Source organism: Cetorhinus maximus, chromosome 24 (assembly GCF_964194155.1).
Source record: "Cetorhinus maximus chromosome 24, sCetMax3.hap1.1, whole genome shotgun sequence".
Lineage (NCBI taxonomy): Eukaryota > Metazoa > Chordata > Chondrichthyes > Lamniformes > Cetorhinidae > Cetorhinus > Cetorhinus maximus.
In genome coordinates, this window is record NC_135902.1 from 45,982,188 (window position 1) to 46,054,276 (window position 72,089).

Below are 72,089 nucleotides of genomic sequence, written 5' to 3' on the forward strand. Positions count from 1 at the left end.
AGACCACAGAGAAAAGAAATAGTGTTTCATGTGGGATCCAGAGGAACCAAAGCCCAATGAGGCATTCCTTCACGGAGGTCGGTGAACTGAAAACCGATGTGGGATAATTCACTTTTCCAGTGGTGCTTACTTCACACGATGAGATAGGTATGTGGAGCTGAATCAGTCTTGTAGGTAAAGAAGTTCTAGTAGAAGCAGTGTAGATGGTGCCGGGTGTCCAACCTGGGCCAGAGCTCCTTGTCTGTGATGCTGCTAGTTAGATGGTAAAAAGGCAGACTGACTGTGCAGAACAGCAAGGCAATTTTACTGGTCCCACAAACAAAAGGTCCATGTCACATGACTCCCACCTCTTACATTGTCTTTGGCAAAGGGTGTGCATCCCTCATCTGGGTCCCCGAGATTGTTCAATGCCTCAACCATTAACATTTGAAAGGAAGGTTGCGGAATCCTTTGTTTTAGCAGATGAGTAGACTCCAGTTGGCCGGCCTGGGTTATGAAATGCAGATGGCCTCTGTATAGCTCTCTTTGAATTTGGTCTGTGCAACCCACAAGGGGCTGTTAGTATCTCTTCAGGGATAACGAAATGAAGCACAAGTTTCCTGATTCTGTCAGGTGGCTCATTTTGTTCAGGGGTCACAGACAGACAGAGATTCAGCCATTTTCCACTAAACTGAACAGCATTTCCCAAATGCAGGCAAGTTTAAGGTGATGATCTGGAACTTGTTCAAAGAACTTCTTAGCGAAGTTTCAGAAAACTCTTAGCAAACTACCGATGTTAGGAACCAGAACCAGTTATGCCTGTTTTAGAAAGGAAGTGTAGCTATTGCATTTCAAATAAGGAAGAGCTGCACTCTCCCAGATCCAGTCCAGGCCAAAACTGCACACTCTCATCCCATTTTATTGGTTGGGCATGTGCCAGGTGCCCTCTATTGTAGTTTACTTTGGTTACACCAGCTAAACAAAACAAGTACAAACCTGCCCCAAAACATCAGCATCACAATTTAAAAGCATCAGTTTTCCCTAAAGGTCAACTCCCAATAATAGATATAGTGCACCCTCCAAAAGACTTAATCCTGTGTGATCTAGCAATGCTTTCAGTAATTACTATACACTACCTCTGTGTTACTCAGAGGCTGTGGACTAATGTGACTGTACACTCCGTACAGCTTAGTATCAAAGGCAGGATTGAGACACACTCCCAGGGGCGGAGTTTTACGCTGGCGGGATTTTATGATCCCGCTGAAGTCAACGGATTTATGAAGGGCTCGTCGCATTTTACAGTCCCGCCCCCACCACGACAGGGCAGTAAAATTCTGACCCAGGGCTGGAGTATGTGTAACTGTACTGAAAGTACAGAAACATAGATCAAAAATATCATGCAAAAATCTTTCAGAAAGGGAGAAAAAGGTACGCACCAATGGGTGTGTCACCAAGTCGCTAAACATTTGGGAGTCAGTAACTGCCATGTTTCCTACCATAAAAAAGCAAAATCATAAATGCAAACATTACCACACAAGACAGCTTGTTAAAAAAAACCCATTTCCGTTTGATTTGTGAGCCCGAGTTTCAGTTTGTTGGTCTATTGAGGTGGAACTAATGGAAAACCCATTGCTCCATGTGCTGATTGAAATGGGATGTCAGGACAGAAGGGATTCAAGTGGAGGAAGACTCCAAACTCTGTTGGAATATAGGAAGCTGACTAGAGGGGTTAAGGGGAGGGGGTGGAGGAACCCCAGGTAAAACAGGAACCCTCCCAGATTCCTCTGGTTTACGATCATTCTGCAATCAAGGACAGCCAAAAACTTCTCAGCTTTGATTGTCAAGACTCACACACCAAAGAATAGCTACTAGTGCCAAAGATCATGGCCACTCAGAGGGGGATGAGCGGGGGATGATCTGTGAATTAGAAACAGACCACATTTTAGCTGCAAATATTCCATGAAAACTGTGATAGATTTGATATGGAACAATTGCTTTTGCTTCATAGAATGAAAGACAAATCAGTTCCCCACCAACAACCTCGTCAGAGGAATACGTTTTGTGCTTTATCTGATTATTTATGATGCAGTTGACACTTTCTCATCTATCATTGCCACTGCCTGCAGGAATGCAATAGGGGTGGCAGTAATACACAAAATTAACATCGTCTGCCAGATTAAAATTTATATTTTTATTCAGGGCTCATTTTTCACAGCATCTACGGATGGGTTGGGGGAGGGTGTGGAATTATTTGTTCCTGTCACTGTGTTGTGACATTATAAATGTTTTCAGAAAAGAGTTTAGAGCGAGTGGGGAAAAAGCATTCAGAGATTTCACATGAGAATTGATTAGTTGTTCTCTCTGTGTGTACATCCCCAGTGGACTAATTTTGCTGCTTCACCCCAGTTCCAAGGACCAGCTATGACCGAGCAGCTTTTCAATAACCATTAAAGAAAAATTATGAAGATTTTTTAAAATTCCAAATTGAGGGAGAGTGAATGACAGAACGAAGGGTAAGGTTCACTGTCTTTTCACCACTAGGCCCAGGATTCGATTCACTCATTGACACAAAGAATGGAACCCCTCTCTGCTGGCTGTAACTGTCCCAGATAAAATGAAATGGGACAATGTCAACTCAGTGGATGAGGGTCAATGGAACAATGCCCATGGTTAGGTTGAAGAGGATATTAAATTGGCACTTTGACTCGAGCCATTGTTAAATTGGTGCTTGTTTAGGTTGGTTTGGTAGGACAGGAAAGCAGCCTCCCATTAACATTGTTAAATTGGTAAAACCTGACAGACAATTCTGCAGCACATGTACTGGAGTTGGATTTTTAGCAATACACTTGGAAAGCCAGCTAACAAATGGAATACTAAGCTAAAGAGTAGCAGAATAAGAGGGACTTTGGAGAACACACAAGGTTGTTAGCATGCTGCAACACGTGATAGTCTTCTGAAAATAGATTGAGACACATTGTTAAGTAAAAAAGATCCCATTCTGCACAATACATGCTGCATTGATTGGTAACTGAGGAAATAGAAAGGTTCCTCTGTTGGATACTTGGTGTGAAATCATCAACTGGTCTGGGAAGAATTTGTCTGTTCGTCAGAGTGAAACCAGAGGAAGACATTCTGACATTGGAGAGGATACAGAGATGTGCAACTCAATTGATAACTGGAATTAGACACCTGTATTACAGGCTACAAAAAATGATAATGTTCACATTGGTGCAAAAACGCTCAGGAATGATCTTATAGAAATAAACAAGATAAATGTCAATATGTTTAACATAGTCACAGATTCTTCAAGAGGGTACAGCTTTAATTCTCCAAGTGGAAGGGTGGAAAGATAGTTCATACTTTTTAACATTGTCTTTTTCTGAAGATTCACCTGGGGTAGATAGCACCTGGACTATATATCACCTGGACTAGATATCACCTGGAGTAGATATCACTTGGAGTAGATATCACCTGGAGTAGATATCACCTGGAACAGTTATCATCTGTAGTAGATATCACCTGGCATAGATATCACCTGGACTAGATATCGCCTGGAGTGGATATCACCTGGAGTAGATATCACCTGGAAGTTATCACTTGGAGTAGATATCACCTGGAGTAGATATCATCTGGAGTAGATATCACCTGGACTCAATATCGCCTGGAGTAGATATCATCTGGAAGTTATCACTTGGAGTAGATATCACCTGGAGTAGATTTCATCTGAAGTAGATATCACTTGGAGTAGATATCACCTGGAGTAGATATCACCTGAAGGAAATATCACCAGGAAGAGATATCACCCAGAGGAGATATTATCTGGAGGAGGTATCACCTGAAAGAGACATCACCTGGACGAGATGTCACCCGGAGCTGGTATCACCTGCAGCAGGTATCACCTAGAGGAGATATTACCTGGAGGAAATATCACCTGGAGGGAATATCACCTGAAGAGGATATCACCTCAAGTAGATATATCACCTGAAGGAGATATCACCCGGAGGAGATATCACCTAGAGGAGATATTACCTGGAGGAGATATCACCTGGAGGATATAACACCCGGAGTGGGTATCACCCGGAGTTGGTATCACTGGATTAGATATCACCTGGAGGAGTTATCACTGGATTGGATATCACCTGAAACAACTGGTTAATGAATATTCATCAATGAACGTGGAGCTCACTCTGGTTACATAACAGTTAATTCAGAACTGATGATACTAGAACTGAGCGGGTACAACTATTAGGAACGATTGAATGAGTAACTTCCTTTCCTCAAGAAAACAGGTGACCTGAGAGAGGCCTATAAATTTTGAAGGTGTTTGGTAGTGTAGGCATGGAGATGTTTTCACTTATATGAGCATCCACAGCAAGGAATCATTAAGGATATTCACTAATAAATCCATTCATCCACTCCTGTCCTCCATGGAATGACAGACCTTCCTGATTGTTGTTTCCTCTTCCCCACATCCCCCTTTCCTTCCTCTATACTTGCTTAAAACTGATTACATCTCAGGCATGTTCCAGTTCTGATGCAAGTTCACCAGTTTGAAAGATTCACTTTGATTTTTCGTCCACAAATATGCCTGACCTGCTGAATATTTCTAGCATTTTCTGTGTTTGCTACCTTATATACCTTGATCAGACAGCCTCAGCCTCTCCCAATAACTCACCCATCTCATGCTAAGAACAGAGCAAGCTCTAAGGCTGCAAAAACTCTTCAGTTCCACATCCAGTCTGACATTCCTTCCGTGTCACATTCAGCACTGAGCAGCAACAAGTTATGAAACTGTGGGCTTGTCACAGCTGAGCCTATTCCTGTCCTCAGTTGACATCCACACACTTGCATTTACCAGCAGGGACCCCAGGGCTAACTTTTGCCCCAACCCTTGAAGAACCTTACAAGATTCTTGAAGTTATACCTCATTGCTACTAAACTCAGATCAGCCAACTCAGCAGAGGGCAGCATCACAGCTGGTACCACAGTGGGCAGTGCATTTACCTACTGTGCCAATTATCACTGATGAACCTTACATTGTAGAGAAGTGACATGTTAAACGTGCATTGGCATCAAGTTGAGCTGCAAGACATACCTTGCACAACACAACGGCATCAGATACCAATGATCTCACAATGGATCAGTGCTATGTGTCAGCCTGGCTTCTTATAAATTCAGTAATAACATAAAATTATGAAGAAAGTGTGATGAAAGTTGGGCTTTTCAGTTTGAAAAGAGAGGACTGAGGGGTTGGCAAATGGAGGTTTTTTTTCATTCATGGGATGTGGGTGTAAATGTCAGCATTTATTGCCCATCCCTAATTGCTCTTGTTCAGAGGGCATTTAAGAGTCAACCACATTGCTGTGGGTTGGGAGTCACATGTAGGCCAGACCAGGTCTGCTGTAAGGACAGCAGATTTCCTTCCCTAAAGGACATTAGTGAACCAGATGGGCTTTTACAACAATTGACAATGGTTTCATGGTCATCATTAGACTTTTAATTCCAAAGTTTTATTGGATTCAAATTTCACCATCTGCTGTGGTAGAATTCAAACCCAGGCCCCCAGAGGATCACTCTAGGTCTCTGGGAATAACTAGGCCAGTGACAATACCACTATGGTACCATCACCACCTCCCTGGTATATAACGTAACACAGAAAATACTTGAAAGCTATTTTTCCACCTCTTTGCAAACAGTGCTTGCTCCTAACAGTTCTGTCATTATAGTCTCCTTGCATCGGTTGTGGAGCTGTGTTAAGATGAAAGCTTTGACGTTCCATCTCAAATAATTTCCTCACTCACAAACTAAGCATGCTGTTAGTGTATTGTTGAAATAGGAGCAGCATGAAGGTTACTTGAGGCAAACCTCTACACAGCCTTCCCATTTATTGTTGCTAAAGTATCTTTTGATATTATTGTGCAGTTGTTTCCTGTAATCCTGTAATTCTATCCATAACTGCTGATGGTACACTCAACACACCCTGATACTCAGAGCTGGAGGGGGACAACAGGGCTTTGATTTACTTGGGTGCTGCCATTAACAATACAACCCTTCAGTGTGCAACTTAAAAAGGCCGCAGTGCCTTTTAATAATGTGAATAAAAACAGTAATGGCTATGTTACTGGGTACCCGAACACTATTTGAACTGGCAGCAAAACTGGGAAATTCAGGAAGCTCAGACATTCCTGCTGATGTTGTCAGGGTGAGTTAATCAGCTGAAGCTGACTTCTGCGTATAAAGATCTGCACGTACAATCTCCTCACTGAAGTACCCAGGCATGTCAGCATGGGGGGAAAAAACAGGTATAAGATTTACAGTCAAAAAGGGTAAGGCAGAGGACAAATCCATTAAAATTCATGGAAATTTTTTTAAGAGTGAGATACATCAAAATAGGTGACGTTTATACACGAATTGAGTGAGACGCCTGTAACTGTAATGTGCTGTGGGTTTGTGCAATGGAAATTTGATCATTTGGATGAAAAAAACTGTTCTTTTCACTTCTGTCCCAGAGGAGCTTGAGTTGAAAGAAATTTAAATTTAAAGAATTTTCATTTTCTCTGTATTTCCTTGTTTCTCACAGCGCGCAATGCTGGGGGTTGTGTAAGGTGAACAACATTGAATTGACCATTCTGCCTCTCCCCCATTTTCCTTTACATTGGAGGTGTGCAGTGGGAAGCCGATCAGTATAGCCTGTTCTATGCTGGCGTCAGAAGTTGTAATGATCGCCACATTTCCTTCTTGCTGCAAGAGCAGGACAATCGAAACCAGAGACTTCTCCTTCTCCCTGCGAGCCTGCTCCATCATTCAATAAGATCATGGCTGATCTTCTATCTCAACTCCACTCTCACACACTATGCCCATAGCCCTCAATTTGCTTAGTATCCACAAATCCAATTACTGACTCAAATGGGTTCAATGACTGAGCATCCATGGCTCTCTGGGTATAGAGAATTCCAAAGATTTACAAATTTGAACGAAGAAATTTCTCACCTCACTCCTAAATGGCTGACACCTTATTCTGAGTCTGTGATCCTGTGCTTTAGACTCCCCCGCCAGGGGAACATCTTCTCAACATCTAAAGTCGTAAAGCCCTCCAAGAATTTTATGTTTCAATTAGGTCAGCTCCCATTCTTCTCCAATCCAGGGAATATAGGCCTCGCCTATAGGCCATGAAACCCACTCTGTGACTGGTCAGTGCCGGAGATCCAAGAGAAAGTCCAATTAAATACTTTGGGATTTGAAGTGCTTTGAAAACATTTCCCTCAAAAAGCAAAATTGTGATTTGCAGCTTTCTTAACAAATGCCTCATGCACTCATACAAAGTTAATCTCTGCATTACTTTAACTTTTCAGATAATGACTGCTTGTCCACTGGAGATGGGAAAAATGACCACTATCTTGAACTCAAATGCTGCTGGATCCTTTCAAACCATTGCAGGGGATGTAAGACAAACATCTCAATTAACAGCGCATAAAACAAGTGAGCAATATCTTGTTGGCCAGGCTAAATCGCTTCATCGGAGTACCCATGGAAAGTAGCCAGCAATACAGGAAACAGTTAAATTTCTCAGGGTGGTAGGTTTCCCCAAAATGATGGCACAAAAATGGTCACTTTGAATTCAGAATCTTCATGAACAGAAAACAGTCCCATGCCATTAACTTGCAGAACAAAGTTATTTATGATAACACTAGCTACCTTGTAGTGGTAGCCATTATTTTGCGGCAATCGATGGTCACCACTATTTGAAAAGCCAGGATAAAGTGGCTGTTTGGAGACCACAGATATCCTTGGTCATGACTGGCCTGAGACAATGAAACCCAAGAGCTGGACAGTATTATGAAGTGCAAACAGGGCCTCACGTTTCGAGGGGCAAGGCTGTATAACACTGTCTTGATCTCAAAGATCCTTGCAGTCTGTTGCCCGTAGCACAATTTTCCTACAAATGAGGTAATACTGTGGAGGGGAAGGTCCAGCACTGGTGGCGGGAGATACTAAGGCTGAGCTTAAAGTCTTGTCCACCAAACCACAGCTGCTGATAGGAAGAATCTTAAGGTAGATGTAACCAACACAGCTGTCCTTGACAGGCCTGTGAGATCAGAAAACTCCCAGGTTATAAAATTGTGAAACTCACATGAAGGGCCTGGGCCCCTAGTGCAGAACTGCAAGTTGAGGAGAAATCATCAAGCTTAGGGCTTAAAATGCTATGGACTGTCAGAGGAAGAGGAGATTGAGGGTGTTATATATATTGTATTATCTGCAAATATCTGTAAAAAGCTAGGAGCTAATTAGCTAGTAACTAATTATTATGTGTAAGTATTCCAGGGGGCCACATGTCAGGGCTGTACTAGAGCCTAATGTGATGTGTAACAGAGCCAGTTCAATCTGGTCCTTCTTGTGTACAAAGCAGCATGACAAGTTAAAGATAAAGAGCTCTCATCTTTCCAAGCTTAAAAGTGTGATTGTTACCAATATCAGGGATGCAAAAGACATCAAGAGCACATAGCAGATGGTATAAGGAGCTCCATGGTACTGGCTCTGGGAGAGACAGTAGGGGACGATGCATCTTGACTTCAGCACAATGATGGTACAGGGAGGAGTAAAAACACATGGACGTAACATTTAATCCTCAACCCAATACCTAAAGAAACCCCAGATCACCTGGTCATTTATTTTCGTTGCTGTTTGTGGGAATTTGCTGTGTGCAAATTGGCTGTTGCAATTCTTACATGGACTATGGGCACCCGCCTGTCACTGGGATCTTCCGGTCCTGCCGCAAGTCAGTGGACTCCTGGCTGGGGCGCCGCCTCACCCACAGCGGGTCCCACCCGTGGCTGGGCTTGAAAATCCCCGCCTATATTTCAAAGGCGTTTCATTTGTTGCAAAGAGCTCTTTGAGGAGCTGAGGTTGTGACATGTGCTTCTATACGCAACTCTTCCTTTCTCACACAGCATTAATGATGTAATGTGCACTTCCATGCCCACTTCCTATAATACATGTCAATGGCATTGGTATAAAATTATAAAAAATAATGAACTTTCTAATAATAAGCAAAGTTGAAAACTTAGAAATTGCATGGTGTAATAAAACCCAAAGCAGTCACATGAAGTGCATTCATTATTGTGTTAGAGATATGAATCCATTTAAAATAAATCATTCAGGGCATCCACCCTTTAAAATCATGTAGAGTAATCTCTACGTTTTAAGTATTTAAACATATACTTTCCTTCCAAATCTCATTAAGGAACTTGTGTTGTAGCTCTACAGACTGTATCAGTCATCTTCTAATATTGATGTAATATAGTTCTGAATCTCACTGGTCAGCACAGTTCTAAGCACAGGAAAAGGAGTCTTTAGTTTGAAATGCTGATTGTACCATTAAATAATTCATGGCCCTGATGCTGCAGAAACTGATCCTTCCTGTGCATTTGCACCGAATCACGGCAGATCGAATGAAAGACAATCTTCAAAGTGCAACCTCATCCCATCCCTGTCCTTTTCCACCTTCAGCCTCTCCTGCCTGCAGGCACTAGTCTGTGAATGTTTAAAAGGAGCCAACAATCTGAGCCCTGTTTGCTCGACCCACAAGCTAAGAAATGCAACTCAACCTCAGGCTAAGTGGATGCAGTGACCTCAAAACCCTGTGGCAGTAGCTGCAACATTCACTCCGAACGAGAGGCACAGGGCTATGAAGCAGAGAGAAAGAAAATTGGCAAATGTTCAGGCCTGCCACTTCTCAGTCCCTCAATAAAGTGGGACTCACTCACTTTGATTTATAAATGCCACCTATATTGATGTATCTCCCTCTTAGAAAGCTCCTTGTGTTAAATTGCGTGTGAGCTGTCTCGCTGTTTCTAATCATAAATCTCACTCTTGATTTTGGCTGACATTGATTGCTCAGTAACTATATGAAATAAAAATGTTCCAGGGAGGCTCCCTGGAGATAGAAAGCAAACTTCAAAGTTTTTGGGTGTGCATATATTTTGGGACAAAGCATAACTTAGTAATTACCTAAAGATGTTAATTAGATTTGCAAAATCAATGCGTATTGTGGCTAAATCACTAAGAAATTGGCCAACACCCTCGCATTAAACAGCAGCAAGTGGCTAATGTCCTTTATAATGCAGGTTCACTACAGATAGCTTCATTTTTATTCCTCCAGATGCACTGACTCTCTGGGAGCCCTCTGAAACCTCGCCTGGGCGATCATTCTTCATTTTTGCACTCCTTGGGGAGTTCCATTGGCTTCCATGTAGTGACTCCAGAGGAAGTCTCAGAAAAGCTCCAGGGAAGTAGTGGGCCGACAGCTATGTCAGGCCCACACCTTTTCCAGGAATTTCTCCATTGGCTTGAAAGGGCAGAAACATTCTGTCTGCCTCTCGTAATGATGGGCTGGAGCAGGGCCATAGCTAGGGATATCCCTAGGCTAAGAGTTCCTGCTCATGCCAGAAAGAAAGACTTGCATTTATATAGTACCTTTCATGACCACAGGGCATCCAAGCACTTTGCAGCCAATGAAGTACTTTTGAAGTGTGGTTACAGATATCATGTAGGAAATGCAGCAGCCAATTTGCGCACAGCAAGCTCCCACAAACAGCAAGGTGACAATGGCCAGATAATCTGTTTTTGTGATGTGGACTGAGGGATAAATATTGTTTGGGACACCGAGGATAACTCTCCTGCTCTTCCTCAAATTAATGCCATGGGAAATTTTTGTGTGCTGCTGAGAAAGTAGACGGTCCTCAGTTTAATGTCTTATTTGAAAGAACTGTGCAGCACTAGGAGGCCAGCTTAGATTTTTGTATCAAGTCAAGGAAGGGAAGCAGACGAAGAGGAGGACGGAGTTAGGGAAGGAATTCTACATCATGGGCCTAGAAGGCTGAAGGCACAAACCCTAATGGTGGGGCGAAGGGGCAAGAGGATCTAGAGAGGGATGCACATGAGGTCTGGAGATTTGGGAGGGGAAATAAGAACCCTCAGTTCTCTGCAGGAAGGAAGAGATTTTAGTTGAAAATGCAGAATGAGTCGCTAGTATCTAATTTGTCTTTAATATTGCAAAGACAATTATATTTATTGATAAGTAATTCCACTTGGATAAGCGAATAGTAACCCTAATAATACTCAAGGAATTTTGGAGACTAACTGCACCACAGAAGGCACTGGGGTGTCTCAGTGATGACCAGTACATCAAGTGGGGGAACAGTGGCAACTTACACAGGGTCCATTCAGGCTCCATCAAGGGATTCAGGCCTCAACCTCCAAAGAGCAAACGATTTCCTTTCGCTGCAAAAATTGTTCAATTGGTGTTTCCTTGCCCATTGACAATTTGGGACAGTTTGGGGAATTGGGCTGAGCTGGGCAGCCTCTCCATTCAGGTACCAAATGGCCAATTTTCCACTGGCAGATATGCTCGTGGTGCTTGTGCCCACCTGCTCCACACAGGTGTCCTCTCATTGACTCAGAGATCGCCACCCGGGCAAATTGGGGGTCAGGCTTGGTGTCAGTAGACAATTCAACCACAGCTTGCAGGAGAGGGCCCGATTCCTTCATCACTTTCCAGCAGGAGTCCCTGGACAATGAATCTTGGCAGACTTGCTTTTCTTAATCCAGGATTACTGAGGCTGCCTGTGGCAGAACTACTGCCCCTGGCTGTTAGCCAACAGCCCTACAACCTCCCTGGTCAAAGTGGCTCGCTCCATTCCATCCTCACCAATAAAGCTGTCAGGAGATAAAAGATTTTTCAGTGTTGTGGGAAATATTGATCCTGTGCTCAATGGTTAGATAAGATCTAACACAAAGACGATCAAACATGCACATAGCACATGTTGAGAAATTCACAGTTCAAGTAACGGTATTAGTATTTTAGGCAATTTTATTGATTCAGTTAAACCTAGCTAAAGATATCAGGTTGATAAAATGTTAAGAGGCCAGAGTGTTTCTTTATTCAAGTCATTAGTGATACATAGCTTGCCATAATGAATGAGGCATGAGATCAGTCATTTTCCATGGCGTATCCTTAACACTCATATTGATGGATAATAAATTGGGTGTTCAGTTTAACCCATACAAGTTTCAGCCTTGCTGTATCATCCAATTATAACAAAATTGAATCCAATGAAACTGCTTTTCTTTTGGACAAAATGACAATCTAGTCTTGTGTTTACATGCAATTGAGTCTATAATATTACTGGAACTTCATGTAAAACATTACTTACTGTGCTTTTTCTGATGGGAGTCGGTTCTGAAAAAAATTCCATTTCACACTTTTTGCTCCTGATCTCAGTATTTTAACATACATTTAGATCTGTCAGCCATGGCTCAATGGGTGCCACTCCTGCATTTGGGTCAGAGAGTTGTGGGTTCATGACCTACCCCACAAGACCAAAGTACACGATCTGCATCGACATTCCAGTGGAGGTGTTATCTTTCAGATGAGATATTAAGCTGAGGCTCCATCTTTTTTTTCTCCTTTCATGGGATCTGGGTGTCACTGGCAAGACCAGCATTTAGTTGCCCATCTCTAATTGCCCCAGAACTGAGTGACTTGCTCGAACATTTCAGAGGGCAGTTAACAGTCAACCACATTACTGTGGGGTCTGGGGTCACATGTAGGTAGACCACATAAGGATGGCAGATTTCCTTCCCTAAAGAGCATTAGTGAACCAGATTCTAATAACAATCAATAATAGTTACCATGGTCACTATTACTGAGACTAGCTTTACAATTCCAGATTTATTAACAGAATTTAAATCCCACCAGCTGCCATTTTGGGGATTTAAACCCATGTCTCCAGATGATTAGCCTGGGCCTCCGGGTGACTGGTTCAGTGACATTGTCACTACACCACCATTTCCCCATCTACTTGCTGATGGTTGTGAAAGATTCCATCACACTTTTTTTGAAAAAGATCAGGGAAGCTCTCCCCAGTATCCTGGTTAATATTTAATCCCTCAATCTACCTTGCTACAAATGGATTACCTGGTCATTTATCTCCTTGCCCTTTGTGGGACCTTGCTTTGTGCAAATTGTCTGTCACATTTCCGACAGGAGTGATAACAGTTCAAAAGTATTTTATTACCTGAAAAGTGCTTTGGGAGGTCATGAAGGGCACTGGATAAACGCAAGTTTTCCCCTTCTTCTCTCCCCATACTCCACACTAGTGAGAAAGGGGTTGGGTAGATTAATTGGCAACAGATTAGTTCCTAAGGTTGGCAGCCGCTGGCACGGCCACACATACACTGCGTTAGATTGAAGCTGGAGTACAAACTCTATTGTGGCTCCATTACGTGCTGCTGTGAGATTCGCAATAGGAATTAATGTGCAATTTTGCAAAGACATTTGCTGTGAAATGAGATTCCAAATTCTAATTAGTGCCACAATTTACAATTGCGTTCGGTCATGAAATTTGAAAAGGTTGTGTCTTTATGAAGAGGATTCATCATTAGTGCCGAGGCTTATTGGTTGAGTTCAAGCTTCTAGTCTTTGATGGACTGGATCCGAAACTAACTCTAGAACTTTGAGTCCACTCTTTACTTCTCAAAAAGCCCAGAGTAGCAGTGAAATCAGCATGAAGTCAGCTGACTTACTCACTGGTCATTGCTTAAGTCTTCTCTGGGCTGAAGTTTTCTGGACAGGGCTGTGGAAAGTGCTTTGAACAGCAAGTATTCCCACTCCCTCTGATATTCTTTCCCTTGTAATACAAATGTTAGTGTTCTTCCTGTTGTGTTTTATGCCTTGGAGGTACGCAGAGATGACACCAGTTTCTACATCTGCATTGGAGCTTTATTTATAGTACTTTTAAAATGTCTACAGTCACCAGCTTCCAGCTTCTTGCTTTAGGTTTTGTTTCTCTTTCGCGAACCACACCCACAGGCTTGACTAGCAGCACAGAGAGCAGTCAACAGACACACACCATTGTTATGACCACAGTTGATGTTGATTGTCGCACAAACCAAATTCCAGAAGAAAACTTGGCTTACCGGCCATACCCTTTTTTTTGTATTCTGAAAATGAGAAATCTCAGCAGTAAGAGGTTCAGGAATACTTTTGGGATTTTAAAAATTAAATGTAAAAGATTTATTAACAAGAATAAAAGAAAACTTAATCACACAAGATTACAATTGCACAATTAAAGTTAGTCTTACAAACATTCCCCCGAAAAAGACTCTCCACCTGGTCAAACGCACAAGTAAACACCTTCCATGCAACACTTCCTTATAGATGTATAACTTTAAAAATCCAGTAATATTACCCAAAGCAAACTGCTGAGGCTTCAATAAAGGCATACCAAATGACCTGCAACTCATTTCCACTCTGCTGTGGAAAACCAAACTTCAGAATAAAACTGCTTTTTGTAGCCCAAGACTTTTCTGACTTGATTGGATGGTTGATTGAAACTGCATCTCCTCCCAGCCCAGAGCTAAGAGCTCCCAATTCAACAGGTCAAACAACTCCAGCTGCTCATCTCACAGCTCAAACCGTAGCTCCAGCTATAGCTACTCCAAGCTCTCCACAGTAACTTAAAATACATTTTTTCCCCTTTCATCTAAGGTTCCATTGTTCTCACACCTCTTTGAAACTCAAACCCTTCCAAATATAAAATCTTTCTTGTCTCCATCTTGTTTTTGCTTTTGGGTCAATAAAATATAATATCCACACTTCTTGTTTGCCTATGGGACTCCTGCAAGATGCAAACATGTTTCTTGTCAGTTCTGATTTCCCTTTAATATTCGTAACAAATTCTCAACTTATCTAAATGTTAGATCTAACCTATTTACTTGTATCTCAAACATAACACCTCTATCCTTTCCATGTTTTAACCTCCCCAGACAACCTGGCTCCTATTAATCTTTCCCCAGTTTAATTAAATCATACATATGCATACACAGACACACACAGCCTTTTCCACAGAATAACACATTCCCCCCAAATTTTTTAAAAATCCATTTCTCACACAACCAAACGCTGAACAATTGAATACTACATCTTTTCTCCCTTGTAAAACTAAAAGACTTTATTTTAAATTAAACCACCATAAATAACAATACGTACATCGAGCAATTTCTTAGAGAAAACAGACATGCTGAACTCTAAATACTGAAATAATCTTTGAGATATGAAGGTCGTTGATGATGGTGGTGAGATCTACAAACTTGAGGCTGTGATTCAGTGTGATCATCTTGATGAGGCACATGATCAACATCACAGTCACTCATCAGAAAAGGAAGTGTATCCTCATAATTATTGTCCTCAAAATATCCTGACTATCAAGCATCTTTGCGTTCCACTTTATGTTGTCATCCAACAGATAAGCAACCGTTTGATCTGCTTTGGTCCTAATAGAAGCAATGCAAGATTTGGGGCAGGATTTAGCCACTTAATGCAAACCTAATCTTGAACTTCAAATCATGGTCTCCTTGCACACGTTTGCTTGTCGAAGTACACTTTTGCTTTACCTTGTTGCTTTGCGACTTCTCCTGCTTTTGCCTCGACATTCTCGTTGGATAGCGATGATGGCTTAAGAATGGTCAACAGCATGCGAAAGCCATGACCAGTCATAAGGTTGACTGGTGTCTTTTGGTTAGGGAGTGTGGGGTGGATCAATATGTGCAAAGTAGGAGATGAATGGATTATTCAAACATTTTTCATTCGACTGACTGTCCTTGATCACCCTGTTGAATCGTTTGACACCACCATTTGATTGCGGGTTGTATTGCAATGTCAGATGGTGGTGAATTCCGTAGTTTGCGAGGAACTCCATGAACTGACTGGAAACAATTGTGGTCCATTGCTTGTGGTGGAAGTCTCCAGCAAACCCCATTTTGTAAACAACCTCTCTAGAATTTCAATGACTGAAGTGGTGGTTATGGAATTTGTTATAGCGCTTTCCAGTCATTTGCTATGTAGATCATGAACAACACGCAAAAAAATGTTGATTCCACTTCTTCAAAAATATCTACCTGGAGTTGTTGCCATGGTTTAGTTGGCAATGGGGTTGGTTGGAGGTGTGCGACACAGTTGAACAGGTTTCTCATGAGTGCACAAGCTGCGCAGTTTCTAATGGACTCTTCCATGCAGCCAGCAATAGATTGCCATCAGGCTGCTTCATGGGGTCTTATCTTAACAATGCCTGGATGTAAGATGCAATATACGTTGCTGTAGCACTTTAAGGATAACCACTCAAGTTCTGCATGCAATACAGTTGTCATCAAACAATATGAGCTCATTGCTTATTCTGTGGTATGAGAACAGTTCTTCTTCTATTGAATGAGGACACTCGGTTTTTAGGTACTGGCTTACTTTCTGCAGTATGCTGTCTGTTCCCGCTTCTGCCTTCAACTCCCCTTGAACAAGATTCATGGTTGATAGTAGTACAGCTAAGCATGGCAGCTACTCGGTTGCGTGAACCTGAGAGATACTCAACTTCAAAGTTGCACTGATGAAGTCAACTTGACCACCTGTAGGCCAATCCTGATGTGGCTAACAACGTAGTCGGTACTTGGTTGAACAGTACACAGAGCAAACTTTGTACCACAGAGGTACGTGTGGCAATGCTCAAAAGTGCAGTTGCAGGCTAATGCTTTCCATTCCCCTGTAGAATATTTGCATTCAGTTTCTGACAATGGGCATAATGTGTAAGTGATTAGCCTTTCACTTTCCTCAATGTATTGTGAGAGCACAGCTCCAATCGTGTTTCCTGATGCATCTGGCGTGACATATGTTTCCGTATGTGGGTTGAAATGTGTGAGAACTGGCAGAGATGCTAGTTTCACCTTTAACGTGTCAAATGCTGTTTGCTGTGTGATCATTCATTCCCATTGTGCACCTCTACACAGTAGCTTTCGAAACGGTTCCATGATCACTGCCTATTTAGAAATAAATTTGTGATAAAAGATTGTAGTACTGAAGAATGATGCTAACTTTCACATTAGATAGGATCAGAAGTGCATGAATGGCTTTGACGTTGTCGTGTGTAGGCTTCATTCTAGCTGCTGTTACTCTGTACCCTAGAAAGTCGACCTTGGATGCTGTGAATGTGCATTTGTTCTTGTTGAGCAACAAACTGTGTTGTCCAAGTCAAGTGAGCGCTGCTGATCATATTCTGCTTTGTCCCTTCCATGGACAATGATGTCGTTGAGTAGGTTAAGTGTCCCCTCAGTGTCTGAAGAAATAATCTTTTCGGATGTGCTATGTGCTGAACTTAGTCCATCGGGCATTCTGTGGTACTGAAACACACTCTCATGAGCAACAAAAGCTGTAGGATATCGGCTTAGCTCTGCTATTGGTATCTGAAGATAGCTTCATCGCTTGTCAAGCTTTGTGAAGACTGTAGAGTCATGAAATGATGCAAATAAGTCTTGGCCCATAGGAAGTGGATACTTGTCTGGGATGAAAGCTTTGTTGACCGCCTTCAGGTTGATGCAAAGTCTAAGTTCGCCATTTTTGCACTGTGCAATGACTAGGTTCAATATCCACGGTGATGAGTCGATTCACTGAACGATACCGTCTGTTTCAAGTTATTTCAGCTGCTGTGACACTTTGGCATGGATTGCAAATGGCAACAATCTCAAATTTTGTGAAACTGGTGGATTTGGCATGTCGATGTGAGGAGCGTGACAGTGCCCCTTAATCTTCCCAAACCCAGTAAAAAAGAAAGGATACTGTTGCGCATAGTATGTGTCATTGATCACATTAATGTTTGCTCCAGTGGGGTCTCCAAGTTGAAGCCAAGCCTACCGAAAATGTTCACCCTCATAAGGCTTCTGCCTTTGGCTAAATAGAATGTGAACCTGTCAAGGGTGATGTTTATGTAGCACACCGGAGCTGTGATTGTTCTGAAAACTAGAATAATCGAGTCATCGTAAGACTGAAGAGTGTCTGTCACAGGGGTGAGGGAAAGTTGTGAAAATAACAATGGTCGAACTTTTTGCTCAATATAGATACTTTCACACCAACATCAAGGAAAAGTGACACTAAAATGCCCATGATCTCTCTCAACTGAACAATCCTTAAAATGACCTCGTGCTTTATCTTATGTGATGGTATATACATACCATATTTCTCTCTGAGGAATAGATTCTGTCATGAACCTAACATTTTTTAAATAATTTTTTTCTGGTTTAAAGTGAAGTAGATTTATGGGGATAAATATAGTTTGGTCTTTGTGTGATTTAATTACATTTGGGAGTCATGTAGACTGCAAGTTTAAACCATCAAAAGAAGCTAGGTGCTTGACATGCTAATGAGTAAATATGGATGCTGTCTTAGCATGTAAGGTGTGAAGGGAATTTACATTTTTAGATAAGTGAAGGGATATTTAGATTTCAAAGGGATCTTAGTCTGTTTACAACTAGCCAGATAAGCAAGACTAAGGAGTGTGTTTATTTTTCCTAAAGGTTACTGGCAATATTGGCACCATGAAAGTTTTTATGTTATGAGAAAGATACAGTTTCAAAGACATATGGAACAGTAGAATTTACATATTAAAAAGAGAGAAACATATATAAAGGAGAATGAAAGGCTATGAAACAGAAGGCCATGTAAGACCTAACAGGAGTATGTGAAATAGCCTTAATGTAGCCTCCAACATTTGTGCAAAAGTCTGCTGTCTAACTAAATTGACGTTGGGGGAATGCCATTTGGAATTCCACTGTCCAGGGTATTGAGTTAACTTGCTGAATTTGTTCTAAATCTAAAATTTATTTTGGACTGTTGCCTTAAAGGGAGTGTAACTGGAGATCAGGTTAATTAGGACGTTTAGGAGTTATTATAGTAGTAATTGTAGTCTTATGTATGTGCTTGAAATCTTTTATTTTGTTAATAAATATTTTAGTTTAATTTTAAAATCTCTATAGGTCTTGGTGGACTTATTACTTCTGAATTCAGTGCACACTTCTCGTAATAAATACAAATTGCAAAACCATTGTGATAGCGCAACCAAGTTTTCCCTCGTGGACTTGGTCTGCCTGGCACACATCATCCGCTACGTCATAACAATTCCGCCACGTGTTGAACCGATGAAGCCGTCTTCTTTGACATCTGTACACCTTTGTGAAATTATTCCACTTTAAGCAGGAGTTACACTTTTTCCCTCGAGCTGGACAAGGTGCTGTGAATCGATGAGCACCTCTGCAGTTTGGGCACAGTTTTGAGTGTATCTGACTGTGACACAGTACATGTTGATGAGACTGTTGAGATCTCTTTGCCTGTAACCCTTGCACTTGAGCTGGCTGGGCAAACCGTCTGCAACCCTGAGTCTGAGGGTACATTTCTGTATAACCTCTTCAAATCTAACATGGCAGATTTAATTTGGGCTGCCAAGGTCATGGCTTTTTCCGAGGTTAAATCATCATCTTCCATGAGGCATTCGCTAATCCACGGAATTGAAGCATTTTCATTTAATTGGTCACAAGTTAGTTTGTTGGTTAGTGTGCCAAATTTACCTGTGGAAGTCAATAGTAGTGCTGCCACATATTGTTTTATGGGCTCACCATTTCCCTGCCATCTCTGGTGGAGTTTGTATTGTGCGATCATCACACTTATCTTTGATGCATAGTGTTTCTCGTGAGCACTTGCCGCCATATCAAACGTCGACTAGTCTTCTGTGAGCTGCTCGAATACTCGCTGGCCTTCTGCTCTGAGACAATATATAAGCATTGCTTACTTATGGAACGCTGCTACATCTGAACTGTCCAATCCTGCAATGAGTAAGTAGGTCTTGAACTCTGGAAGTTACTGATCCCATGGCAGAGGTGGCTGTCTTGATGAAGGAAAGGAAAGATTCTGGAGCTGGTAAATTTTCTCCATCTCGTCGCCAATTGCTGTGTTTTATGCCTTGGAGATATGCAGAGATGACACCAATTTCTATGCCTGACAGAAGCTTTATTTACAGTGATTTTAAATATCACAAGGCTCCAGCTTCTTGCTTTCAGCTTTCTTTCTCTTTGTCTAACCACACCCACAGGCCTGACTAACAGCACAGAGAACTGTCAAAAGACATACATACTCAAGCAATGAACAGTTGAACACTACACCTCCCAGTTCACTTCCAGGAAATTCTCTGCCTCAAGACTAAAATCATCTGCCAAATTTGCAGTCAAGGTTACAATGAAATAACTGTAGAAAAGAGGAGATCCTTTAGAGAGTATTTGAATTACCCTTTAAATCAATATCATTTGCTTAGTGCAGCACGCTGTAACAATATATTTCAGCAGGCAAACTTCTCCCAGGCAAGGGTAGGGAGCTCAAAACAAATATGAGAAAGCAAGTGTCAAATCAATATAATAATATATGTTATCCTGCAGCCTCACCCATTATTTGTTTATTGTGATGTGGAGGGAGTCTGCATGTAGCATCGCTCACAGCTTGTTTAGATGTTTTTGGTAGTGAACTTTGCAATGTTCCATAAAAGCTGCAGTGACAATACATTCGTCAATACTGCGCTGCTGCTGTACATTTGCACATTCAGTGTTCTGCTTGATCAGTCTGTAGATATCAGTTTGGAATAAATATCCGAAGCAATCAAGCCGACAGGGTTTATTTTAATAAGATGCAGCTCTCTCCTCAGTGTTTGAAGTATCTTGCGTAAGGTGGCAATCTTGATATGGGAGCCTTGACAGTGATTCTTGACAATGTCCTTTCACTGGCACATCCAGTGCTTCAACACACAGGTACACACGCTCATGTGCAAACACACGCAAGCACACGTACACAAACATGCATGCTCACACATGTGCACACATATACTTTGCAGCAGGATTCACTGGTTCATGATCAGGAGCAGGAAACCTGACCATTTCCCGCCCTCACCTCCCCCCTTACCAGGGAAAGTTCTCATCCAGTCACAGAGTTATACAGCACAGAATCAGGCCCTTTGGCCCATCGTGTCTGTGCCGGCCATCAAGCACCTGTCTATTCTAATCCCATTTTCCAGCACTTGGCCCGTAGCCCTGTAGGCTATGGTGTTTCAAATGCTCATTTAAATACTTCTTAAATGTTGCGATGGGCCCATTCAGGCCAGGCATTAAAATTGGGAACCAGTGCAGTACCACACGCTGCCCGGGGCATAAACCCACTGCGGGTGGGGGGACGAAGGGGTTGCTTCCCATGACGTTTGACAGGTACTGCTTGTAATCATCAGATGCGGGCTAATGCTACACTGTGTCCTTATTCACCGAGAATGGACTTTGCACAGCTCTGGTTATTTATAGATAGATGTTATCTGGGCCCCTGACCTCAGAGAGGTAAACACAGGAAAGAACACTTTACTTCCCCTCAGGAAATACCAGGGATTCCTGGTACATTAGGTTACAAGTGATACACGATCAGATATTGTTCCTCCAGCCTGAAACCCTGACTGAAACGCTGGGCCGTTTCCTTCAGTTAATCACACAGCTGTATTAGTAAAGTCTATATAACACCATGATTAAAGGGCCTGCCTGCATTTCCCAGAGAGCACTGGAGGTAGAACAGTGCAGGTTAACAGAGGAAATAAAGCTGTTGCCGTAACTACATGATCAGCTGATTCAGCACAGGCCAACTTTCAAGGAAGAAGTCTGATCTCTCTGGGTAACCAAAGCACATGGTATGCTTATCCACCAGACCAGCGCAGTGGGGGAGGGAGTTCAGCCAATGCCTTCAGTGGAGATACTTCTCATACTATACGTAACTTCCAAGAATAACTACTGTTCAGTGTGTGACCATTTGTTAGGAAGTCGTAATAGACTCATCAGATAAAAATACTCAGTTTTCATATGCAGGGAGTTGCATTCAAAACAATTAAAAGTAATTAAAAATCCAGTTAAGTTATTCTTACAAACAGTTCACAAAAAAATGTATAACTGCTAGCAACTCAGGAAACAAAAGTATCTCCACATGAGATTTGTGTGTGTGCTATATACTAACCCTTTCCTCTTACAGGAAATAATAAGAACATAAGAAATAGGAGCTAGAGTAGGCCATTTGGCCCTTTGAGCCTACTCCACCTTTCAATACGATCATACATACGAACAAGGAGCGGGAGTAGGCCATTCAGCCCCTCGAGCCTGCTCTGCCATTTAACTTCCAACGCATTTACATCCTTCCTTAAATAAGGTGACCAATACTGTACACAGTACTCCAAATGTGGTCTCACTCGTGCTCTGTACAGCTGAAGCATAACCTCCCTATTTTTGTATTCAATTCCCCTCGCAATAAATGATAACATTCCATTAGCTTTCCTAATTACTTGCTGATCTTTGACTTCAACTCCACTTTCTCACCCGCTCCCCCTATCCCTTTTGAGTTAACGCTTCTTGTTATTTCTGGTTTACAGATTGATGCATTTTTTTCCACTATAGTCATCATACTCAAGAACCATTTGAGGCCACACACTGTATACAGGATCCATTTTGCTGCGAGGACCAAAACCTCAAAATATTTAGCAGAAACAGGCTGAAAATATCTCTGGCAACGTTCTTGTTATTTTGAACTTTAACCAGATTGACAATGACGAAATGTTACATCTCCAGCTTTTGTACACAAAACAGCCTCAAAAAGATTGTGGCATTTCCCCTGAGCTTTGGAACAAAACTGCAAAACCTCTTTACAAAGAACAAAGGAAATCTTCCCTCCTTTCCCCTCCCCCCGACCATCAATCACAGCCATAACGTTAACTCTGCCTTCCTCTCCACAGATGCTGTCAGACCTGCTGAGCTTTTGCAGCAATGTTTGTTTTTGTTTCAGGTTTCCAGCATCCGCAGTATTTTGCTTTTATATGATTTTATCCTGTCGCTACCCTACAGTTACACTGGTTCCATATGGCCCACCGTTTCCCTGACCGAGTTTGATGGACTTTCTGCTCTCGGCATCTGTCAACACTGAAGAAAAAGGAAGATTTGCATTTATATAGCACTTTTCACAATCACCGGGCGTCTCAACGCAGTTTAGAACCATAAAGAAGTTACAGCACAGAAGGACGCCATTCAGCCCATCTTGTCCATGCCAGCCCGAGGACACCCAGGTTCCCTTTCTAATCCCACCTTCCTGCACCCGGCCCATAGCCCTGTAGCTTACAGCACTTTAGGTGCAGGTCTGGGTGCTTTTTAAAAGAGTTTAGAGTTTCTGCCTCTACCATCAACTTGGGCAGCGAATTCCAGACACCCACTACCCTCTGCGTAAAAAAGTTCTTCCTCATGTCCCCCCTACACCTTCTGCCACTTATCTTGAATCTATGTCCCCTGGTTTATAGAATTCTCCACCAAGGGAAACAATTTTATCCTGTCCACTCTATTTATTCCCCTCATAATTTGGTACACCTCAATCAAGTCACCTCTCAACCTTCTTTGTTCCAAGGAAAATAACCCCAACCTATCCAATCTCTCCTCGTAGCTACACTTTTCTAACCCTGGCAACATAGTTTACAGCCCATGAAGTACATTTTGCTTCCAAACTAGGGAGTTGGATCCAAAGGAGAACCATCCTGACTTAGCTAAAAGCAAAAAACTGCGGATGCTGGAAATCCAAAACAAAAATTAAAACAAAAATACCTCGAAAAACTCAGCAGATCTGACAGCATCTGCGGAGAGGAACACAGTTAACGTTTCGAGTCCGTGTGACTCTTCAACAGAACTAAGGAAAAATAGAAAAGAGGTGAAATATAAGCTGGTTCAAGGTGGGTGGGACAGGTAGAGCTGGATAGAGGGCCAGTGATAGGTGAAGATTGCCAAAAGATGTCATAGACAAAAGGAAAAAGAGGTGTTGAAGGTGGTGATATTATCTAAGGAATGTGCTAATAGGTGACATTAAGGGTAGAAAGCAGGACGAGCAAGGGACAGATAGCCCTAGTGGGGGTGGGGTGGGGGGAAGGGATCGAAATAGGCTAAAAGGTAGAGATAAAACAATGGATGGAAATACATTTAAAAATAATAGAAATAGGTGGGAAAAGAAAAATCTATATAAATTATTGGAAAAAAGGGGGATCGGAAAGGGGGTGGGGATGGAGGAGAGAATTCATGATCTAAAATTGTTGAACTCAATATTCAGTCCGGAAGGCTGTAAAGTGCCTAGTCGGAAGATGAGGTGCTGTTCCTCCAGTTTGTGTTGAGCTTCACTGGAACCTTGCAGCAGGCCAAGGACGGACACGTGGGCATGAGAGCAGGGTGGAGTGTTAAAATGGCAAGCGACAGGGAGGTCTGGGTCATGCTTGCGGACAGACCAAAGGTGTTCCGCAAAGCGGTCACCCAGTCTGCGTTTGGTCTCTCCAATGTAGAGGAAACCGCATTGGGAGCAACGAATGCAATAGACTAAATTGAGGGAAGTGCAAGTGAAATGCTGCTTCACTTGAAAGGAGTGTTTGGGCTCTTGGACGGTGAGGAAAGGGGAAGTAAAGGGGCAGGTGTTGCACCTTCTGTGGTTGCATGGGAAGGTGCTGTGGGAGGGGGTTGAGGTGTAGGGGGTGATGGAGGAGTGGACCAGGGTGTCCCGGAGGGAACAATCCCTGCGGAATGCCGCTGGGGGGGGTGAAGGGAAGATGTGTTTGGTGGTGTCATCATGCTGGAGTTGGCGGAAATGGCGGAGGATGATCCTTTGAATGCGGAGGCTGGTGGGGTGATAAGTGAGGACAAGGGAGACCCTATCATGGTTCTGGGAGGGAGAGGAAGGTGTGAGGGCGGATGCACGGGAGATGGGCCGGACACGGTTGAGGGCCCTGTCAACCACCGTGGTTAACCTCGGTTAAGGAAGAAGGAAGACATGTCAGAGGAACTGTTTTTGAAAGTGGCATCATCAGAACAGATGCGATGGAGGCGAAGGAACTGAGAGAATGGGATGGAGTCCTTACAGGAAGCGGGGTGTGAGGAGCTGTAGTCGAGGTAGCTGTGAGAGTTGGTAGGCTTGTAATGAATATTGGTGGATAGTCTGTCACCAGAAATTGAAACAGAGAGGTCAAGGAAGGGAAGGGAAGTGTCAGAGATGGACCATGTGAAAATGATGGAGGGTTGGAAATTGGAAGCAAAATTAATAAATTTTTCCAGGTCCAGACGAGAGCATGAATCAGCACCGAAGCAATCATCGATGTACCGGAGAAAGAGTTGTGGGAGGGGTCATTCTGACTTAGCCTTCATTTCCCCCACATTCCTGTGAGGAACTATAGACACAGATCGGACCAGGAACTCATGTTGTACTAACTTGCATCATGCAACATCTTGTTGCATAAATAAACTATGCAAAGAGGTTGTCTGTATCCTTTGCAGTCCATGAAGATTAAGAGAGGACAGAGGAACATTGAGAAACATGCAAGCATTTAATTGTAGTTTGCAATGATTGAATAAACAACCTGCACCAGTGAGGTACTTTGTAAGTAACACAATTGCTGGTGATGGAATGGAACAGTCCATGGCCATGAGGTACTGATGTGTGTAATAGTGCTAGCAATGCAATGACGGTCTACATGTGCCATTCTAGTAAGATAGTGACCAAGAGTGTGATCTCTAACTAACTCTTTCTCCCTTTTGCCCATACATGCTGAAATAAAGAAAAACTTGCATGTGTAAAGTGCTTTTCTCACTTTAGCTTTACTCTCAATGAAGTACTTTTGAAGTATAGTCACTCTTGTGATGTGGGAAACACAACATAAAGCTGTGCACAAACAGCTGTGCAAAAATGGCCAGATAACTTGTTTTTTATGTTGATTGAGGGATAAGTATCGGCCAGGACACATGAGATAATTCTTCTTCAAAATAGTGCCATGGGATCTTTCACATCCGCCCAAGCAAGAGGATGGGGCCTCGGTTAAATGTCTCATCTGAAATATAGCACCTCCAACAGTGCAGGGCTCCCTCAGTACTGCACTGCGGTGGCAGCCCTAACTTTGATGTTCAAGCCCTGAGTGTGACTTGACCCCAGACCCTGTGACTCAGAAGCAAGAGTTCTGCCAACTGACCCATAGCTGACAATTGAAGCCAAGGTTGGCATTTCTAGTAGGAACCTGGCTGATGCAGAAAAACTATCAGAGAGCAGGGAATGTGTTCCTCCTGTGTATGGATCAGCTACTCACAGGATAAACTAAGTCACCAGGCTAAGATAAGATAATGCACACTCAGCCCACACACCCAATAATGTAACTGGTTAGTCCTCTCATTCCTTTAATTTGCAGTGTTTACAGCCAGACACACCCGATGTGACCATCCTTTACTCCTGCACGTTGCTGTATTATTGCAAAATACTCCTACCTGGAAAATCCCACATATACCCGATACTTCTATTCCTGTTCTCTGTGTTAAATTGCTTAAGGTGCCTATTTTATCCTTCACATTTCTGCTCCTTAAATAGATTAATGTAACGATGAAAAAGCCTGAAAATATGGCACCAAAGGAACTATTTCATGGTTCAGGTATTCCAAGCTATCCAACTCCCACCCCTGCTAATCTCACACTTTGCTGTCCGACAGATTGTTAGTCAGAGTGCCTAATAATCATGGAGGGTTTCATCAAAGAAAGGAAGAAAAGCAAACAACATGACTGCATGTGTGGCGATCTCGCATCCACAGAACTGCCTTTGCTTCCTTCATCCTCTATGTCCTTCATCCTCTTCAGCTTGCCTCAAGTCTCCACTCTACAGTTTATTCCCCATTCTCATAAGCCTGCAAATGCACTTGCATTCATATAGCACCTTCCACAATCTCAGGGGTGTCCAAAAGTACTCTATAGCCAAATACTTCTGAAGTGCAGGAAAAGCAACACAGCAAGGTCGTACAAACAGTGATCTGATAATTGACTAGATCTTAGACTCTGGTTGAGGCTGTCAGAATTTAGCTAGCCAGGTGGTGGAGGATACAACTGGAGCCTATCTTTTCTCCCCTTACGGGCTTTTATTTACAGAAACACACATTGTATATTGTGCATCTCCAATCCAACAACCCCATTTGCACTCTGCTCGTATATATGTGAGCAGAGTGTTCCCAGTTAATGTCAACCACCCAAATAAAATCAGACACCCAATTGATATACAATTGACAGAGGGACAGATATTGGCCAGGACACCAGGGAAAATACTCTGCTCTTCTTTGAAAAAGAGCCATGGATTCTTCTTGCACCTGAGAGGGAAGATGGGGCCCCATTTTACCACCACTTCTGGAAGACTGTACCTCCAACAGTGGATCGCTCCCTTGGCACTGCATTGATGTGCCAGCCTAGATTATGGGATTAAATCCCTGCATGGGTTCTGAACCCACACTTTCCTGCTTAAGAGAGAATGCTACCAGCTGAGCAAAGGCTGTCACCTAAAGGGACAGATTTGTACAAGATGTGTCATGCCTACCGAGCCTAATCAAATTTTTGGGGGAGCTAACTAACATGTTAGGTAAGGGAGTATCTATGGATGTTGTTTATATGGGCTTCCAGAAGTTATTTGACAAGGTTCCAGGTTAGAGATTTAAAACAAGAGCATGTGGAATTGGAGACACCCGACATGGGTAGGGAATCGGTTAACAGTTGGGAGACAGTGAGTAGGTATAATGGCAAGTACTCTGAGTGGGGCTCAGTTTTTAGTCACCTGGGGAGGCGAGGCTGGATCTGAGCATGCCTTGCAAATAATACTCCCGATGGTGTAGGACATCTGACACACCGCAATTTTCAAAGGGAAGGTTGGGGGGCCAGCGAAGTGGTACCAGCAACCTCCGCGTCTCCCAATAACTTGCTGTTAGGCTCACTGAGGAGCTTGTTAATGGGCTGGAGAGGGATAGAATTCTCAAAGAACAGGAAAAGTTAAACAGTCCGGGACACGTTAGTGTGCAGCACTCGGGGGTACAGCGGGGAGCCATTATTGATTGTGGCTGCGGGTATAAAATCTTGAAATTATAGGATGGTCAAACTGAGGTGCTCGTGTGCTGCCATTGCCTGAGCAGAGTGGGTTAAATACCGGATGAGCGAATGTTTGGATGCTTGTTTAGACTGCAAGGCTATGGCCCGCTGCTCTCTTGCCTGCTCCATTCCCCACAGTCACTTCATAGTCCAGCCACAGCTGCCATCTGCCTTTGAGCTGCCCTCCAGAGACGGACCTAGCCTCATTAGGACCTTGTGTATATCAAAACTCATGTGACATGGGGTTGGGACCTGAAAATCCAGCCCCATGGCGTCCCCAGGGATTTGCACCAGGGTCTCAGATTTTCACAGAGATAAAAGCAAAGAACTGCAGATGCTGGAAATCCAAAACAAAAACAGAAACAGAAATACTTAGGAAAACTCAGCAGGTCTGGCAGCATCGGCGGAGAAGAGCACAGTTGACGTATCGAGTCCTCATGACCCTTCAACAGAGTTTGTTGAAGGGTCATGAGGACTCGAAACATCAACTGTGCTCTTCTCCGCCGATGCTGCCAGACCTGCTGAGTTTTTCCAGGTATTTCTGTTTTTGTCTCAGATTTTCACTCTATTTAGAAATGGCTTCGATGAAGGAACAGAGAACAGTATATTTGCTGATAACATCAAATTCAGTGATATAGTAAATAATGCAAATGGGAACAGAAAGTTGCAAAGGGACATTTGATAGATTAAGCAAAAGGACACATCTGTGGCAGATGTACCTCAATGTGGGGAAGTATGACATCTTCTGCTTTAGATCCATGAGAGGTCGATCTGAGTATTTTCGAAATGGCGATAAGCTAGGAACTCCAAATTGCCACTTCCTCCAAAACTGGCACTCGTTGCTCTCTGCTTTCTCAGCTTCTCCAATACTGCACTCTTTGTTCCCTTACCTCCGGTCTATCATCTGTAGGTGCGCTTTCAGCTATGAAATCTCAGCCTTATGGAACCTTTTAAATCTCACTGTCATGCCATGTCCTTTGGTTCTAAAAAGGCTCCTAAACTGCCTGGAAGTGTGATGAGACAGGTTCAATCGAGGCATTCAAGAAGGCATTAGATTGTTTCCATTAAATAATGTGTAAGGCACTAAGTCATGATGCTCATTCGGAGGGCCAGTGTAGACATGATGGGCTGAATGGCCTCCTCCTGCACTGTAACAATTCTGTGAAATTCTCCTCTTCTTAGCCGTGCCTTTCTTGCTCCAACTTACCACCCTTCTTCATTTCAGCCTTGTTCAAGGTCCACTTTCTTTTCCCCCTCGCCCTATGAGGACATCACTCAATACGAAGAGCATTATAGAAATTTACTGTTCTTGTTCAAGGAGGTTCTGTGAAAGAAGCAAATGATGGAGCAAGCAATATAAAGAGGAGTTTATTTTAACCAAAATGTAGTATATTGTGGTTATTCGAAATAACAAAGGATGCCTATTCAGATCACAAAAAAAGGTTAAATAACCCAGAAACTCTGAATTTCACTCATCCTTGGATAAGAGAGAGTGTGTTTCCATTATAGGCAGAACAATGTAGTGTGCCACTTGAATTCTACAATTCAAATCCTGAGTTTCTGGGAAAACAGCCACAACTGTTACTTTAAATTAAAAAATGCGATGACTATACAACCCTGTGACACAAATATGGAATGAGAAAAGGCCAGCTGGCCCATTGAGTCAATTGGATTCTCAACCGGGGGGACTGGAATTGGAATATGGACCTTTACTGATATGGGGTCAGGATTTCCTCCTCCTCGTTTTCCTTAAAAGGAAGACGGAAGAGAAAAATCCCTGGAGTTTTCTTCTTAGTGGATCAGTGATGGTGCGCCATGTTCTATCCTTGCTAACCAAGTTCAGTGTAAATAGATAGTGGCCAGGACACATCAGATAGAAGGATATGCTAATAGCTGTAAGAAGTAGGGTGGAAGGAGGTTTGTATAGAGCATAAAAGCTAGCAATGATCAGTTGGGCCAAATAGCCTGTTTCTGTGCTTTAACTTCTATGCAACACGGTGTGACTACAAAGTTCTTTCTAAGGGGAGAGGCAGCAGGCAACTTCAGTGACAAAAATGCAACATGGCAAAAAGCGAAAGAATGTTCATCCTCATAAATACTCATACAGGATTACTGATAATTGGTTCGAAGATGCCATGGAAACCTGAAACTGCAGCATGCGAGTCTGGTCAATCTACTATATGTAAATAGTGACAAAAATAAATACAAAAAAACTGCCAAAATCTGTCCTCTAATTATAGGGAGTGATTTACGCAATACATGTGAAAAACAAGGGTGTGATTTCTATTATGATGCAACTTATTCTTCAGATTTTACAGCAAAACATGCAGTTGATACCTCATTTGTTAAAACATAAGAAAGCAGTTCCAAATGTAAAAATGCGTACTCACTAAAATGCCACAGAATAGGCAACATATTCACGGCTTAGAAAGTGTATTCTTTGGCTAACATAGGAATACAGGTACTGAAGTTGTTACAAATTGCACCTATTAAACCAATTTGTACCTAATAAACAAACTTTTGAATGAGGTACCAGAAAAAAGTTATTGCTGAGCTCCTAGTTTCGTAAAAAATAACCTATGGGCCATATTTTCCTCTTTTGTAGAAAACGGTGACCTTAAATGACAACAGCAAGTGAACAATTTTGTTGTCAAAAGTTAATATCTAACCCAACTTTATCAAGGCAAGCTGTCAATCGCAACACACCCTGTTTTACTGCTATTTGCATAAAGGTTACTGTTTGGATGCTTGAGAATTAACGGTATAAAATGAAATCATTTCCTCAGCCAACTCAAGAGTGCACGAGACTTGGTCAAAATGACACAGCCACTGCAGAGGTGCTGAGTGTCACTCACCACGCAGGTACTGCCGGTGTGGATCAGACACCCATCCACAGAAAGGAAAAGCGCCAACTGTCAGCTCACTGCTCACGATGAAAGTATAAAGCCTCCAGTAAAAATCCCAATGCAGCGCTCAGAAAGTTTGAGTCCTTCATAAACAGCAAATCGCATACCAGGGGGATGGAGGGCAGAGTGGGAGGGGGCTACCAGGGGAATGGAGGGAAGAGTGGGAGGCGGCTACCAGGGGGATGGAGGGCAGAGTGGGAGGGGGCTACCAGGGGGATGGAGGGCAGAGTGGGAGGGGGCTACCAGGGGGATGGAGGGCAGAGTGGGAGGGGGCTATGTCCAGAAACTTACACTGGATGTGAAGATTATGGCAGCCAGTCAGCAGTTAAGATTAAATGACTGAGTTTACAATAAAAAATATTTGGGAGGTCTGGAAGAAGTTCCATGCTTTTGAAAACGTGCAAAGTGGTGGTGGTGGTGATATCTAACAATTGCTTTTAATAGTCAAATAAATGTAGGTAATGCCAGATGGCGCTTTAACTTTACTTCACGTGAGACGAAAGACATAAGTGACCAGATACACAAGTGATTAATAGATCATGTGATGAAAAAACATTGCCCCACGGAGAACCATGTTTAGATGTTAATAATGTCCTGTTATCATCGAGGAAGAGGGAAAACCCGGGGCAAAAGCAAAAGAACATGTCACAACGTCAGCCATCACCCCCATAGTTCCTAAAGTAGAAGCCTAGGTACAGCCAAACTTCTGAATGTATTCCCCATGTGTAAAGTCTCACCAATCAGCAGTGAAAGTCAGTAAATCATGAATGCACAATTATCCAGCCAGCCCATGATTTGCCAACGTACTTCCAAAGTGCGCACACAGAGAAAAACAGCCCTGCATGTCCACAATTCAGTTAGAGGAAGAAATCAGCACAGGTTGAAACCAGGGCATGGGTACACAAGGATTTCCCTTCTGTAAGCTCAGTCCAGCTTGGCAGCAAGGTGCAGAATCAAAACAGAAGAGGAGCGTGGTGTCTTGCTCTGTCCTGCTGTTGTTCCACTATCAACTCACATGGCATTCATTTTTTATATTTTTACAGGTAGAGGAAAATATGGCCCTGAGAAATTCCTAGAATCTCTCAATCATGTCCTTCTGTGATAGATTTAGACTATGAAGACTATCCCCATATAACAGTACTGTTATAGCCTATTCCCATGGATAGTGTAATATAGCAGTAAAAACTGTCATCTCATCACTTGTACACGTAATGCTACAATGCTTACACTAATAAAAGATGCAATATTTCTTGCCAATGAAATTAAGCATTGTTGTTTCACGAAGCAGTACTTTGCATTGAAAAACATGTTTTTTTTTGGTTAATTTTGATTAAGTGACCAATGTCTCGAGATCCTGCTGCAGGCTCCACACTTTGAGCCTACACTGCAGAAATAAGATGGCAAATGCTCTACTAGTCTGTAAGACTAAGGGAATAGCAGTCTGAGTCTTGACACAGCACAACTTCAACCTGAAGAAGCACAGGCGATTCCGAAATGTGTGTTTCGTTCCATCAGTTGATAATCCTTCAGATGGTTTAAACACAAAGTGGACTGTTTCTGTATTAAGTATTGTGACCGAGTCATGTCACAGGAGTGAATTGTAGTCTGATAAAAGGAGTCCAGCCAGAGCATTAAACCCATCTCCCTTTTACATAGTGAGGAACCTGGTTTTCTCTTCAGCATGAACTAGAGGGTCTTCAAGGACCTTTTGATGGAAATCCATGTCCTGCATCTCCCTGTTTGTGACTCAGGAAGCAGGAGAGCGATACAGAGGTTGTCATATGCATGTTTACAAGACATTGTACTGGAAAGGTGATTGTCACTGCCTGATTTACTGCCTTATTACTCATCGTGCTTCTACATTTTTTACTCATTCACAGGATGCGGATTTTGCAGCTTTTATTGCCCCATCCGCGATCGCGCTTGAGGAGGTGGTGGTGAGCCTCCTTCTCGAACTGCGGCAGTCCATGTGGTGCAGGGACACCCACAGTGCTGCTAGGAAGGGAGTTCCAGGATTTTGACCCAGCGACGATGAAGGAACGGTGACATAGTTCCAAGTCAGGATGGTGTGTAGCTTGGAGGGCAAATTGAAGCTGGTGGTGTTCCCATGCATCTGCTGCCCTTGTCCTTCTGGGTGGTAAAGGTCAGGGGTTTGGGAAAACTGTTCAGCATAAAGACAACAAAGGTACTGCTTAACGTGCATAGAGAGCAAGCAGCGACAGTTCAGTTCTCCTCCATGTCTTGTGTGGTTACTCACTCACTGTGACTTGACCCGTAGTTACTAAACAAAATGCTTAAATCTAGTTGCATGGTGGTTTTCTTCAGGAAATGATCCCTCTCGTTTTCCTCTAAATGCCATATCAACAGGATTTTCCTCCCTCTAATCCAGTGTCATTCACAGAATTAAAGAGAGCATCAGCAAAGACCTGAAGCTGCAGTTTTTGGTTTTATCATGAAGGGTTGACAGAGAGACTCCTTTCACCACAGAGATTTTCCATATTGGGAGTTGACCTGTTTACATCAAGAGAAAAGATGGGTTGTTAAGGCTGATGGGATCAAAAATCCATCCTCATTTTACTAGAAGAGAGAGTGCTCTATAAAATAAACCATTCAAGTTAGTAACCTGTTGCCATTCCCCCACGTTAGTTCAGAATGAACACTTGACCAGACAGCAAATAGAATTAAAGTGAGAAATGACCCAAATATATAGCAAGAAGCACAGGGTCCCCTGGCTAAGAGTTCCTCTGGTCTCTGTGCGCTGAGGGTCATTTGCGCCATTGTGAAAATTCCCTCTGTTTGCTTCTCCGGGTGGCATTCTAAACGAATGGGGGTATAATTTCATTAACTTTTCAGCAGCAAAATCTCATAATCCATCTACATTTGTATTTGTTTTAAATTTTTGATGGAAGCAGGACAATAATTGTCACAGACCCATTTGTAATATTTCCACAAATGGCGCATTGACAAATATTTATCCATATGGTTTTGATAGCTAAACGTTTAATGAGCACGTTACAAATTCCAAGTTCAGGGGAGAGGGTCGTGAAGGACCCTCCCCCACCAGCCTATCACTATAGACAGAGTGGGAACTTGGAAACTATAAACGTTGAATTAACAAAGAACCTTCATCTGAAGCTGGTGGCTGAATTTTTAACTGGGGAGAGGGGGTTGGGTGGCAGGGGGCAGCAGGGGGGCTGGAATTTGAATGTATATTTTGGAAAATGAGTCAATGGTCCAATAGAAAACCATGCCAACATTAATACAGGACCAGTTTGCAGTGCTACAGTTGTGTTTCAGAATATTAACCAGGCTGGTTGTTCAGTCCAAAAAATACGCTGAGTATTTGGACTGAAATGTTTTCTTTCAAACAAAAATTGTAATGTTTGATGCCAGGAACGTGGTATCTGCGATTGTTTAAGCTCATTGTATCATATGGGGTGGTTATGCACCATTTAAGAGCACTTCTAGGAATGTAGAAAAAACCTCCTAGTGAACAGGGTCAGAACATAAATTAAACACTGAGTTACTCAGTGAAACTGGTAACATGAGGCAACATGTACTAACCTGCTACCCTTCATAGTGATGCCTGGCTCCTGCCTCCTGTTAGCTGAATAAATGTGAAGTAGGAAGGACCAGCAATTATTATGAATCAGTCTTTTTTATTTCTTATTCTTCCATGGAATGTGGGCGTCACCGGCAAGGTCAGCATTTATTGCCCTTCCCCAACTGCCCACGAAATCTCAGCTGGGGCTTTAACAGGAAGAACATAATGTGCATTTATCTGGATTTTTGCCTGAAAATTTCGACTCAGAACCACAAACGGGCCACGGGAGGAGATTGAAACAGAGGATTGGAGCAAATCCAAAGTCTTTAATTGATTGCAGATTTTCCAAATATACCAGGCAGGCACAGTTAAGTAATAATCAAGCACACTGTCTTAAGGAAAGGTGGGCAGGCTGGGGGCCCCTCATGGTATTCCAAAAGTTTCATGCACAGGATGTGAATCTCTCACTTCAATGTTAAATGCCCTAGAGTTGTAACACATTGTTTTGTCACTGGACGCCAGCATTGAACCTTTGCTTCTTAGGGGCAGGTCCTAAACTTTGATGGAAGGCACCTGTCTTTTATTGCCCAAGTCCAAGGTGTAGGCATCACAGGGCCCTTTTTTCAGGGCTTCATTTATGGATGCGAATGTCACTGACCACTGGCCAGCTTTTACTGCCCAGCCCTAATTGCCCTTGAGAAGCTGGTGGTGAGAGCCTTCTTGAACCGTGGCAGTCCAACTGGTGTAGATACACCCAGGGTGCTGTTAGGGGAGGGATTTTCAGGATTGTGATCCAGCAACAGTGAAGGAACGGCAATATAGTTCAAAGGCAGGATGGTGTCTGTGGCTTGGAGGGGAACTTGCAAGTGCAGGCGCTTCCACACATCTGCTGCCCTTGTCCTTCGAGGTGGTAGAGGGTTAGGGTTTGGAAGGTGCTGCCGAAGAAGCCTTGGTGAGTTCTGGCAGTGCATCTTGTAGATGGCACACACTGTTGCCACTGTGCCTCGGTAGGGGAGGGGCTGAATGTTTAAGGTGGCGGATGGGGTGTCAATCAAGCGGGCTGCTTTGTCCTGGATGGGGGTGTTGAGCTTCTTGAATGTTGTTGGAGCTGCACTCATCCAGGCAAGTGGGGGAATATTCCATCACACTCCGGGCTTGTGCCTTGTAGATGGTGGGCAGGCTTTGGTTAGTCAGGAGGTGAGTTACTCACCGCCGAATTCACAGTCTCTGACCTGCTCTTGTAGCCAGTGTTTATTTGGCTGGTCCAGATTAGAGGAGATAAATTGTGATGTGATCAGGTGACACACAGTTTGGGTTTTAAAAGACTAAGTTATAGGTGGGTTTAAGAATTTCTAGTTTTAACATTCTTAGACAGAACAAGTTAACTTCTGATTTGAAAAAAAGCCGCTTGCCCTCAAATAGAAAACAAGTAGCTGAGAAAGAGATATTTTAGACCTCTAAAAGAATATCTCGTCTACAGTGTTGGAGCCAAAAGACATACCCAATACCATTCCCTGCTCCCCCACCCAACCTCAGCATGTTATCTTCTTGACTGAATCATTGACATGCATCTCTTTCCAGTGACCTTTAACACTTATAGTTAATTAGTTCTACTTGGCTAACAGCTTCATTTACACATTGTCTAGGGGTCCCCGGGATAGCCACAAACACACAGATACAGATTGAAAGCCATACATTTTGTTGGTCGTCTCTCTGCGGCCATGCAAGCAGGTGTTAAAATGTCCGTCCATTGCTACCCTCTTGTTGGGCAGGCTGCCTGGTCTCGGCTGTAAATGCATCCTCAGCACGGAGAGTGGAGGCGTTACTGGAAAACGCCGACTGGTTAATGGTGACCCTCGGGATATAATGGTCATAGGGATTTTCTAACGACTTGAAGAACAAAACAAAAAGGAGCAAATAAAAATCGAAGAATAACGAAAAGTTATGAACATGCCGGTGTTACTGTGTAAGCACCCATAACGCGGGAGTGTAATGAAAATAAAACACAGTTTTCAACTGCAAAATGTCAACACAAAACAATTGTCCACGCATAAATTAAGAAAGGTAATGAACATTACATGGTTTGTATTTTGTTAGACATGACGTAGTACTACTTTAATTAGAACTATTACAGCATATCTGTAGGAATGCTATTGGTGGTTTCTCTATAAAACTGCCGGGTTTAGTTCTAGCAATTAAGGCATCATTTTCTCGATGTTTACTTGCCAATTGATTCTTCTCTGGAGGCTCTGCTGGTATTGGCCCCCTGGTCTGAGACTGGACAGTTACTAACCACAGACCAGTCGGCTGTGGGCGGTGGGGGAGTGGGAGGTCACCACAGCCAAGTGTCATCATGCCCTGACCTCCAATGTCCAAACATGTTCATCTCCAGCAGAACTCTGGTGGTTTTCTGATTCTCCGAGTGGTTTGAGGGAACCCTCTCACCCCCACCGCCGGATTGGCTGACAGTGGCCGCACTCACGAAAACCTGGTCTGCTCGTGGCCACAACCAGCGAGGTAGGGTTTTAAGATTTACCCAACTACGTGCTCCTTCTGATCCCACATTCAAAGAACACAGGCCGCTGCAAGCCACTGAACCCACTCCACTCCCCCCGTCGCCTCTGATCGGCACCATCTTTCCAACACCTTCCCCCCCTGCATTCACTGTCTCTACCTCCTGACCTTTCCTGGAGTACCCAAGGGCTGCTGCAACACCAGGATCCATACATCCCATATAAAACAGATCAGATGCCTGTTGGTGTCTCCAGCTCAATGGAAATGAGTCTCAAAGACCAATGTTGGTTACTCCTCATTCACTATTCAGGCCCTACCTCCCCAAAAGCCCAGCAATGGGTGGACCGGAGTTTCTAGGCCAGAATATCTGACTGGAACAGGAGTGGGGCTACGCAGGTCACGTTCATTAACATGGCATCCATTCCTGTTCCTACCAAGCGTCAGGTCAGACTCCCCTAATCGATCACAGCACCTTTGATTCCTTACCAAGATGAACTAACCTTATTTTTTTCAAAAATGGAAGACCAGATTTTTTTTCAATCTGGCTATAATGGGTAGTAAACCAGGCTACCTATAGATTTGTAATAACAGTTTACAAATGTATTTGATTTATAGGAATTCTTGCACCTAACCTAGCATGCCTATTTAAAAAAAAAGCATGCCTATTTATTATCCACAATCATGAATAATTTTAAATCTGTTATATTTCTTGACTTTGAAATTAAATAAAAGAGGTGAAAATTTGGCAAGGTTTCCAATGGTCTAATGAAGGGAATACGCATCTACAATAACTGGAGCTTCTGCCGTCAGCCATAAACATCTTGTGTCCTAGCAATGGCTGTAGTGTTTAATACTGGGCCTGAGCAGCAAGGTCAGAATCAATAGCCAAGAACTAAAGCGAGAGAGAGGAAAACCTAAGCTGACCTACAGGGTTAAGATTTTCAAATTGAAAGTATTTGTTTGTTGAAATTGGACATCGGACATTAAATCTTGGGACGAGTTTATACTTCACTTTTACACTGTCTCTTTGTTCCTTGCCAGCAGATTTTGGCAGGGCTTGTGAAAGGGTGATGGGTGAACAAGCAAAAGCAACGAAACAGCAGCCCAAATACGGAAAAAATAAGGGAAGCCTTCATCAAAATAAGCAATAAATTTGCTGTTGGTGTCATGCTATCTATAATACCCTTACAGATAGCTCGAGCTGAGATCTGCGCTGTCACCAAAAACAAACAAGGGCTCCCAGCTGAGCCCATATGTTAACAAAGGCTTCTCAGCATTGTGCCTTGTGTAGCTCTGTAAAGTTTACTGTGACATACCTCGAGGATTCTGTCCTGTTGTGGCTGACAAAGCGCTCTGCTATTTAAGCAGGAGTGGCTTCAGTCTTATGCAGATATATGGCCATCCCTGAAAGGCTATGGTAATAGGAGAGTCTGATGTGTCAGGGTAAATAGTTTACACAGCCCTCCCTCACCGTAAAGATACTTCAAACCCAAGGCTGGTCAAGCAAGCGCAGTAAATAAGCACTTATCCAAGGCCATGTAAACTTTTCTAGCTCGGAGCTATTCTCCCAGCAGAGCACCTGGCTAAACATCTTATCCCACTGATGTTACACGGTTCCTTTGAAACCGAAGGTGACAAGTTTTTTGCAAAAAGAAGTTCCTAAAAGGAAAGCCCCTGGGGGTGTACAAAATCTTGTAAGTTATGACTCAAGAAGCTGAAGCACTGCAACTGTGACACTTTCAGAGATTCATGGTTCCGTCATTGTCCATATTCTTCCCTTTCACGTGACAATGCATTTAACACTGAGGCAGAGGTACCTGTGAGATGTTACCAATTAGAAAATGAACTGTTTCCTTTGTAGCTTTTTAATAATACCCCACCTCCAACAACTTTCCTCTGTTGTCCAGCTCTGTTGCTCTGCCCTTGGAGCTACTCTTATCTATTCAATTGTAGCTCAACCATTTCCCTTCACTCTCCCCTCCTTCATACCCTTTAGTGACAACCTGCAAAGACATGGGGAACAGCTCCACTTCTTAGCTGACAGCATTCAGTTCCACCATTCTACCTCTCTCAACCCCTCCACTGCCTCAGATAGATTAGAACTTACCCCACATCCAGTTTTTCAATTGTCTCCAGGTAAACACTGAGCAGACTCTAGCCACCACCCTTTCCCTGGGCCATTGTCTCAGGCTGAACCAAACTTTTTGCCATCTCCCTACTTGGCCTCCAATATGAGTCCCACATCCTCTCCAAGCAAAGACTGTTTATTCATCACTGTAAAACCATCAACCTCCCCACTTACCTCAGCCCATCAGCCACTGAAACAGTCATCCATTCCTTTATCATCTGCGGGCTTCACCATTCCTGCCCACCCTCCACCATTCCTGCCCACCCTCCCACCTCTATAAACTTCAGCTCATCTAAAATCCTCCTCCCATATCCTATCCTCCATCAAGTCTCATTCACCAATGACTCATGTCTATGCTGTCCTGGATTGAAGCCTTTTGGAAGCCAGAAGCCAATGTCAAATTCTCAGAATTGGATCTCTTCACAGCCATAGCCCTCCCTATCTCCAGTCCTACAACCTTCCCAAACTCTTCACTCCTGACATAGGCTTTCCTGCTTCCCTCCTCCTCCTCCCTCTTATAACCTTATCATTGACAGTTGTGCCTTCAGCCCTCTAGGTCCTAAAGTGTTCAAATTTCTGTCCTGAACCCTCTGCTTCTCCACCTCCCTCCCCTCCTTTAAGCTCCTCCTTAAAACCTATTATTTAACCAAACTTTTGGTCACCCTCCCAATATCATCTGCATTGCCTCGAGGTCCATTCTCTCTCACCTTGGGGCGCATTTCTATATAAATCCACGTGGTTGCTGTCAGACGCAGCACACTTGTCATTGAATATCACAAAAGTGATTTTCTATAAGCGAATAAAGTCCGGAAAACAAGGTGTTTTTTTCCTCCTCCCAGCTATTACTCAAAAGAAATGCTAAGTTATTGAAAGAACCATTATATGTTGATGCAACAGTTTGTCATTAACTTTTTGTAGCAAACCTAACTGCACAGGTCAAAGTAGTGTCATGTTGCACAGTTTAATGTCTTGTTAAATATTTGAACTGTAACAACAGTGGTGTCGTGGAGTTTGTTACTGTGCTCTGAGTACCACTAGCAGAGGGTCATGGGATCACACCCACGATTTCTATCCTGCAGCGAGCTCACAATCTCACCCTCTGGGTGCCCCTCCCAGCTAAATTACCATTGTGTCAATATTCCGCAGCTCTTGGCTGAAATGAAGTTTAGTGAGAGATGCGGGATCACATCCTTTGGGCCTTTTCTCAGTTCAAGAAGTGACATCGTGATACAGAGGAGCATTAAGAGAAACCATAAATTCAAATTAAATTAGAACAAGATCTTTACTGGAGTTAGAAAGAACGAAAGAAAGATTTGCATTTATATAGCATTTTCTCAAGCACCTCAGACATCTCAAAGCGCTTTCTACCCCAATGAAGTATTTTTGATGGTGTTGGTAACACGGCAGCCATTTTGCACACAGTAAACTCCCACATACAGCAATGTGATAATGACCAGATAATCTGCACGCGAGGATACTGGGGATAATTCACCTGCTCTTCTTTGAAATAGTGCCATGGGAGTTTTTACATTCACCCAGGCAGGCAGATGGGGTCTCGGTTTAATGTCTCATCTGAAAGACAGCACCTCCGACAGTGCAGGATTCTCTCAGTACTGCACTGGAATATCAGCCTTGATTTTTGTCCCCAAGCCCTGGAGTGGGACTTGAACCATGAACCTCGTGATTCAGAGGTGAGAATGCTATCGACTGAACCACGGGTGACACTGAGGGGGAGGCTGTGGGGAGGGGGGGAGATTCAGACGTCACTGGCTTTTACTTGTTCTGTTTTCTTAAACTGAATGACGCTTTTTAAAAAAAATTGCAAAAATGAACCACCACTAGAAACATTTCAAATTCAGATGAGAGCGACTGATTATGGCAGAAGATGCTATTTATAGGGGCAGAGAGCAGTGCATGTCGAAGACAACTTCTGAGAAAAGGAATTGCTGTAAAGTGCCAACTTCAGCTTCAAGGTTATAAGACAGCAGCTCATCTTTCTATACACAACAGCTCAAACTTAATATACACTGTACAGCCAAGGTTTCTGACAAGTGTGGACAGATGATAAAGACACACAGGAGTACAGCGGACAAGAGTGGCAGCTAGATGCCAATGGTGCTGAAGAAGAAGGGGAGAGAAATAGCTGAAGAATCTATAATTCTTGAAAACCATTAGAGTGGGTACAGCTAACTTACTTTACTTCACATTAACTTACACAGTCAAAGTCTAGCACACAGAACTCTCTTCCTGAAACAGATCATTAAAATGAGCAACCAGACTCTGTGTTCAATTTCTCAGGTACAACATCTGACACCATGTAATCTCTCTCCAACTTTGTGTTGCTGCAGAGTCTTGCTTTATTGATGTCATAAATCTTTCAATGTGAGGTTTGATACAGATTCGTTCCTAATTTAGTAAAGTTTATTATGCCTGCACTTGTACCATTCATCTGATGTCAACATCAGAACTAGTTATTGAACCCACCTGTTAAAAAATGCAATTTATGGACTACAGTTGGTGTCTGTTGTGATGCGTTAATGGTTTTATGCACAGAACTGCCCTCGCTACCTCCCCTCCCCCCAATCATTTTGACTTACTGTGTGCAAAATGGCTGTCGTGTTACCTACACCATCAAAAATACTTCATTGGGGGTAGAAAGCGCTTTGAGATGTCTGAGGTGCTTGAGAAAATGCTATATAAATGCAAATCTTTCTTTCATTCTTTCTAACTCCAGTAAAGATCTTGTTCTAATTTAATTTGAATTTATGGTTTCTCTTAATGCTCCTCTGTATCAAGATGTCACTTCTTGAACTGAGAAAAGGCCCAACGGATGTGATTTGTCAATTTATATTTGAAACATTGAGGTGAGCTGCAGCACTGTGTCCCCACTGTTCAGATCCACAGATTTCTAAAAACTTGTTTTCTTTTCAAACTTTGATTACTTTTAATGGCCTTTTTTTGCCACAACCTCACAATTCAATGTCAATCAAAAATCAATTAAGCGCAGCACTAAAAATCCAATTTCACTTTAAAAGGCACAGTTAATGGCTCCGAGGTGAAGACTCCATCCCTGAGCAATGCAGTCCAGGAAGGCACCAGATGTAATCAGTGGTGAGTGTCAAATTACCTGGAGGCAGACTGTCACCTGTGCGACCTCAACATAAAGGACAGCCTAAGCAGTGACAAGCAAGTAAAGAAAGAACTTGCATTTCTGTAGCCCTTCTCATGACTGCAGGACATCCCAAACCACTTTACAGCCAATCAAGCACTTTTTGAAGTAGTCACTGTTGAAACATAGGAAATGCAGCAGCCAATTTCTGCACTGTAAGTTCCCACAAATAACAATAAGGATCAAATAATCCATTTTAGTGTTGTCATTTGAGGAATAAGTATTGGCCAGTACACTATGAGAAATTCCCCTGCATTTTTTCAAAACAGTGCTATGGGATCTTTCACATTCACCTCAAAGGGCAGGAGAGGGTGTCCTTGGTTTAATCTCTCTTTCGACAGCACCTTTAACAGTGTATCACTTCATTAACCAGCCAAGTGCTGCCTCTTCTAGTTTCAACCGTATGCCAATCGCGCAGTGCTCATTTGAACTAGAGTTGGCAGATTAGGAGTAGCTATTTTTTTAACGCAGTCATTTACTAATGTGCAGCATACTGCAAACTTAAACCTTCACTTACATTTAAACATAGTAACTAATTTTGATATGATGTGAAGGCACAAAATCTCTCTCAAATGTTTCTTTCTGTTTTTTGAAGGCATTAGTGGTGAACTTCTGATGAATGGACATTTTTGTTTCATGCAGGGAGGCATTAAACATTCATATGCAAACTTTGCCAATGAGAGTTTCTACTTTTTCTCTTACTTACTTACTATTCCCAGAGCTCTCATATCAGTGTCAAGTGCCCATTATACCCGAGAGAGTCTGGACAGCAAGGAGATTATATAACTATGGAGGATAAATTCAGCTAAAATTAATCTGATTCCCACTCAACATTCAGAAGTTCCAGCAGATGTCCTTGGAGAAGGATCGGGACCAGGAGCCTGGATGTTTATTCCTGCCTTTCTCTAGTCTAGAGAGTTCAACCGTAATGCTCCTAAATTTACATAGACTGAATGGCAAACCTCAGACATCATTGGGTATTCACGGGATTAAGTGGGGTTATTTTCACATGCACGTTCAGCCCACCGATGGCACTAGATATGAGGAGTTCAAACACATCCCTTTTGAACAAACTGTGCAAGGCAGCAGATAACAGTGTTAGCACTTGGCCCTGTACATCAGAGCACACTGCACCATTATGAGCATGAGCTACAGTGAGATGCAAGTAAAGGGAAGTGTTTTTGCTGTTCATAATTTGGATTTTCTTAGAATTGCTTTTCAAAACAACCCAAGTAAAATAAGCTCGGGCTGTCCAGTTACAGTCAGTCATCGTTAACCATTCAGCTAATGATTAACATGGTAATGAGTATTTCTTTAATGTGCTAATGCTGGTAAATCCACAGTGGGACAATGTCAATAATAAATACAAAGACTGTCTTGTGCAGAAAGTGCTGGTGACTCATTAACCAAGCACACCTCTTTTGACTATTGCATATTGTAATACATTGTTTGTGCTTCATATCTAGACAGAGGAAAAGAAATCTTGTAGTTAATATTCTCAAAATACCAATAAATCAAGATAACTTACGCTGGTTTTGTTCATCAATGCCATCTCAGTGGGCTGGTATACGCTGTTCCGAAGCTGTCCATTGTAACCAGTGTAACCACTGTAAGGCGATTTGGACTTGTTTGCTAGGAAAATAAATTGACAAAGTCATATTTTCACAGACAAACAATTGTCTAACTGACTTTAAGCGTTGTTTGGCTCTCAGCAAGTTCATCCCTCATGCAATTTAACCATACAAGTTCTCAAATTCAATTCCTGGTGTAGGCTGAATTAGTTAAACTCGGTCAGAAGGAGGGGTGATAGAGATGCTGCAATTGGCCTGTGTTCGAGAGGGGAAAACTGGTCAGGATTTCTGCTTCTGATGGTTATCCATTAACCCCTGCTGGAGGTTGGGATCAGGGTCCGTTGTGAAGCCCTCCGCAGTTTCACAACGTGCTGGCCTTCACTGCCGAAGCATCAAAATAAATAATGGTCAACATAAATAATGGGTCAGCTACCAGAGAACACCCCCAACACTTTTTATTTGCTCCTAGAATATGTGAGTTACTGGGACAGGGCCATCCCTATAGTTGCCCTGAGAAGACAGTGATGGGCTTTCTTCCTAAAGCAACTACATGGCTCGCTAGGCCACCTCACAGGGCGGTAAAGAGTCAGTTGCACTAATGTGAGACCAAGAGTCACATAGAGACCAGATGTTTCAAGGAAGGCAGGTTTCCTTCCCTCAAGGGCATTAGTGAATTAAAAACAAAAATTGCTGGAAAAACTCAGCAGGTCTGACAGCATTTGTGGAAAGGAAGACAGAGTTAACGTTTCGAGTCCATATGACTCTTCATGCATTAGTGAATTAGTTGGGTTTTTAACAACACATTCCAGAAAAGCTTCACGGTCACTTTTACAGGTGCCAGCCTTTTATCTCCAAATTTAAAAGAAATGAAAATTCGTAAAATATCATGTTGTTATCTGAATTTACATTCTTCAGATTAGTTCATGGTTAGGATGATCAGGCCAATAACCAATAAAATAGAGTTGTTAAGGGGTGGGATTTGGGATTACCTCTTCACTCTGGGTTAATTTTTTCTGGTATTAATAATTTAGTTTAAGGCATGGTTGGAGCATTCTACTCTTTGACACAGGACTCCTGCCCGAAGAAGCAAGGATGATGATAAAAACAGATGGGAAATCCCTTGCACCAGGAACACTTCAAGGTTAAGAGTTTTTCTGCTCTTGTTTCTATTAGTTCTACTTGACTTGTTATAAAGGATGATAATTTCACCATTGAATAAATTGCCAGCCTTATAAAAAACATCTAACCAGACAAAAATTGTAACATTGGTTTGTTTTTAATGGATTATTTGTTTTTCAGTGTTCTCTCTTTTGCTACCTCCATAATTTTGCTGATGGGATCTCTGTCCTCTTTTATAATATCCCCAAAACTATCCACCTTGGGGCCACATTTCCAAAGAATAAATCAAACATCTAGTTTCTGAAGATGGAGCACTAAGTTCAGTGAGGGACTCATCTAGGCAAGTTTGAGTGACAGGCAACTCTGAGACATGAACTTCTGGTTCAGAGAGAGAGTGATTCAATAATTTGAAACAGCAAACCAATTATTAATTTAAAAATACATTTTGGGTAAAAGAATGAAATTCCTTCGTACTTTTTTTGAAATGTTACTGCCACTTTGGAAGATTTCAGGAGTCTCATTTTTTCTGACTAAGGGGGATCTATGTAATCTGTGCCCCCTTGACCTCAGAGAAAGTTCAGGAGTTCATTGCACAGAAGAAGCTACAATTTGTAAAAAACTACAATACAAACTTCTGCAATACAACTTTTCATTTTTAACGCTGGTGCTCATCATATTGATGCACTTTGTTTGACAAACAGGCACTTTAGCCTTCTACTCAATTAACTGCAGCAGCACGGTTAAATAAACTATCTGCCAAATGCTCGTTAATTACAGGGAACAACGTGCAGCAATGCTGACTGATATTTATGCTGTGGGATGTGGTGAAGCCACTCAGGGTGGCCTGGCAATCAAACCTTCGACGGCTAAAGCCGAAAAAGCGTTTGTTAGATTCGTACTAGGCTGCTTGGTGCCGATTTCTATCAGAGACAGCCCCAGCCCCAGGTGGGCAACTAATGAGAAATGGTATCTTCACCTCTGAACTTCGAAGGGTCTGGAACAAATTTGGCTAACCTGCATTGGGTTCATCCATTGAGAAGGCCTTGTTTTCGATGTACATGTGCTGGGCTTGCTGCTCCTTTAAGATGGTCTCATAGCCCACTCCTCTTGTTGGATACACCTCTTCAACATAATTCTGCTCCATGCTGGCTTTTGTGAGGTGGCAGATTTCTGGGATGATGTAAATAAAGATAAACACCCAGGCATTGGCAACCAGTGCAATGGCAAGTGTTGGGTCTTTCCAGGATTGGTTTCCGACTTTCTCATTCCCATAAACGTACATCACAATCCACACAATCCAGATGGCAATGGAGACGCCGACTGTGACAAGGATAAATATGCCGTGTTTCTTCCAGTGTTTAAAATGACCCCACTGAGTGGACACAGCAAGCCCAAATGTAACTACGATGAGAAGCATAACATAAATTAAAGCCATGGCAAAGTCCATATTATCAATATTGCAAGGATTTCCAACTGGTACAAAACTGGCATCCTTATACCTTACAATAGTGATTATTAACCATTCAGTATTTATTATTACTTCCACAAGGGTGAGAGAAAGTGCCAGGATAAAAATTTGCCAAGCTTTAGGACCATTGTTTTTCCTTACAAGCAAATTGAGTCTGAAAGAGTGTGCCAACAAGCAGGAGAAGCAGATTGCAAACAGAACCCCAAACAGGAACCTTCTGGATGCACAGGTTGCAAAATTCTCGTTGATAACGAAATCAAAAACCAGGCAAAAGAGCCCAAATGTGCCAAAAATGAAAAAGAGCTGAATTCCAATTGTGCTCCTCCTTTTGCCATCTTGAACAAAGGGTATGCTTGCTAGTAAAACCAACATGAGCACAAAGCAACTTAGAATGCCAGCGCTGGCTAGAGCTTGTAACACGATCCCCCAGACAGCTGATAAATCACAGAGGTTGAAGTAAAGTGAGTCAAGGCTAGCAGCACACCCCAATGGAACAGTGGCTGCAGTCACAGGGAGGAGACCGATCCACAAAGGGAACTGCAGTGCGCTCGGCCTCATCCTCCACTCAAGTCGGTCGATCTGAGAATGGATTTCGTCACGTACCTAGACAAGGAAAGAGGACAGGGTATAGGTTATCAAATTACACTGCAGTCTGCCACCGAAAGATTACTGGCTTGGGTCAGTGGGATATGAAAGTGGGCATTGCTGTTTAAAGTGACAATGGACATCTTTGCCCATTTTAGAATAAAACAGATCATGACTATATAAATTCTGCCCAGGTATTGGGATAAAACAATTTATTTGCATACTCAGGAATGTTTTTCTGATTTTAAAAAATTGCCACGCCAGCTTTTTGTTAAAATAAAAGTATTCTGATCCAAGAAATTCAAGAGGCTTCATGAACAATGAGCGCAATTAGATTGTCAAAACAAGTAAACTGCTGGTTCCTCTATTCCCATTTATTTCCCTGCTGTATTCCCATACTCCGTTCTGAGCTTGCAGAGTCACACATGACTACATCTGCGTGGGCAGCAATGGTCTTTGATGTTGAGCTAACCCAAATGGCCAGTCCAGATCTCATGGATCAAATGTTAATACAAAATTCTGCAGAAATTTGATCTGACTGCATCAATGTTCAAAATCTGATTGTCTGATGAACCCACCCAGAGGGGAAATCTCCCTCATCACATCCTACTGCTGGGGCTTTTGAAATTAAAGCTTAATCATTAGAATCTCGAATAATGAAAACAAAAACAATGTGTACGTATATATTTATAGAGCTGATCCCAGTCTGTTATTTACTTATGAGATTTGTCCGATTTCTCAGTCACTTAAGAACACAGATGGTGTTTGTAGCCATAGTTACAGTCTCCTAGTAAGTCAAAAAAAGATCCCCTCCCAGGTGACCATCTCCAGATCAACCAGCAGCCTCAGTGATCACTGCCACAACTGCCCATGTAATGGGGCGCTCTGCCGGCTGAGGTTTGTGCCACCTATTTCATCTCATTCTAAAATCGGAAAGTGACTGAGTGGGAAAAAGTGTTTTTGAGTCATAGGAGTAGATCTTGACTTTGAGAGTTGGCAGCTCGTTTTATACCTCCGTGAGGTCAAGAGAAACAAGAAGCATGAGGGATGCAAAACTGGTTATCAGCCTGTTTTACATGATCACACAAAGCCAAAATCCACCCTGAAGAATCTCAGGGCCCAGAAGGAGACAACATGCCTGTGCTGGCCCTTTGAAAAAGCTGTCCAATTAGTTCCACGCCCCTGCTCTTTCCCTATTGCCCTGCATTTCTTCCCTCTTCAAGTATATACCTAAGTCTCTCCATCTAAAATAAATTAGATTTACAAACTGCCAGTTTATTTCTAATAGCATTTGTGTGAAAGTGCTAAATCTAAAGTTCTTAATTGTTTTTTTGAAACAAGTTAGAAGCTAGAACTATTCCCCTCATTGTGGTCACTCTATAAGTCAGTAAAATAAATCCTGGTATCACTACTTATCAAATCACTCGATTAGACCACAGCAGCCCCAACTAGTCTGCCTCCATTTGCTACGACATTTCAACAGATACCACATAAAAAAAGGGAATGGTGAGAGATATTTATAATTCTGTACATTACACAGATACAGCAAACACATATACCTAACACATAACTCACAACTGAATAACGCTGGTGAACATCATGTTCTTCAGCTTCCAGTTAGTTACAGAAGCTGAAAACTTGTATGTTACTATTTGGTAGCACAAAGCATCTTGACCTGCACTATATTAATGCTTTTTTCTGTTGATCAATGAAAAAAATCCATGAAAAGAATGCACCTTCATTGTCTGGCACACCTTGCTGACGAACAAATTAGACACATTAATGAAATTTTCATTTGTCCAGAGTTATGATATATTAGACAAAGTGTAAACTCAAATTAGTCTAAATCAAAACCAGCAGTGGGCGTGTAACAACTCCATGGATTAAGAAGAGGAAAACGCGTCCAGGTGCTTACTTGTGACTTTTATCCAATGATCATTATTGATTGAAAGATGTGTGTATGTAAACAGTGAAGAACAGGGTCAAGCTTTGCTATGTTTTCCCAATAGTTAGGTAGCTTGCTTAGTGTTAAGTTTCTGAGGTGAGGAATCACTATTCAAGGGGAAGATACTTTGTGAAAAACATTAAGAGTGGCACACCAGTTGTACACTTGTTTCAGAGTTTGAAGGTTGTAGGTTCATGATCACTGCGAGACTTCAGCAGATAATTAAGACTCACACTTTGGCGTAGGACTTAGAGAATACTACATCTTTCAGGTGAGGTGTTAAACCGAGGTTCTATCTGCCTGTGCAGATGGATGTAAAAGCTCTCATTGTATCGTTTGAAGAGGAGTAGGGAGTTTTCCAAGTGACCTGATCACCGTGCAATGCTCAATCAACACTACAAGATTCCCCAGCAGTTATCTCACTGGTTCTTGTTGGATCTTGCTGTCTGCCAATTGGCTGCTGTGTTTGCCTACAAACAATTACCAGTTCATTTCACAAATAATTCACTGGCTGTGAAGTCATTTGGATGTCCGAAGGATATTAAACACACAACAGAAATGGAAATGCTGTCTAGTTTTGAAGTTAGTGACACTGTAAGCACAGCAGGAAAATTTCCTACCCAAACTATATCTAACAACTTCTATTTATATATTGCCTTTGACGTAATATGATATCCCAAGGCACTGCACAGGAGCGATATAAAGAAAAATCTGAAACTGAATCGTGTAAGGAGATATTAGGACAGATGACCAAAAGCTAGGTCAAGGAGGCAAGTTTTAAGAAGTGCCTTCAAGGAGGGGAGGTAGGGAGGCAGAGTGGATTAGAGAGAGAATGCCAAAATTTAGTGGCTTGGTTTGGAGTAGCAATTAAAAATCATGGATGCTCAAGAGACTGGGATTAGGAATGCAGATATCTCGGAGGCTTGTAGGGCTGGAGGAGATTACAGTGATAGGGAGGGGAAAATTGCAAAATAAAAAGGAGATTACAATTTACTAGAACTGGAGACAATCTTTCTGCTCTGCAAAACGATGTTACCAACTCATAAGGACCACTGGACCCACCACTGCACATGTTGAGATATGAGAAAGTTGTAACGACGACAAAGCAGCGAGGGAGTGGAGAACAGGGTGGGAAGAATGCAAACTTAGTCGCCGTGTAAAACTGGACTAATTCAGGTTGCCCATGCGGTTTCCGAGTGCAGAGCCACTCACTGCCACTGTACAACACTCAACGATAATAAATACTGAATATTTATTCAGTCTCCAGCGGAATAAAAGGTGCATTCAGTCTTAGAGACTGCACTTTCAGAACTCCGAATGTAAACACGAACTCATGCTTTAGTTTAAAGCCTGTGCATTATAAAAGCCTATGTATTATACCATTTACCCTCTTGAAGACCTCGTAATTATTGTAAACGTTTGGAAAAAAAAAATTACAATTTGCAAAATTAATCCGATCTCTAAATTTACATTCAAGGTCTGTGCGGGAGGGAGTTTCTTGTTGCTGCAGAGCTGGTCTGTTGAAATTGTTACTGTACACACAGACAGACACAGACAGACAGAGCATGCCTGTTCTGGGCTAGAGTCGGTGTTCAGTGTCTGCGCTCTTACCTCCGCTTCTCGCAGCGACCCGCAATGCCGCACGGAGCCTTGCTTCCCCACAAAAACACCAGGGGAAGTCTGAGTTAGAACTAGGAGCTTGCAGCAAACAGAAGTCCTGCTTCAGTGCACTCACTTGTCCCAATGCGCTCGCTGGGTGTTTTCTAGTTATTGTAGAAGGGAGAAACGATTTGCCCTGTTAATAGTCGAAAGGAATTCAGCTTTTGAAGACTTAAAGGTGAAGCTCACACCCACAGTGAATGACTGACACTCTCCAACTCTCTGCCTCTCCAGCTGAGCCTGTGTATTGACATCAGTATGACGTATACCTTGGTATCCAGCTCATTCTCTGGTTTAAAACAACCCTTATCACTGAGATAACTGGTAACTTCTTTCGACACTTTTTTTTCCCCCCCGGGATTGTCACTCATGAACAACTTGCCTTCTGTTATCCTACTCAAAGGCTTTTTTTTAAAGAACTATGCTGTTAGTTTACCAGTTTAATATCATTCTGCAGCAAAATGTGTAGGATTATCTGGGGCATTTAGTTAGCTTGTACTTGGATTTGGTGTACTGCCTGGATGGAACTTTCCCTTTGCTTTAAAAACTATGTGCAGAGACAAGTGACAAACATTTCATTCTCAGACCGCCTCCACAATGTTTCACCCTCCTGACTTTCCTTGAAGATTTTCATTCCCTCCTGGGCTTTGGGTTCTTTGACTGTGGTTAACCTAACATTATCTTGACCAACTGACCATTGTTCCGTTAAGTGTCAGCAGACTACTAGAACGGTAGGAAATATTAGCCCAGTCTAGTCCTGTCTTCAACACAAAAGCAAAATACTGCAGATGCTGGAAATCGGGAATAAAAACAGAAATTGCTGGGAAAAGCAATTCTGTGGATAGAAACAGGGTTAATATCTCAAATTGATGACCTTTCATCACAGCTGAAACATTCATGTTTGCTGTTTAATTAATTAGTTACTTAATTCCTATTATTGCCTGACTTTCACACACGTCTAGTGTTCAGTAGGGGGTTACTGAACACAGTGCCAGGTAGGAATGGGAACGCCTGTCGTTGTCTCCTCCACTTCTAGGGGAGCTAAAGTCAATTGGAACAAAAACAAAAATACCTGGAAAAACTCAGCAGGTCTGACAGCATCTGCAGAGAGAGATACAGTTAACGTTTCGAGTCCGAACTAAGGAAAAATAGAAAAGAGGTGAAATATAAGTTGGTTTAAGGGTGGGGAGGGGTGGGGGGGGGTTGGACAGGTAGAGCTGGATAGAGGGCCAGTGATAGGTGAAGATTGCCAAAAGATGTCATAGATAAAAGGACAAAGAGGTGTTGACAGTGGTGATATTAGCTAAGAAATGTGCTAATGGGGACATTAAGGGCGGAAAGCAGGACGAGCAAGGTACACATAGCCCTAGTGGGGGGTGGGGTGGGGGTAATCGAAACAGGCTAAAAGGTAGAGATAAAACAATGGATGGGAATACATTTAAAAATAATGGAAATAGGTGGGAAAAGAAAAATATACATAAATTATTGGAAAAATAATTGTCCGTCCTTGGTCTGCTGCAATGTTCCAGTGAAGCTCAATGCAAACTGGAGGAACAGCACCTCATCTTCCAACTAGATACTTTACAGCCTTCCGGACTGAATATTGAGTTCAACAACTTTAGATCATGAACTCTCTCCTCCTTCCCCACCCCCTTTCTGATCCCCCCTTTTCCAATAACTTATATATATTTTCCTTTTCCCACTTATTTGCATTATTTTTAAATGTATTTTCATCCATTGTATAATCTCTACCTTTTAGCCTATTTCGATTTTCACCCCACCCCACCCCCACTAGGGCTATCTGTCCCTTGCTTGTCCTGCTTTCTGCCCTTAATGTCCCCATTAGCACATTTCTTAGCTAATACCACCACCGTCAACACCTCTTTGTCCTTTTGTCTATGACATCTTTTGGCAATCTCCACCTATCACTGGCCCTCTATCCAGCTCTACCTGTCCCACCCCCCCCTTAAGCCAATTTATATTTCACCTCTTTTCTATTTTTCCTTAGTTCTGATGAAGAGTCATTCAGACTCGAAACTTTAACTGTATCTCTCTCTGCAGATGCTGTCAGACCTGCTGAGTTTTTCCAGGTATTTTTGTTTTTGTTCTAGATATCCAGCATCTGCAGTATTTTGCTTTTATCTTAAAGTCAGTTGGAGTTGAGGTTATTCATTCACACGATATGGGTGTCACTGGCAAGGCCAGGTTTTATTGCCCATCTCTAATTGCCTTGAAAAGGTACTGGTGAATGACTACAGTCCATGAGGTGAAGGTACTCCCACTGCGCTGTTAGGTGTGGAGTTCCAGCATTTTGACCCAGTGACAATGAAGGAATGGCGATATATTTCCACGTCAGGACAGTGTGTGACTTGGAGGGGAAACTTGGAGGCAATGGCATTCCCATGTGCCTGCTTCCCTTGTCTTTCTAGGTGGTAGGGATTACAGTTTTGGGAGGTGCTGTCAAAGGAGCCTTGGCAAATTGCTGAGCTGAGATTAGAATAGATTGAGAGGATTTTTTACACTTTATTTTTCAAACATAACATTGAATAACACTGAGACTGTTATAATTATTTATTTTATATGTTTTTAATTAAAACCAATGATATATTTTGTGGCCTATGAAGTCATCGATTGTGCAATGCATTTCACTCTAAATCCAACCCAGGCTAAGATTGAATTTTTCTGTTTCTGTTGAGGGTGAGGAAAGTTTTTGGAAAGCGTTTGGAAAGTTTTATATCAACTGCTAGTGGACTCACAACATAAAATGACCTCTAACGCAGCACTACGTTTGTAGCCTCACACAGATAAGTCACAGTGATGGCTTATTTGATAAATACAAAAACGTTGCAGAGGAGAATGGAAGGTGCTCTCTTAAGGACATTAGACACATTATTCTGGCAGAGTAGAGGGAGTCTTACTCCACATCCAACTGTCCTATACTTGATCTGGGAGTGTTCAGTGTTGACATAGAGTGGAAATGCAGCGTAGTTTTCCCCAGCATTGACACCCTTAAACTTGTTGGGTATAAAATGCACACACACCAAAAAAAAAGTTGGAAACCCACATTGCAAAAAATAAGCACTATGAGAGAAATACTTGTTTCATTTAGTAACCAACATAGCGAAATGAAAGCAGGAATCCGGAGCAGACTATTGCTAAATCTGTGCATGAGTTTCCATGTGTGGGCTATGTGACCTCCTCAATACCTAGTGAATCACATATATAGATCCAGGTTTCACACTGGCGATGCAAAGGCCAACAAATATAAAATATAATGTCATAATCAATAACAGCTGAAATAAGTGCTGAAATGCTGCAAAAACTCAGCAGGTTAAACAGTGTTTGTGGAGCGAGGGAGGTAAGGGTGACCTTGAAACAGAAATATTACTGAAAGGTTAATCTGGCTCCAGTATTTGCAATATTTTGCTTTTTGTTTTATTAATAGGGCAGGTTGATAAAGTGGTTAAAAGGGCTTATGGGATCCTTAGCTTTATAAATAAAGGTATAGAATACAAAAGCATGAACCTTATGATGAACCCTTAAAACACTGGTTCAGCCTCAACTGGAGTCTGCGTCCAATTCTGGGCACCGCACTTTAGGAAGGGTGTGAAGACTTTAGAAAGGATGCAAAAAAAGATTAAAACTAAAAGCTAAAAGCTACTGTGGATGCTGGAAATCCAAAACAAAAACAGAATTACCTGGAAAAACTCAGCAGGTCTGGCAGCATCGGCGGAGAAGAAATCAGTTAACGTTTCGAGCCTTCATGGCCCTTCGGCAGAACTGAAGCATAGTTAGGAGAAGGGAGAGATATAATCCTTAAACCAGTTTATATCTCTCCCTTCTCCTCACTATGCTTCAGTTCTGCCGAAGGGCCATGAAGGCTCGAAACGTTAACTGATTTTTTCTCCGCCGATGCTGCCAGACCTGCTGAGTTTTTCCAGGTAATTCTGTTTTTGTTTTGCAAAAAAAGATTTACGAGAATGGTTCCAGGGATGATGGACTTCAGTTATGAGAATAGATTGGAGAGCTGGGACTGATCACCTGAGAGGGCTGAGAGGAAATTTGATAGAGGTGTTCAAAATCATGAGGGGTCTAGACAGAGTAGATAGGGAGAGCCTTTCCCCATTGGTGGAAGGGGCTGAGAACCAAAGGGCACTGATTTAAAGTGATTGGCGTGAAAGGAAAAACCTTTTATATGCAGCGAGTGGTTAGGCTGTGGAATGCACAGTCTGAAAGAATGGTGAAGGTAGATTCAATTATGAAAGCAAAATGGAGTTGAGATAACAACCAGATTGGCCGTGATCTCAAAGAGCTGATCGGCCTACTCCTGCTCCACAGCCCTATGTTCCCATGTTCGAAAGGGAATTGGATAAACACTTAAAGGAAATAAAATTGCAGGGCTATGGGGAATGGACAGTGAATGGGACTAACTGAGTTGCTCTAGTAGAATGCTTGATGGGCCAAATGGCCTCTTTTTTGTGCTGTGACCATTCTATAATTCTATCCTATAATATCTAACACTTATTTGTTGAATGGGGTTTTCAACATTTTTGGCATTTGTTTTCAAATCTTTAAGGCTGATCAGATATTCCTGTTTAAACTCATTGTATAAGTGCAGATCCTTGTAAGAAATGAAAGGATAACCCATGAGATTATAAATAGTAAATAGTGATAGAAACTCTTTTGGCTTATCTTGCATTCTGGTAGAGGTGGGTTTTTCTTTCCAGACACCTTTATTAAAACTACCAGAACTCTAGAAGGCCTGAGAAGCATAAGACAACTGGGACTGAGAGCAAGAGTCAGCATTAAAGACTAAAAAAAAATCTTATGTGCCAGGATTTAAAAATACACAGACATTAAAACATTTCAAAAACACAGCAGAAATATATAGGGAAGGGATGATGAAATACATCAGTATTCTTTATAACCGCTTTTTTTAATAGAATGATAATGGATGAGGCTACCTTATTAAATACTTCCCCCAAATGCCCAGTTTACATCATTTTGCAGCAGTAGCATTTTCTTTTGTTTTCAAAACTCGTTCCTTTAAAACCAATTAGCCCCAAATATGCCATGTGGAGTTAAAAGCTCAAGATGATGACCTCTACCTATTATAACAGCAAATGGAATTGTGAAAATGCGGTTTAAACAATTCATATAGAATATTAAAAAAAAGTCTTAAAACGAGAACTACGGCTATAATTGGTTTAAGGGAATGAGTTTTGAAAACAAAAGAAAATGCTACTGCTGCAAAATGATGTAAACTGGGCATTTGGGGGAAGTATTTAATAAGGTAGCCTCATCCATTATCATTCTATTTAAAAAAGCAGTTATAAAGAATCCTGATGTATTTCATCATCCCTTCCCTATACATTTCTGCTGTGTTTTTGAAATGTTTTAATGCCTGTGTACTTTTAAATTCTGGCGCATAAGATTTTGGCAAAATTACAAATGGTTTCCCATGTCATTATGTTTTTGGGATAGTTATTATTATAGCAAGTATATTTTGATGTTATGGATGTTATGTTCAAGGCAAAGCAGCCCCGCTTGATTGGCACCCCATCCACAAACATTCACGCCCTCCACCACTGACGCACAGTAGCAGCAGTGTGTACCATCTACAAGAAGCGCTGCAGGAACTCATCAAGGCTCCTTAGACAACACCTTCCAAACCCATGGCTGCTACCATCCAAAGAAGGACTAGGGCGACAGACACATGGGAACACCACCACCTGGAAGTTCCACTCCAAGTCACTCGCCATCCAGACTTGGAAATATATCACCGTTCCTTCACTGTCGCTGGGTCAAAATCCTGGAACTCCCTCCCTAACAGCACTGTGTGGGTGTACCTACACCACATGGACTGCAGCGGTTCAAGAAGGCAGCTCACCACCACCTTCTCAAGGGGCAATTAGGGACGGGCAATGAATGCTGGCCCAGCCAGCGACCCCCACATCCCGTGAATGAATTAAAACAAATTTTGGATAATAACTAAATAATAAAGTGGCCAGAGTTTATATCTCAGCCGGTACTTTTTTGAACCGAAGTGAATTGTGCCCTTGTGTTAGCATTGTAGAATTAAGCAGTTTTAATCAAACACGTTTGATTAACATGACCTGTTTCTATAAAGTTCTGAAATTTTAAGCTGAGTACAATATGTGGAAGGATGTAGCTCACAATCAATCAGAGAGGTGCAACCTAGTATAAAGAGTTTGAAGGATATCAAGAGGAATTCAGATGGAACAGGGAATAAGAGGGACAGCCATAGCCCTTTTTTTTAAGCACAGATTATGCCCACCTCTTCCTCCCCCTATGATTGCATTTGTAACCCTGATGTTTCAGTAATTGATTGTGTGACAACGACAATGTGGCAATTACATTTTTCCATTATAGCATCACAGTGTGAATTGCAGATAGAAGGGAAGGATATAACCTCAATGAATATAACCTTTCAAATCACGATAGAATTATTCAGCCAATACTTCCAATTTCAAAGGCAGAAAGAAGGAGCCTCTAAGCTATATCTTCAGAAGTGAGAGTGTTCTCTGTAACCCCGTGGATTTGGGGTTTGGGGATTTTTTTCATGAGGAAAGTCACAGATTTTTAAAATTCATTCATGGGTTGTGGGTGTTGCTAGGTGATGCTGGCTAGGCCAGCGTTCATTGCCCATCCCTAATTGCCCTTGTTCAGAGGGCATTTCTTTTTTTAAGAGTCAACCACATTGCTGGGGATCTGGAGTCACATGTAGGCCAGACCAGGTAAGGGTGGCAGATTTCCTTCCCTTAAAGACATTAGTGAACCAGATGGGTTTTTACAACAATTGTTTCATGGTCATCATCAGACTTTTTTAATTCCAAGTTTTTACTGAATTCAAATTTCACCATCTGCCGTGGTGGGATTTGAACCCAGAGCATTACCCTAAGTCTTTGGAATGCCAGTCCAGTGACAATACCACTATGCCACCGCCTCCTTTAAAAATGTATTCTTTCATGGGATGTGGCCTGCATTTGTTGCCCATCCCTAATTGCCCTTCAACTCAGAGGCTTGTTCAGCCATTTCAGAGGGCAGTTAAAAGTCAACTATATTGCTGTGGGTCTGGAGTCACGTGTAGACCAGACCAGGTAAGGGTGGCAGATTTCCTTCCCTAAAGGGTATTAGTGACCCAGATGGGTTTTTATGACATTTTCACAGTGGCCATTTGTGAGACTATCTTTCAACTCCAGATTTTATTACTTGAATTTAAATTCTACCAGCTGCTCTGGTGAGATTTGAAACCAAGTCCCCAGAGAATTAGCCTGAACCTCTGGGTTACTAGCCCAGTGACATTACCACTACACCGCCATCTCCCCTCATGGCTGCTTGTCCATGTAAGAAAATGAGCTGGTGTTGCAGGTGAGAAGTTAAATTGAGGCACTGTCTACCCTCTTGGGTGGATGTACACATTCCCTGGTGGTATTTTGAAAAAGAGGAGGGGAATTCTCCCCATGTCCTGGCCAATATTTATTCCTCAATTGACATCACTAAATGTGACCGTTATCACATTGCTGCTTGTGGCATATCACTCCCTTCCTCCTCTTCCTCTTAGGCAGCCCCTCGGGATGGAGGATGACTTGCCTCCACTCCAGTTTGATGGATTCTGAGATGGTTGAAAACTCCAAATGTACCATCTGTGGACTCTGCTGCAGGCGGAGAAGGTGGTGCTTGGAGGGTCGGGTAGCTGAGTTGTTTGGAGGTTTCCGTGCTCTCTCTCCAATGCCTCACCTTCGCCCCCTGCACCTTCTCGACAAAGTCTCTCGATGTATTCAGTGCCCTCCCGGCTGAACTTTCTCCATTCTGGTCAGTCCCACGAGTCAGCGGAGATGTTTGACTTCTTCACGGATGCTTTGAGGACTTCCTTACCTCCCTGAGTGTAAATTCGCTGCTGCCTTACTTACAGTACAACAATAATGACACTTCAAAAGCACAGCATTGGCTGTAAAACACTTTGGGACATCTGGAGGCTGTGAAAGGCATTATATAAATGCAAGACTTTGGGCGGGATTTTCTGCGCCCGCCCACCACTGGGATCTTCTGGTCTCACCGCAAGTCCCGCCCGTGACAGAGCCGGAAAATCCCGGCCTTTATTTTAACTCCTACGCTACAGTAAGAAACAAAAAGTCTCTGACAGATGCTGAATCCACAGGCCCCAAGAGAACCAGACAGTGTTTCTGCACCAAATATTAATACCTAACAGTAGCTAACAGTTTTAGCTTGTTCAGAAAACAGAATTGATCCCTGTTCGCATGTAGTGCTGTCAAAAAAATAAAATAAAACCGATTCACCAATTCTGATGTACAAATTATTAAAAGTAGTGGGTGTCTGGAAGCATTAGTAAAGATGTAATCTCATATTTGAATTTGAGAAATATATACAAAACTGAATCTGTCTGGGAAATCGTTACCGAGTTATCTGTGATCGCCTGTTCATTCTTTAAATTTTCTGCGCAGAAATCATCTCACCTCCAACCTAAATTCCAAGGTGTGGGCTTCATGACAGGATCAATTCAAATGTAACATAGTGCAAACAGTCACCGATTCCCAGCTACATTACTTGCATAGCGCATCTCGCTCTATTCTGACCACCTCCTCCATTCTATTTTGTCTGCTATGTCCGTTGTTTTGCTGCTGTGTATAACCTGGCTGCCGTTTGATAGGAAACTGCCCTAGGTTGACCCAGCATCTGATGTGCACACGCATACATACACACTTGAGTTAAAACATGTATTCTGAAGAGTCATATTTGACTCTGTTTCTCCCTCCAAAGATGTTGCCTGACCCGCTGCGTTTTTCCAGCACTTTCTGTATTTATTTCAGGTTTCCAGCATCTGCAGTGTTTTGCCTTTATTTTAGATTTGAAGGCACACTCGTCGCTAGAAACTGCAGTCATTTCACACTCGATTTAAGAAATAGCAATTTAAAATTGCTCTTCTGCTAGATCTGCCCTGGCTTTATATTACAATGGAAGCGGAGGAACAGGAGGAAGAGAAGCAACTTTTGATGAATTGCCCATGGAACTCGCTCCTCTCCAGAACCCACAAAGCCCCGTGAATGGAAAGGGATTTGACTCCCTCAGAATTGAGGTGATCTGCAGCGAATGTCCGTATATCCTGCATGTGAACCGGGGTGGGGGTGCTGCCACCGTGTGTACATTGAGTGCAGATTGATCATTGCACAGTTTATCAGGGAGTGGGGGGAGGGGTGTGCACAGCGGAGGGGTGGATTATTGGTGATGAGGATTACCCCTTGCTGCCATGACAGATGACACCTTTTTACATTCCAGGGTCAAAGCAGAGGAGAAGTACAATCAGGTATGTGCATCCACAAGGCAGCTAGGTGAGAGGGCCATCAGGGTACATGAAGAGCTGCCTCAGAAGCTTGGATAAGTCTGGGGCATCCTCCAATTGTTACAAATGTTGAAATTTACAAAACAATTATGTTTTAAAATGTCTCCTTTTAATTTAAGGTGATATAGAATGTTCTGGATAAGGGGGCTGCTGTTCATACTAAACCTCATCCTGGATACAGGCTCATGTGATCCGGTTCTCATGGGGAAAGAAACCCAAATCGAAACCTACTAAAAATCAAGTGACAGGTTTCACACTTTGGCACAGAGACCCATAGAGGGAGAAGCAAAAGCAGCCACTGCTTTGAAGAGCAGGAGAAAGACTGTTTTTGTGTTAGCAAGCAAGCTGCATGCTGGTGAGAACAGGTTTTCTCTCTGAAAAGAGGAGAACAGGACAGGCAGGATTTCTGGAGATTTAAGGAACAAGGAGTCGCCAAGGTGGGCTTTGTTGGTGAAAGTCAGTTCTAGAATGCTCAGGCTGAGTGGAACAATTTTCGAAGGACATCAGAAGATTTGACCTGATGTCTCAGGAAGAAGTGAGCCTGTTAGAAATCTGGGAGTAACTTGGGACTTAATCTTTTTGTTGCTACACATCTGCCAGCAATGTGGTGCACAGAAAAGGGGATTGCCTTAATTAGTTAATGTGAAAGTTTGGTGTATTCATTGTCCATGAAGTAATGTTTGAACTTTGTTGATTTCAGCTTGTTTGTTACAGTAAAAGTCTTAAAACATGAAATCTTGTCCATTGGTTATTTCCATCAGTTGGTGGGAAATGCATCTCTTTTAAAAAGTTAGCGGTCTCTTTGGGGATCATAACACAATACTCCCAGAAAGAGTAGGGAAGATAGTCAATTTCTGCTGTGCCCTGCACAATTTTGCCATAACGAAAGGTATGAAAATACCACATTATGGGAATCAGAAACAAGGGACATGGTGTGTCACAGGAGATATTGCTTTGCGAAGGTAGGGGAATCTGTGTGCTTGTGGTGCAGCCCTTTCCAATGAACACCCACCCCTGCAGAGGTCACAGTGACAAGAAGGCTCTAACCCAGCTCTCTTTAACTTCAGACAGCATTTTCTTACTGAAATATTTCATAACCTAAAGAGCAACTTGTTACTAAATCTTACCATTGTTGTTTGAAAAAGTTGAATTACACTTAGAAATTCCAAATTTGCTTAACCAGATGCTGAGAAACTTGTTTAAATTAGGTGGGCTTTTTTTGTGCAATGTTAAGCACAGTTTCAGCGTTTGAACAACTATTTACAGGAAGCTACCTTTGATCAACAATAATAAACATTACAAACCTTTGGAAACTTGAGCTCAAACGTTGTAAATTTTGGAAATGTTGTACAATTGTTGCAACCTTTAAAAGACTTACATAAACATTTAACTCATGGAAATAAGCAATTTCTTCCAGCAACAACACATCAAAAATAACAAGAGGACCACGACAGTGACCATCAGGAAATTTCAGCCAGGTCGGTTCCCTTCACAACAAAGGAAGAGAAAGGGAGGACAATAGAAACATAAACTACATTCCTCCGACTTCCTCAAGGCACCCCACTTAGCCCCAGTGTCTAGGTGAACTTTTCAGACAGCTCCTCCCAAGTCCTGTGTCCTTGTAAACCTGGGATCAGAAAGCTGGGCCATGGTGGAATGATGCCAGGCTGATAAGTCTTGACCTTAGGGCTGGTGCATGCTGATGGCTATATGCTCCTGTCCCAGGGCTACTACTGCCTGTGCCCCAGCTGGGAGCTCCTGAGCTGCCTTGAGTGTCTTGTCATGCACAAATGGCACCCTTCCTGTCGTTGAGATATGGGAACTTCTGCTGATGCTGCCCAGATAGGTGTCAGCCAAAGGCCTTGGGACTACACCCCAACCCCCAATGACCTTCCACTGTGCTTTGGATATGCAGATCTCTGGTCCACAGGATTAACATCTGATTAGCACAGATGTGTTCTAGGAAGTGAAGACCCATCATCACAATGACTTGGCCTTTTGTGTCCATGTCCTGACCATTTCTATCTTTGTTTCAGTCTTTGCTTCCCCAGCAGGTTTTGTTTACCTTGCTTGTCTCCTTGATCCATTTGAGATGCCCTGATATTTATTTACTTATCTACATTCCTCCTGTTGGTAATAATAGGGGATTTTTCAACCCGCAGTGCTTTTCTCCACAATCTTTGGCAGCTTTGGGGACATGTGTTGAATGTTTGCCTGAAGAGAGGATTTTGTAAACACTGAGGAGTTGTTGCTATTTATAAACATTATACTGTCTGCCTTCGGCAAGACATAAAGCCTAGCAGTGTGAATTCAGTTACGCCAAACTAACCTTTTCTTAAAGAGAGAGAAGGGTCATGAGGACTCGAAACGTCAACTGTGCTCTTCTCCGCCGATGCTGCCAGACCTGCTGAGTTTTTCCAGGTATTTCTGTTTCTGTTTTTGCTTTGTAACCTTTTCTTAATTTATTCGTTCTTGGGTTGTGGTTGTCGCTGGCTAGACCAGCATTTATTGACCATCCCTAATTGCCCTTGCGAAAGTGATGGTGAGCTGCCTTCTTAAACTGCTGCTGTCCATATGTTGCAGGTACACCCACAATGCTGAGAGGGAGGGAGTTCCAGGATTTTGACCCAGCGACAGTGAAGGAATGGCTATATAGTTCCAAATTAGGATGGTGTGTAGCTTGGTTGGGAACTTGCAGGTGGTGGTGTTCCCATGCATCTGCTGCCCTTGTTCTACTAGGTGGTAGAGGTCATGGGTTGAGAATGTGCTGCTGAAGGAGCCTTAGTGACTTCCTGCATGCATCTTGTAGATGGTATACACTGCTGATACTGTGCGTCAGTGCATCTTGCAGCTGCTGCTGTGCATCAGTGGCGGAGGGAGTGAATGTTTGTGGATGGGGTGCCAAACAAGCGGGCTGCTTTGTCCTAGATGGTGTCAAGCTTCTTGAGTGTTGCTGGAGCTGTACTCATCCAGGCAAGTGGACAGTATTCCAACACACTCCTGACTTGAGCCTTGACGATGGTGGACAGGCTTTGGGGAGTCAGGAGGTGAGTTATTTGCCACAGACTGCCCAGCCTCTGACCTGCTCTTGTCACCACAGCATATATATGGCTAGTCCAGTTTAGTTTCTGGTCAATGGTAAACCCCAGGTTGTTTATGTCCCTGAACTCAAGTGTGCAAAGACATAAACCAAAGATTACTATACCAGTTCTGTTGAACAATTAATGTCACTGGAGCCCTTCTACAGTCAAAGGACACCAATGGTAACTTTAAGTAATTCAGGGCTAGTATTAAGGATTCCAAGGATTCTTGTTCTGATGAAGAGTCATATTGGACTTGAATCGTTAACTCTGTTTCTCTCTCCAAAGATGCTGCCAGACCAGCTGAGTTTTTCCAGCATTTCCTGTTTTTATTTCAGATTTCCAGCATCTGCAGCATTTTGCTTTTATTCTAGTATTAAGGATGTCACTCTCACACCCACAGATTGACAATGTTGCAATGCATTGGCACCATTGTGAAGAATAGCTGGGGAGTTATCCTCGTGTCCCGGCCAATATCAATTCCTAAATCAACAACACAAAAAGACATGATCTGGTCTTTATCACATTGCTGATTTGTGTGCAAAGTGGTTGTCACGTTTCTGCATTAGAACAGTGACTACACTTCAAAAGCCCTTCACTGGGCGTAAAGTGCTGTGTGCTACAGAAACACAAGTATTTATTTTTTTATTTATTTTTAAAGGTTCACAGTTTTCTCTCCACCATTTTAATTGTAGTGCCAAGCGATGTTGCGATGTGGACACTAAGGAATATTAAGGAAGAAACGCCAGCCATGCTCTCACATCTTGTCGTTGTGTTAGACCAGAGAAGGAATAAGAGAAAAACTTAAATGTTGAAAATCTGAGGTACAAATACCACTTTCCCTCTGGTATCTCAGCCAAGTGTCCACTCTTTTATGGGCCTAGACAGTGAGTGAGTTTATGAACCTAGACCACCTGTCGCCGCCTGACATCATTGTACTTCCAGCAAAAACCTCAGCACGGATTGACACTCATTTACAACAATGTTAAGCACTATTCAGTTAGCATTGCTCGCCACCCAGTGGCAGTTTCAGGAAATGAAAAATTTCCACTTGCAAAGTGCTACCTCCGTGCTGATTCACAACTGTCCCATAAATTTCTTCCAAAATTCTAAAATCCTTCATCAAAACACCTCTTAAGTATAAGCCTGGTTTATGTAACTTCTCATAATCTAACCTTTGGAGATCTTGTAACATTCAGGTGAATCTGCACTGTATCCCTTTCTAAGGTGCTGTGGCCAGAACAGTACATAACAGTCTAGGTGTGATCTATCCAGTGTTTGTATAGCTATAGCAAAAATTCCTCCCTTTTATATTCCAGCCCTCAGTTTATAAAGGCTCACATTTCATTAGCCTTTCTGATTATTTTAATTATTTGTGTACATGGACCTGAAAAACCGCTTTGAATCTCCGTGGTTCAAAGCATTTTATAATTTATAAAACTATTTCTATTTTTGGTCTAAAGTGAATGAACTCATACTTAGCTGCATTAAAATCCATATGCCACAGTTTTTCTATTCAATTAATCGACCAATTTCTCAAATGTTACGCTCCTGCCTATACTACCTGCTGTGCCACTGATCTCTGTGTCATCAGCAACCTTGGATAAATGGCTCTCAATTGCTTTATTTAGATCATTAATAAACATGGTGAACCATTAGAGGTCATAGCACAGATCTTTGTGGGACACCACGTCACTTCATCCCAATTCAAGTACACACCCATTATCCCTAATCTCTGTCTTCTGCATCTAATCAATCTCTTAGCAAAGTCAATAATTTGCCTTGAATTCGATGAACTTTAGGTGTAACCAACTGTCTTTTAAGTGGAAGTTTATTGAATGTCTTCTGAAAGTCCACATAAACTACATCCATAAAGATTTTTATGAGAGCGTCAACTCGCAGACACTACCTCCTACCTCCCCCTGGACCATGACCCCACCACTGAACATCAAGCCATTGTTTCCAGGACAGTTACTGACCTTATCTCCTCTGGAGATCTTCCTTCCACAGTTTCCAACCTGATAGTCTCCCAACCTCGGACAGCCCGCTTCTACCTCCTACCCAAAATCCACAAACAGGACTGTCCCGGCAGACCAATCGTGTCAGCCTGTTCCTGCCCCATGGAACTCATTTCTTGCTATCTTGACTCCATTCTCTCTCCCCTTGTCCAGTCCCTTCCCACTAACATCCGTGATTCCTCTGACACCCTACATCATATCAACAATTTCCAGTTCCCTGGCCCCAACCGCCTCCTCTTCACTATGGACGTCCAATCCCTCTACACCTCTATCCCCCACCAGGATGGTCTGGTGGCTATCTGCTTCTTCCTCAAACAGAGGCCCGAACAATCCCCATCCACCACTACTCTCCTCCGTCTGGCTGAACTTGTTCTCACACTGAACAATTTCTCTTTAAACTCCTCTCACTTCCTCCGAATAAAAGGTGTGGCTATGGGTACCCAGCTATGCCTGTCTCTTTATGGGGTATGTGGAACATTCCTTGTTCCAGTCCTACTCCGGCCCCCTCCCACAACTCTTTCTCCGGTACATCGATGATTACTTCGGTGCTCCTTCATGCTCTCGTCTGGACCTGGAAAAATTTATTAAATTTGCTTCCAATTTCCACCCCTCCATCATTTTCACATGGTCCATCTCTGACACTTCCCTTCCTTGACTTCTCTGTCTCAATTTCTGGTGATAGACTGTCCACCAATATTCATTACAAGCCTACCGACTCCCACAGCTACCTCGACTACAGCTCCTCACACCCAGCTTCCTGTAAGGACTCTATCCCATTCTCTCAGTTCCTTCGCCACCGTTGCATCTTTTCTGATGATGCCACTTTCAAAAACAGTTGCTCTGACATGTCTTCCTTCTTCCTTAACCGAGGTTTTCCACCCACGGTGGTTGACAGGGCCCTCAACCGTGTCCGGCCCGTCTCCCGCACATCCGCCCTCACACCTTCCTCTCCCTCCCAGAAATATGATGGGGTCCCCCTTGTCCTCACTTATCACCCCACCAGCCTCCGCATTGAAAGGATCATCCTCCGTCATTTATGCCAACTCCAGCATGATGCCACCACCAAACACATCTTCCCTTCACCTCAGCGGCCGCATTCCGCAGGGATCGTTCCCTCCGGGACACCCTGGTCCACTCCTCCATCACCCCCTACGCCTCAACCCCCTCCTACGGCACCTTCCCATGCAACCACAGAAGGTGTAACACCTGCCCCTTTACTCCCCCCCTCCTCACCATCCAAGGGCCCAAACATTCCTTTCAAGTGAAGCAGTATTTCACTTGCACTTCCCTCAATTTAGTTTATTGCATTTGTTGCTCCCAATGCGGTTTCCTCTACATTGGAGAAGACCAAACGCAGACTGGGTGACCGCTTTGCAGAACACCTTCGGTTTGTCCGCAAGCATTACCCAGACCTCCCTGTCGCTTGCCATTTCAACACTCCACCCTGCTCTCATGCCCACATGTTCGTCCTTGGCTTGCTGCATTGTTCCAGTGAAGCTCAACGCAAACTGGAGGAACAGCACCTCATCTTCCGACTAGGCACTTTACAACTTTCCGGTCTGAATATTGAGTTCAACAATTTTAGATCATGAACTCTCTCCTCCATCCCCACCCCCTTTCCGATTCCCCCCCCGCCTTTTTTTCCAATAATTTATATAGATTTTTCTTTTCCCACCTATTTCCATTATTTTTCAATGTATTTCCATCCATTGTTTTATCTCTACCTTTTAGCCTTTTTCGATTCCTTCACCCCACCCCCACTAGGGCTATCTGTACCTTGCTTGTCCTGCTTTCTATCCTTAATTAGCACATTCCTTAGATAATATCACCACCTTCAACACCTTTTTGTCCTTTTGTCTATGACATCTTTTGGTTATCTCCACCTATCACTGGCCTTTTACCCAGCTCTACTTGTCCCAGCCCCCCTTAAACCGGCTTATATTTCACCTCTCTTCTATTTTTACTTAGTTCTGTTGAAGGGTCATTTGAACTCGAAACGTTAACTGTGCTCCTCTCCGCAGATGCTGCCAGACCTGCTGAGTTTTTCCAGATATTTCTGTTTTTGTTTTGGATTTCCGGCATCCGCAGTTTTTTGCTTTTATCCATAAAGATTTTCCTACCTGTTACATTAGTTATTTCCTCAAAAATTCAGTTAGTTGTTAGACATGATTTACCCTTTCCCAATCCATGTTGGTGCTCTCTAATCAGCTCAAACTTCTCTCAGTGCTCAGTCACTCTGGCCTTAATTATAGAGTTTACAAAACTCACCCACAATAAATGTTACACTTGTAGGCCTGAATCATCTGCAGTTTCCTCACCTACTGCCTTTGAAACCCTGGATGGAAACCATCAGGTCCTGGAGATTTGTCAGTCTTTGGTGCCGTTATTTTATCAATACTGTTTTTTTACTTTAGTGAAGTTAATTTTAGTGAATTCAAGTTGATTCCAGTTTATTAGTTTCCCTGGGATGTCCGGTATATTATCTTCTTCCTCTACTAAGATGATTGACACAATTAATTAGTTGCCAAGACTCCCATTTCCTTATTTTCATTTACAAAATCAGCAGCATCTGTTTTTAAAGGGAGCTGTACTATTATTTTTTTCTAATATCATTGTTAAAAACTTCCTTTTGAGTTAATTTTTATATCCCTTTGCATTCCTTTATGCAGCTCTTACTATCTTTCATGCCTTCCTTTGTAGTTCTACATATCTATCCCAGTCCCTTGGATTTACACTATTTGCATTTTTGTCTGCTCTTTCCTATAGTTTTATGTTATCTCTCGACTGTTTTGTTGACCAAGACTGCTTATTTTGCTAAGTAGAGCTCTTGTCCCTTACTGATATATATGGGTCCCGTATTAAGCTAACTTCTTTTTCAAACTCTTCCCACTGTTCAACTGTAATTTTGCCCGATAGCAGTTCTGACCAATTTGCTGTTGCCAGGTTTTGTCTCATTCTGTTGCAGTTAACCTTACTAGAATTTAGAATTTATGACGTTAGTGTGAATTATTCTTGCCACAGTTATTTAGGGCTGGTAATTCATGTTGTAACGGCCCTGTTAATTACATGATTTATGGCTCTTTTTTATTCATTCATGGGATGTAGGTGTCGTTGGCTGGGCCAGCATTTATTGCCCATCCCTAGTTGCCCTTGAGAAGGTTGTGGTGAGCTGTCTTCTTGAACCATTGCAGTCTGTGTTGTGTAGGTACACCCACAGTGTTGTTAGGAAGGGAGTTCCAGGATTTTGACCCAGCGACAGTGAATGAATGGCAATATATTTCCAAGTCAGGATGGTGAGTGACTTGGAGGGGAACTTCTAGGTGGTGATATTCCTATCTAACTGCTGCCCTTGCCTTTCTAGATGGTAGTGGCCATGGGTTTGGAAGGTGCTGTTGAAGAAGCCTTGGTGAATTCTAACCCTAAGCCTACCACAAATCCTAACCCTAACCCTAACTGAAGAAAAATGGTAAATGATGTTTTCGCTCTCCTCTCCCCCAAACAAGAGAGTAGTTTGCAATAACTTTTTAATTGATTATCTCCCTTTTAATTTTTTTCAATTGCAATGATCCTTATTGTCCAGCAGGTGATCCCACTTCATACTTTTACCTATTGCAAGATCAAATAGCAATGTTTTCACATTATTTCAGAGATTTTTGAATAATATAAAATCATAATTAAATTTTTGTTGAAACGATAACAGTTGTATTTCTTGTGCCTTATACTTTACCAATTATTTTTCTTCAATCCCTGTTGTAGGGAAACAGGCAAAATCAGAAAAAAGTTAAGTTTTGATTTTCAGAAAATACTGTAGCTGGAAAATTATTCTTGTAATAGTAAGCCCTTAAATCTTAAAATAAATGAATTAATGCATTATAAAATAATAGACAGAACAATTTGACACAAAAATGTTATAGCATTTTTCTGGTAAAGACGAAGAACTTCCATTTATACAGTGCCTTTCGCAATCTCAGGATATCCCTATGCATTTTACAGCCAACGAAGTACCTTTGAAGTGTAGCCACTGTTGTAATATAGGAAAACACATCATCCAAATTGTGCACAGCAAGCTCCCATAAGCAGTAATGTGACAATGATTAGGTAACCTGTTTTAGTGATGTTGGTTGGGGAATTGATATTGGTCAGATACCAAGTGTGAACATCACTGCTTTTCTTCAAATTAATGCCATGGGGTCAAGGAACATTCATTTTAACATCTCAATTGAAAGATGGCATTCTGACAGTGCAGCACTCCCTCAGTACTGTGCTGAAGAGTCAGCCTAGATTTTGCGTGCATGTCTTTGGAGCGGGAATCAACCTTCTGACCCACTTTCATGTTTATGATTTATGTATATAAAATACATAATTTATGGTGGGGTGTTGATTATCTCTAAAGTAACATTTCAAAGTGAAGAAATGGGCTTTGATGTTAGAAAACTCCTCTCAAGCCACTGAAGACATACTTGTGTTGGGTCCCTGGGACATGAAAAGAAAGTCAGAACTTTACTCTTATTTTTTAATAAATGGATTTCCTGCTGAACCAACAAGATGGCTGTTACAAGTCACATGACCAAAAGGTCGGCCCTTTGTTGTGGGAGCTACACCCAGCAGTTACAAGAACAAAAGAATTCTTTTCTTAGCCGGTGGTATCTCACACCTCAATGTACAGACCCCCTGTAATTACAAAAACCAGGAGACCTGCACATCGAAACTTGTTATGCTTTCAGAGCTGCTAACAAACTCATATCACACCTGGGACTGTCCAGGCCCATTTCTAAAGTGAACCAAAGGGATGTAATTTGCATCTGATAAGCTCACATTACTAGCAGTCAGTGGATCTGCCTGGAAAATGGCATTTCCCAACACCAGTCCCTCCATATGAATGGTAACTCTTTCAATAACTAATGACTGGAACATTATCAGTCCTGAAATCAAAGCCAGTTCTAGACACTGGATAGTCATTGTGGAGAAGGAAGGTCACATGACTCAAGTGACCATTTTGAAATCTCTATATGCCTTTGAAAACTGAGACATCCTCAGCCTGCTGTTTTAAAAGACTCCAGCTGCTCGGCTGAGCAAGTAGTCAGTTTCTGCCCCTCAACTCCACAAAGTCTGCTCGATTATAAAAGTATTTGATCAATGCCTGCCAAGTGGTCTAAGCACAGAAAACCATCGTGCTGCAGCATTGTTTGTTTCGAGGATTTTTGTATTGTTATCTCCAACCAGAAACTCATCAGAACTGATCCCCACCATGAAGGAAACACCCTCTGGCTTCATGGACTCTGGCAATCATATGAACTAATATTCATTTCCGTGGTTCTTTTACTGTAAAACTCCTTTTTTCTATCCCCCTCTGTAGCGTGTGCATGCGTGCGTGTGTGGTGTGCACATGTGCATTTGCATGTGTGTGCGTGTGTGTGTGTGTTTAGTGGGAAGTTGCGGACACTCCTCTCTCGGTTTTTTTGAATGTGAAATAATCTAACCTTCTGAGTAAATCACAATGCAAGCTTGCTGCACAATTCGATCACACAAACTGAGGGATTGGGAAACCACACCACCGCACCCTTTAAAGCTAATTCAAAACATCTGCTTACAGATAGGTGAGAGGAAGAAATCAGTGCGGTTTGCATTCTTTCCTGTCCGTAACACTTGTTGATACTTGTTTTGAATGTAAAGTATTGTAAATGGAGGAGTTTTAATTGTGCTGTTCACAATCGAGGGTGCCAACCTCACTAGGCACGGAAGTAGATGGAGCAAGTGGATGAAACAAAGAATGTTTGTGGCCAGGAATTCCTCATTTCTCACATTTATCCCATGGACTAAGGGATAGTGGGGACACCACTTTCCAATTGATAAATGTAATGAATGGCAAATGCCCAGCTATAGAGGACTCGGAGAGGAAAGAAGCTCCTGAGGAGTTAGTGAGAAGGTGGGCACAGGAGGCTGACCTAATTTGTTCCTTTGTTGTTCCAAAGAATAGTTCTGCTTATCTCCGATTTCAAATTCTTTTCATTTTGGTGGTGAAGCATTTCTCTCACATTCTTTATTCAGCGTCCTTAACCCACTGCGTAATATTTCGGAACAAAATCCCTCAGGCGAATCTGTGTCTTTTAACTTTATAAATAATGGAACTGCGTGCTCAGTTGCAATATTTGTCAGATTGGAGATCTTCCTTTTATTCTGCTAATATAAAGAGAGGAGCTTATCATCAAACCCCTTGTGCACAAACAGCCTGGTGCATTTTGCCTGCAAGCTCTAAAAGCTGAGCCAATTTCGATGAAAAGTGAGGTTTTGAACGGAGGGTTAGTCGAAGACAGTTGCTGTACTTCATGTTCTTCTTTCTGGTGGAGAGCTTTTATTTTGTGCAGGCGTGTCATTTATTTCACTCCATGAAATGCTGAAACAAACAAAATAAGAACATTGTGGATGTATACAGCTGGTCCATTAGCACATATCAAGTGAGATTAAACTTTCATCAGAACTTACCAAGGTGTTTAGACGAAGGATCTGAACACAAAGCATTAATCTAGCTTTTTTTTATATAGATGCTGACAAACCTGATATGTATTTGCAATTTTATTTCCTTGTGTACATTACTTGTCTGTCCTTATTATTAGTCCAGAGTGTTTCATTAATATTACGATTTTTTCTAACAATTGCTTTTGTCATTTTAAAGTGAGCTATGGGGAAATGTTACACAAAAACAGAATTACCTGGAAAAACTCATCAGGTCTGGCAGCATCGGTGGAGAAGAAAAGAGTCGACGTTTCGGGTCCACTTGGCTTTGCAGTATTTTCTGAATTATTTTGAATGTTCATTAGAATGCAGTTAAAAATTAAATAAACTGCTTTTAGTTATCAGAAAATCAAGGATTTCTCACACCCTGACTTTTCTTCAATATCTTCCTGTCTCAGTTCTCCATCAATTTATTGCCTCTTCCTACTTTTAAGGTTGGCTTCAGTCTTATTTACTTGATTTTGTTTCTTTCCTCACCAATTTCTCCCTCCTTTTCCTCCCCTCTTGAGGACGTTAGTTTGCTGTACTACCCTCCTGCCAGTGGTCACTGGTCCTGTGAGTTGTCAGTGAGCTTTGACAGATTGATCAGCCAGAGAAACATTACAGACCAGTCCAAACCTGCCCCCTCTTGGCACCCACAGCTGTGCATTTCAATCAGTGATTGATTTGACGGAC

The 72,089-nt window shown here is 42.4% G+C and overlaps 1 protein-coding gene across 1 annotated transcript; it reads right to left on the minus strand.

Annotated features, from left to right (window-relative positions):
- Positions 1 to 29,165: 29,165 nt before the first annotated feature.
- On the minus strand, positions 29,166 to 50,669 carry LOC144699853 (G-protein coupled receptor family C group 5 member C-like). Its single transcript, XM_078571159.1, has 5 exons — positions 50,374 to 50,669; positions 45,779 to 46,835; positions 43,603 to 43,706; positions 35,959 to 36,153; positions 29,166 to 33,230 (listed from the first exon to the last, which is right to left on the minus strand). Exons 2-4 carry the CDS (start codon positions 46,788 to 46,790, stop codon positions 35,998 to 36,000), a joined length of 1,272 nt encoding a protein of 423 aa, XP_078427285.1. The 5' UTR covers positions 46,791 to 46,835; positions 50,374 to 50,669; the 3' UTR covers positions 29,166 to 33,230; positions 35,959 to 35,997.
- Between the last annotated feature and the right edge of the window lie 21,420 nt (positions 50,670 to 72,089).

Bases quoted from the DNA above. Each gene is read 5' to 3' on its own strand.
- LOC144699853 (XM_078571159.1), bottom strand. From the start codon at position 46,790: ATGAGGCCGAGCGCACTGCAGTTCCCTTTGTGGATCGGTCTCCTCCCT. The intron at 43,707-45,778 runs GTTAGCCAAATT...TTATTTTCCTAG, and splicing joins AATGGATGAACCCAATGCAG to CAAACAAGTCCAAATCGCCT. The intron at 36,154-43,602 runs GTAAGTTATCTT...TTGTTCTTCAAG, and splicing joins CATTGATGAACAAAACCAGC to TCGTTAGAAAATCCCTATGA.